This window comes from Oryza sativa, chromosome 9 (genome assembly GCF_034140825.1).
Source record: "Oryza sativa Japonica Group chromosome 9, ASM3414082v1".
NCBI classification, from domain to species: domain Eukaryota; kingdom Viridiplantae; phylum Streptophyta; class Magnoliopsida; order Poales; family Poaceae; genus Oryza; species Oryza sativa.
Window position 1 is genome coordinate 8646779 of NC_089043.1, and position 72089 is coordinate 8718867.

The 72089-nt window shown below is 40.7% G+C and overlaps 1 protein-coding gene, 1 long non-coding RNA gene and 1 other non-coding gene across 4 annotated transcripts; 1 reads left to right on the plus strand and 2 right to left on the minus strand.

Moving 5' to 3' along the window:
- Positions 1-11732: 11732 nt before the first annotated feature.
- On the plus strand, positions 11733-12660 carry LOC136351922 (uncharacterized). The gene is made up of 3 exons (XR_010735211.1): positions 11733-11887; positions 11971-12115; positions 12231-12660. It is a non-coding gene; the product is annotated as an uncharacterized lncRNA (long non-coding RNA).
- Positions 12661-43850: 31190 nt separating this feature from the next.
- Positions 43851-48513, minus strand: LOC9269384 (uncharacterized). The gene is made up of 4 exons (XR_010735078.1): positions 48377-48513; positions 47991-48073; positions 44904-44964; positions 43851-44822 (listed from the first exon to the last, which is right to left on the minus strand). It is a non-coding gene; the product is annotated as an uncharacterized protein (transcript).
- A 3895-nt stretch (positions 48514-52408) lies between these two features.
- On the minus strand, positions 52409-57896 carry LOC4346537 (SEC14 cytosolic factor). 2 transcript variants are annotated; one of them, XM_015756551.2, is made up of 11 exons: positions 57574-57896; positions 57371-57399; positions 55619-55702; positions 55491-55544; positions 55144-55221; positions 54856-54909; positions 54538-54597; positions 54367-54462; positions 53732-53833; positions 53530-53610; positions 52409-53166 (listed from the first exon to the last, which is right to left on the minus strand). In XM_015756551.2, the coding sequence occupies exons 1-11, from the start codon at positions 57626-57628 to the stop codon at positions 52852-52854; spliced, it is 1008 nt and encodes a 335-aa protein (XP_015612037.1). In that variant the 5' UTR covers positions 57629-57896; the 3' UTR covers positions 52409-52851. The 2 variants fall into 2 exon arrangements, with proteins under 2 accessions (XP_015612037.1, XP_066160322.1); XM_066304225.1 differs by lacking the exon at positions 57371-57399 and having other exon boundaries at positions 55619-55723; positions 57570-57896.
- Between the last annotated feature and the right edge of the window lie 14193 nt (positions 57897-72089).

Below are 72089 nucleotides of genomic sequence, written 5' to 3' on the forward strand. Positions count from 1 at the left end.
AGAAACCTGGCAGATCCCTTCACGAAGGGACTATCACGAAATGTGATAGACAATGCATCGAAGGAGATGGGTTTGAGACCCATGTGAGTTATACTATGGTGGTAACCCAGTCTATGTGATCCGAGATCCCGTGAATTAGAACCTAGGAAGAACAAACCATTAGTAAACTAGAGGAGAGTACCAATCTATACCCTCTCTAAGTGAAGATGCATGTACTCTCGTGAGCAGCAAGGCAGGTTGGCTATGCCTTAATGAGTTCTGTTGGCTTTAATTAGCAAAGATGCTGTCTTGCAGAGCATTCTTGAAAGACATCACCTTTGTGAGCTTAACTGTTAGTCACAGTCCGTGGAGATTTTGGGTGAATATTCTAGGAAGCTTAGTAAAGACCTAGGAGTATGACTTATACGCTCCACCCAAGGGGTAGTCTATAGACGGTCTAGTACCAGATAAGACTCTTAGTAAAACTTGCATGCACAAGACTTGCAATTCAAGGCGTAGTCCATTGTTCAAGTTGTGAGTAAGTGTAGCTTGGAGTTCTAGATGGATGTTCAACCTTAATCGGTCTCCATTGAACTGCTGGTATATAAACAGTACATTGGAAACAGCAAATCTCAGTGGGATTTTGAAATTTGGTGGGGGATAGTTGGAATTAATGGATGGGCCTTAGCCCACACGAAGATTAATTCTTTGTAAAATCACAAAAGCCCACCTCATGAGATGGTATGCATGTGGAGTTTTGTACCACCTTGCTTATTCTAGGAGAGGGGGACCTCCTTAAAAGGGAGGATGCCCTTCTAGCCACTTGAAGCATGTGTGGTGGAGAGAAGAGGGGGAACACACGCGCGCGCTTGCTGGCCTGGCCTGGCACGGCAGGCGGCGTGCGTGCACGTCGAATGATCAGCAAAATTGGCTCCTTATGCTTACGCAGATGCAGCCTCCTTTTGCAGTTTTGTTTTGTTGCGGAAAATTCGGATTTGTTTTCTTTTGGAAACATTCCGAAAAATCCGGTGCGTGAAAACGGCGTGGAGTCCGGATAAGTTTCGCACGACTTATCCGGTTCGGTTACACGGAGTGGAGATCGTGCGGGCGCCTTGATCAAGCAACCTATCTCTATATAAACCGAGCCGCCGCCTACACGCAACACATACGAAATCAATTTATGGTTTGCCTCCTACTCTGTGCTGCACCGTCGCTCGTAGACTACTCCATCCCGCTCGCCGGCGTGCACTGGCGATCAGGAGAGCAGGTCTCCGGAACCTCTGCCTTCGACGTCCTGCATCGGGAGAAGGCGGCAATAAGGTTTTTGGAAAGCGCTTCGCGGGACTGACGACTCGCCTTCCTCTTCGCTCGCGTGCTGCGCGCCTTCGTCGACGCCCGCAACCGTGAGTAGTTCCTACCGAGCAACCGGTCTTTCCGCCACCTTGGTACGTGTTCGACATGTTGCGCATATTTGATATGTTCATGTTTTACTGCTTAGTTTACATGTGTAGATCTAATGATGCGTTCATGCTAGTTTACATCTGCAATGTCATAATTTATTTATGAAATAAATTAAATCATTATGTGCTTATAATTTCAATAACTCCCCAGGTGCTTAAATTTTGCTTGTTCCTTTTTTTTTTTTTTTTTTATGAAACTTGTTCGTGTTCCATGGAGGGATGCCTATGCGATGAGTGCAGGAAGCTGATATACCAGTGTGGTGCATGGGTAAGTGCAGACAAATGCAGCCTTAGTAACAACAGATATATGTGTGCCTCATACAATTCCAGGTTCCTTGATGGCAGGTTAAATCACTTCATCATTTAAGAGTTTTAGCAGCAGTTGATATCGTCGTCGATACGAGGTGCTTTGAAGCGGATAAATTTTTTTATGTGACCATGACAGGGAAGAAGCAGAGTGATGTGGAGCTCAATGATTTTCAGAAGTATGCCTGTCCATTTTTGCATGGTGCGTGAATTCTGATTTTTATTAGCCTTCAGAATTTTTTTACTCGGATTGTTGGAAATGTTAAAAATCTAAGACTGGGATTGGTTTGAGATGCTTGTGCACGATAGGGTGATTGATCTTGTCAGCTTTGTAGATGTTGTACATTTCTTTCCAGAATATGATGAAACCTAACCATTGTTGAGTGTTTGTCACAGACTTTAGTCTATTTCTGTCTCTTAAATAAGCATGTTAAGTATACACCTGGGTCCTGAAAACCTATTTCTTGCCATTTATTTTCAGGGAAGTTAACTGTTGGAAATGATCACTGTTCCTTCATAGGCGTCATTGTCAACATAAAACTGCCAGTGGTTTATGCATAGATAATGGTAATTAAGGCTGGCCGTTTTCAATAGACTGATGTAAGTGTATCCGTTCTTGCACCCAATACAGAAACCTGGAACTGGAGTATTATAACGACGGAAAATTTTGGTCTGTGACATTCACATTCCTTTGTAGCAGTTTGTGTCTTCCTGCGAATTCTTGAGGTGTCTGTCATACACAAAAGTGTCTAATACTCAGAAATTGATGTTTTGGATCTGTCCAAACATGTATTGCCTTAACAATTTTTTGGAGAGTTCAGGCCATGACAGGTTATGTGTATTGCTTGTGGTCTTCTGTTCGATGAACAAACTAATCTCTATAATTTGTACTGATTGTGATCGCAGTTGTGCACTTTTGTTGTGATCATGGATGTTTTCATGCATAGAGAGAAGGAAATATTTATTTATATACCTACTTAAAAAATAGCTAGGGAGTGTTTCTGTCTTGATCTCGTTTCATCTGTTGTCTGTCTCGGCAGCGCCTGTTTAGTCCGGTTGGCGAGTCGTGAGCGATTGGAGAGCAACAAACGAGAGCTGAGTCTTGACAGTCTAACAAAAATGAGTCCATGTCTGCTTTTTCTTGGTAACACAGGGACATTATTGCTATATAGAAATAAAATTTTTGGAGGCAAGTTTAGGAAATCAAGGTCCCACATCTCGTTCGCATGCAATTTTCCTGTCATCTCTCTGGTTACTGCACGGACACAGCCCAGCTCTTTTTTTTTTCAGAAGAAGAACCAACCACTATAATATATCCTGTAGTTCTCTTTTATGGTGAATCTTAAAATCTTTGTTCTATACTTCGTTACCAAAACTTATATTGTATTAACATAAATTGTATTAACTTATATTGTATTTTTTATTAAATATTACCGTATCGTTAGCACGGGCAAATTACTAGTTATGTTTCGTTTGCTAAATCAAACAAAGACACTACACTATTAAGCACAAGGTCATCAAAGGGCTCTACGAATAGGCTTGTGATGATAAGAGTCAAAGGCAGTCAACATATAACCATCTCGAATATTGGAAATATCCGAGGTGATTGCGAATCAAACCGCCTCCCATAATACCCATTAAAAATTTATAGCGTAAGTTGGCTAGTGGAGTTTTGTAAGATTTTTTTTTACATGAATTACTACTCTTTAGTTTGATATGTCATTATATGTTTTTAGGATCTGTAACTTTTAGTTCATGTACTTGTGAATTATTAATATACTACAGTTCTGCAAACTATATTTTCTCTAAAAACTTCCTATATATTTGTTAGATAACTTCTTCTAAGCTATTTTTAGATATATAATATATATTATTTAGTTCATATTTAAAAACTCCCTAGTCTAGCTCTCGAATCGTCCATAAAGAATATATATATCCTTAGTTTGGTATAAGTTTCACATTTCAATATTCATGGTTTTCACAAAAATTTTCTATGTTTTCCACAAAATGGAATACCAATATCAGCATGATCGAAAAAACAAATAAACAATCCAAAAATTTTGCATGTTTCCGATAGCATAAACTTCAGCGTGGTACATGCACTATGCTTGTGGGTGTTCACAGTCACAGATCTTAAGGATCTGAAGCAACTATGAGAAAGCAAAATGTGTTTTTCTTTTGCCCTTTTCACCTTAGTTTCCCCCATTATTTGTCTAATCGAGAGAGCACAGGAAGAAAGCGAGTACGCGGCATACTTGCTACAGCTGATATCAGTGCTACACTTGCCAAAAAGGTTGAGACCGGCGCCTACAGTCTGCGAAAACCTATTTTTGAAATGGATACTGCGAAAATATATCTATTTTTTTGGACGGCTTCATACGACATCAACTTATAAAAATTGATTTGCATGGACAGTATCTACGTGAGAAACCTGCCCTTAAAAATGGAAGCACCATTAAAATACGAAAAAAATCATAACTTCTTTATATGAAGCCGTATGAAGACAAACTTTGTATAAAAATTTTTATCATGAGAAAATAGGAATTTGGGTCATTGAGAGAATATGTTGCTCCTATCAAGTGGATAAAGGTGCATTTTCGCATTTGTTTCTTTGACGCGCACAAAGATACAATGTTTCCCATTTGTTTACGATATTACCACATCCAAAATCAAGAAGATTACTTTTCATGTGAAGCTTCGAAGATTGGAATGCTTTTTTTTCCAAATCAAATAAGTTTATACAGTCCAATGGGTAATTACATATGTCTCACAAGTATAATATATGATCAGTCAAACCATTAGCAACTTATTTTATTTTTACATGGAAACAGTATCTGGCTATGCTAGCAATATAGGATGAATAAAATTAAAATAACTTAAAATATAACGACAAACTGCTTTCTTGAAATTTTTGTTCTTCTCACAAAGTGATCAGTCAATATTATTACTGATAAAAAATTTGCTCCAAATTGAAAATTCTACATCAAGAATTAATTTGTTGTTCCTTAAAATCTAAATGCCCCTTGATGAGAACAAATCTATCAAGATGCAACACGTACGTCTCCAGAAAAGAGAAAGTATCAAGTAAAAAGACAGAGAGAAATAGAGTAAAACACGGCCGGGGTTGGCTAATGGAGCTTGTTCCCTAACTTGGAAAATCAGCCATCACTAGAAAATTAGCCTTCTCTATAAACCAAATTTGTTTTTTGTTTTGAGCATCTCCGAGCTTCTATTTCATCCTCTCTATAGCTAATTTAGCAATTCTTTCAGAAAGCGCCACCCATTGTTTTACTTGCTGGCTTATCAGGCGCAAGTAAAATTAAAGAGTAAAATACACTCACGTTCACGATACACAAACTTAAGTGGTAGGTGTAAATAGGTAGAACAGACGTTCTGATGCAACAACTTACATATTTCAGACGAAGCAAGGCCAAAATACTCTAAACAATTAAAATAAACATGGCTTCAGAATGAATGTCATGTTAGCTCCAAAATTTTGATAAATTGACCTTTTTTGAAAACTTATTTTAAGATTGGATCATGCTGAAAACTAATTGAAAAATAAATCGTTAGCTCAGCACCATCAGGGTTAGCACTGTGGTATAACATATTGCGCCAACAACATTGACACTAAGATCCTAGCTGAGGTAGTGAGAAATTCCACGGTAGAAGGGATCAGCGCCAATGTCGTTGTACAGGTTAAGTAAAACAACAGCAATTATTAGTGAGATATGCAGGTATAGTCTAGTGGTGGGAGGTGAGTTTTTTCAATCAAGACATCCATGTTCGGTCCCTTAGAGGCGAATTGATGTCGTATTTATTTTTCTGAAAAAGCTCCCAACTCATCCAATCATGTATCAAAAACGATTTTTACCGAAGTTGGCATTTTATTTTTCCAGGCGTACAAAAAATATCCTCTTATAGCCATTTGAGATAATAGCTAAAGAGCCTCTAGATTTAACCCCGCCTGCGAAAATCAATTTTTCTAGGCGGAACCCCTTTATTTTAACAAGCAGACCTCTTAAGGGATCCGCCTAGAAAAATATGATGTTCGCAAACCGAACTTTACGTGGTTTGCCTGCAAAAATTCCTCCACCATCGCCACCACTCATTTCCCTCCCTCTCCTCTCTCTCTCTCATCTAGCCGATGCCGACGACGACAACGACTGCCGCGATGACAACGGCGCCGACACCTGGGTCCCGCCGCCTGCTGCAACGACGACGCCGCCTAGATCCACCGCCGGCTAGGCCCAGGTGCGCAGATCCACCGCCAGCCGGTCTCGGGGAGGGGAGGGGAGACAGCGGCTCGGCTCCTCCCTCTCCCGGCAACGGCGGCGGCTCAGCGACGAGGAGGTGAGGCGGTGGCTCGGCTCCTCCCTCTCCCGTCCCGGCTGTTGGTATTTCTTAACGATATTACTAGAAATGTAATTCCCAGCAATGGCACAGAAACACTCGTGGTATATTATGGCTACAGATTTCATCCGCAAGCGCACAGATATACCATTGTAGCATTTCACCTGGGAGTATTCCAACAATATTGTATTTTTTTAATCCCGTGGGAAGATTATAATAGAGAGAACCAAGCTAATATTTGTATCTTACTTGTAATAATCAAAGTCTAAGCAGGGGTTAGTTCAATTCAAATGACACAAAGCTGAAGCATTCACTATTCTCGTACATACTAATTCTAGGTTAAGTGGAAAGAATTAAAAAAGAATCATTTCCTATACTTCTAATATACATACATACACTTTAGTCAATATTATCTACTATATAATTATATAGCCAAGACCCCTCTTACAATGCCCTCTTGGTGTTTCGAGAGACCGCCCCTAGTTGTCGAGTTCCTTACGACAACCCGTCATGGCCATCCAATCGGGGCTAAATACGGAGGAGTACCCTGCCCAGGAAAGTAACTTAGGATTATATACACGCGCGAAGGAATACCCGTACTGAGCTGTCACCATAAGCGGCCCACCTCGACATATCCACACCATATAACCCCAAATAATGATATTCAGTAGCCTAAGCACCTCTCTTATGCTACCAAATACTACTCTACAATCACCGTCGTGACTTAGAGTAATCATATAAATGAACATTATACCCACACCAATGCATCTCCTGAGTAAGCTAGCTAAACAATTATATCTCGAATAATATATCAGAAAGTCGGTACTGAAATAATCAAAGTGAAGTAAAGTACTGTAAATATGTTGAGAAGAATATTCTATAAATAGTACAAGTCTTACAAAAGAAGGAAAATCTACTAGAGCCATACCCGAACTCTTCCGAAGACTCCGAGGACTGAAGATTCTATTCTATTTCTATTCTATTTCTATTCCACTGAAGCTTCTTGCTTGAGGCGTATCTTGAAATGGAGAGAGCGAGGGCCTTTTATAGCTTAAGTATGACGGTTGGAAAGGTCGGTAATACCCTCCAACCATCATAGGGAGTCTATCTGAGCCATCTAGCCAAAACCTGGGTCAAACTGCGCCACGGTTGGTTCGGCCGAACCCAGGGTTCAGCCGAACCCTAGGCTGGCTCAACCGGCCCACAATTTGGTCGGCAGCCTCCTCTTCTGTTGCTCACTTCAGACTTTTAAATTTTGGCCCAGTTGGTCATGTCATTTCTGAGTTTTTGGCCCATCTATCCATAAGTGGCTTGGCGACGAGGTTGGGAAGCGGCGGCGGCGCTCCAATCCTCCCTCCCTCCCAGATTTGTCCATCGGCTGAGGAGGAAGCGGTGGCGGAGGAGGAGCCAACGGAGCCGGCACCGCAGGCAGCGTCGACCCCTCCCTTCCTAGATCTCCCAGTTCCGGTACCACCACAGCGAGACGCTGCGCAGTTCAATCTGTGAGGCCGGGCGAGTGTGGCTCGACCCGGGTCTCATCGAGATGTCGCGCGCTACCGCGCTAGGTGATGCACCACGCCGAGGAGGAGGAGCTGCCCAAGTACGAGCCCGACGCGCTGCAGGTGGAAGCGGCGGCGCAGGCGAAGATGATGGGGCCGTTGGTGGTAACGGGGTTCCTCGTTGCCTACGTGCCCACCGGTGGGATCAGGATACACATGATGAGGTCGTTGCTCTACTCAAGGCGCATCGTGCTGCCCGGTAAGCCAGATAAGGGCGGCGGACGGAGGAGAGACGTCAGTCGGAGGGGGAGGCCGCCAGCGGCGGCGACAGGAGCGGTGGTGGCAGCGTATTTTTTTCTTTGTTCGCTGAAAATATTGATAGAGATGTCGCATGCGAAAATCATCTATTTTCACAGGCCTTTGCGTATACGCGGTCCTTTCCCCGCCTGAAAAAACTATTTTTGGCTACCTGAGAAAATGATTTTTCTAGCAGTGTATATATGTGTAGCATTGAGATTTAAAGAGAGAAAAAATGAAAATGACTTACCTGGCGGCCAAAGGGATTTGAACCTACTCCATCCGTCTCATAAAAAACAAACCGATTACAGTATGTGACACATCATAATACTATAAATCTGGACAGGGGCAAGCACATGATGTAACACACCATAGTAACAGTCATGTTACTAGGATGTGTCACATCTCATACTAGATTTATTTTTTATGGGGCAGAGAAAGTATAGTACAACATTACATAAACCAAGTAAGCTACCAAACCATTGCACCACTAGCTCACTTCCGGCTAGAAACAAGGCACCACCTTAATTATCACTATGGAACTCCCCACCCTCAACTAGGATCTTAATGCCAAAGCCGTTGGAGCTGAGATGTGATACCCCAACGCCAATCTTGATGGCGCTGAGCCGACGGTTCATTTATAGAATATAAGTTTTAGCACAGTCTAATCTTAAAATAAGTTTTGTACAAAGGTCAATTTGTCAAAAAATTTTATATTAGTTCCACGCTAGTACGTCTCTTTATTTCATTTTTGGAAACACCGTTCATTATTAACCTAAGTAGGAAGAAAACCCGTGCAGATACGTGGGCATCTTATTTATTATTTAGAAAAAGAATACTAAAATAAGTCTTATATCATCGTATTCACTGCAAGTGACCGTATATTGTCTATAAAAAAAGAAATATCTATGTCGGGAAATAAACCATATACTTTAATATACTAAATGGGAACAATGTCCCCCATATTAAAAAAAAATCACTTTGTACCATTTATATGTAAATTCGCATATCATCACCACTACTCATTATCATTGTTTTAAAAGCTCCCTATTTAATAGATGAAATTATATCTGTACCACAAAAATAAGCTCAATACATCATTAATACACTAAAAAATTTATCCCACTACTTACCTAAGTGATCATGTCTACTTATTTCCAACACTATATATAAATATTTTAAATATACTGATTCTGCCCATTGATAGGACAATACCGTTAAAATTAAACACGAATACCTATCTAATGGATGAAACTGAGTAGCCGACCATAGCTACCAAGACTTTCTTCTCAGTAACCTTTAAACAAGGTGGCCACATAGACATGGTCATGCCCCTAAAGATCCGTGCAGATCACAATTTTAATTTCTTGTTTACTATTATGTATGGTCTTACCATACTTAGAGCAGTGTAGCAAGCTCTGTTATATATACTTGCATCCTCCAGGGAAGGACAGAGAAAATGAAGGTGATGAAAAATAGTTTTTTTTGTCAATTTATCGTATAGAGTAGACATCATTTGGAGTTAATCAATAGTACTCAAATTCTCATTGTATTGATATGGCATTCTCTTTTGAAATTGAAAATGAGCTAGGTCGATTATTCGACACTACCTAAAGAAACTATAGCGAAACAAATGTACCATACCACCCTGGAAATCTTCATAGCACCATATCATTGTTTAAATTTTGACAAAAACTTTGTTTAACGCCTCGTTTGTTTTCAATATCAACTTATTTGCAGTAACTAATTCGTTGAAATGCACTTACAATAACATTAGTGGGGTGTATAACATATATCCATCAATTATACCCGATATATATATATGTGTATATATGTATATATGTATATGTATATATGTATATGTATATGTATATATATACATATATGTACATGTATCTCTACATATATACATATGTATATATGTATATGTATATATACATATGTATATATACATATATATATACATATACATATATATACATATACATATATACATATACATATATATACATATACATATATACATATACATATATATACATATATATATATATATATATATATATATATGGAAACTCAGATGTGAACCGAAGTTCATATGCACCATAAATCTCAGCTGCTCGTTGGTTCCAAGATGCGTGCCAAGTGCATATGCTTATAGCACGATTGAGTAGTACTAGTTTTGTTGATTGCTGTAGCAGCCTGTAGTCTAGTATGGCTGACGGGACGCGTGGGCTCCTTTTGACGCTTCAATTTCTGCCGTATTAATTAACACTCTTTAGAAGTTGGCTGTGACTTGTCATGTCACATGGACACAACTTTTTTTTTATGGACAGACCGTGCCCGGGAGTTTTGCCTCTTCATGCATGAGTGACTTCATTGTTTTACTTATATCAGTTTCTTTATGTTTCGTAGCTTATTAACAATAACTAAAAAAATAATTTAATTTGTGAGTAAAGTTTTTAATATACATGTCCGTAGCGATCCAAAAGAAAATAATATAAATAAAGCATGATGAGAAACATATCAATACTACTCACCTCTGCTGCACAAAATTGCGTTCATAATTTTGAAAGCCTTTCGGAAGATAGCTCGGACAAAGGATCTGACATATTCACTCTGGAAAATTAATTTTACAAATTTATTTGTATATTTAAGTGAGCAAATATTGCTAGTTAGTTGCTCTAGAGCTATTATCAAATTTGCAATAGATCTATTCGATTTCATATGTCAAGTGCTATTATCAAATCTCAAAATTAGCTTTTTACCGTGGTCAACTTGGTCAGATTACATTACCATGTTAATTACAATTGGAAAAAGTATATATACTCATAAACTTAGATATTATGATGTATTGGCTTATATTACATTACTATGTTAATTACAATTGGAAAAAAATAGATTTTATGATGCAATGGCATATATTCGTAGGAACACCAGTCATGTACTTTTTAAAGTTTATAATAAATGCCAAGTGATATATCATTTTGCAATGTCATTTATACATCACGTTGCAAAATTACATTTCTATGCAAATATCATATTTTGGTGGTGAGTGGATGTTTATTTTGATATATTTTTTTATGTAGATTGTAACTAAATCATATTTTAGAATGTAACATATATCTGTAAAATATTAACCACATGTTTTTTTTATTTTCAATCCATGGCAAGCGAATAAGCAATATACCCCAAATCATGTACCCATACCCAGTAGACATGACAACTAACAAAAAGAGCTGAAAGTATTTTATGAATGAGATTTTTAGCTTATAGTGATGACATGATATTGGTGTCAGAGTATAGGTGAGGCATGCAGGTGCAGGGGGACTTTGGGAGGCATAGAAGCAAGTCAACTTGTACCAAGCAAACAAGCATGCATACGCAGCCCTATATAGAAACGGAGTGGAGTAGGTACATCTTACAGCTGCATTAGTACATAATGGACTGACTCATCCCTGGTGCAATGTGCATACGTGTCAGCCATATGAGGTGGGTACATATGAACCTTGGTTCACTTGGTTCATATTATGCAGCTCCTATATACACCTAGGTGTATGTACTCCCTCTCCCATCTACCGTCCATCACAACTAGCCTCTCGATGAAGTTTGTTACCGGATCCACCAGGCAGACCCCTTTTAATTTTTCACGAGAAAAAATTTTGCGTAGTAATTGGAAAACAGGAACACTCGGAGCTCGCGTATAAATACCTCTCGTCAGCCTAGATCGATAAACCAGGTCATGAGCTGTGTGCGATATCTACGGACTACTTGGAGGGAACAACGGCGGGATCCATCAGTTGGCGTCTACAGCGAGTCGGAGGCGATGGTGCGATACATCGGCGCGGCATCTTCTGCCGTGCCGTCATCGCAGGATCCCTACAAAATGGCGTCAGGCGGCGGCACCACGGCAGGACATGTTCCTCAGAGGCAACGATGATCGTGTCGATCTGGATGACGGCCATAACCACTTTTCCCATTGGATACCAGCAGGTTTGTTATTTTATTTTACCAACAAGTTGTGATTTGATTTCAGATTTTGTCAAGTGAAGCCAAAAACGGCAGTGATGACACAGGATCTACGGCAAGTCGAAGGCGACGCCGCGATCCATGGGCATAGTGTTTTCTAGGAACCGGCAGCGGTGATCCTTCGCAGACGTGGGTACTGCGATAGATCCCGTCGGCAAGCCTGTGTGCAGATGCACCACCACCAAGCCTGACGTTTGATCTCTTTCCATTTTCTTTGCGCATCTCTCACAGATCTTCCTCTTGTTAGATCAGTTTCTATTGCTTACCGATGATGATCAATTCTACATCAATTTCTTTGTGCATGCAGATGCGATGCCAGGACGCATGCATGGTGACTGACGGACGACGGCAGACCAGCGTCAGCTGAAGCACATGGTGCATAGGTAGCTGCCAAAAATCAGAGGCGACTGTTGAGTTTGTTATTACAGCTGTGGCCCCAACGTGTTCCTGGTGATTGCAGTTGCAACGGTTGAAGGAATAAATCTGTGTTTGTTAGCAGATGCGAATGATGCGGTGATCGAGTCAGAAGAAGACCGCGTCGGTAGCATTCGTGTGCGTGAGTTTAGCGTGGGTGCGTGAGTCGTCGAATTCAGAGAAAAGCGGATCGTGGGATGGCACGATTTGAGCCTCGGATTCTTTCTTTTGTGTGCAGTATAAGTAGGAGTTTTTGTACTGTTATTCGAGTTGCATGTTACTCTGTTCAGTGAATGAAAACCACAGAAATTTAGCCCCACAAATTTCCTATCTGCTATTGTTCTCTGAAACTTCTCAATTTCCTGTGTTCTTGTTCTGCTCTGTATTCCTCTGAATCTCGTTCGTTGCCGTGCCGGATTGCTGCAGTACGCATGCAAGGTGTTCGATCGAGGGTCTAGCGCTAACAAGTGGTATCAGAGCACCCAGGTTTGAGGGCTGGTCTGACACCATGGCGTTGGTTCCGGCAACGTCGGATCCGGCGAGGGGGAGCTCGGGGAGCGCTTTCTTGTATCCACAACTCACGGCCACCAACTACACTAGTTGGGTGATCCGTGTCCAGGCGATGATGGAGGACCAGGGTGTGTGGGAGGTGATTGAACCGGCGGCCGGGGCGGCCGTCGACCCTCAGAAGGACAAGAAAGCGAAGTCGCACCTGCTGCAGTCGCTGCCAGAGGATCTCCTCATGCAGGTGGCAAAGAAACGATTGGCGAAGGAAGTATGGGATTGTCTCAAGACAAGATTCGTGGGTGCTGATCGACTGCGTGACGCGCGGCTGTAGACGCTGAAGGGCGAATTCGGCGCCATGGTGATGGAGCCGGGGGAAACCCTGGATCAGTACGCAGGCCGCATCACCACGATGAGCGTGCGCCACTCGGCGTTGGGCTCGACGTTGAGTGATGCCGCGATGGTGAAGAAGTTGTTCGACACGGTGCCGGAGAAATTCGTCAACCTTGTCACAGGTATTGAGCAGTTTTATAATGTTGATGACATGCCATTCGAAGAAGCTGTGGGCCGGCTTAAGGCTTACGAGGAACGGGTGCGTAAGAAGAAGGCAGCGGCCGGCGGAGTCACCACCGACGGGCAGGTTCTTCTCACTCAGGCTGAGTGGGAGGCGCGGTTCAAGAAGGATGGCGGGGAGTCATCGTCGCCCCAGAAAGGGAAAGCTTCCGGAGAGGGAGCTAAAGGCGGCCAAAGCGGTCGCGGACGCGGGCGAGGCCGTGGCGCAGGTGGGCGCGGTGGCGCCGCTCGCGGCAACTCTGCAAGTGGCTCAGGCGGCGGTGGCCGTGACAAGAGCCACATCAAATGCTTCAACTGCGAGGAGTATGGTCACTATTCCAACCAGTGTCCGCACCCAAAGAAGAAGAAAGGAGAAGCACACTTGGCCCAGACTGAGGACGCCGGCGCCGCGCTGCTGCTTGCGGTGACCGAGAACGCGCCGGTGCAAGCGACGCAGGAGATGTTTGTGCATGAGGATCGTGTGTGGCCAAACTTGCTGCTGGCTGATGGTGGCGCGGTGGCTGGAAACGTCTGGTATTTGGACAACGGCGCTAGCAACCACATGACCGGAGATCGCAAGAAATTCAGAGAGCTAGATGAATCAATAACTGGCAGCATCAGGTTTGGGGATGCATCGTCGGTGCAGATCAAAGGGAAGGGATCTGTTCTCTTTTCTTGCAAGAATGGTGACCAATGGCTTCTCCAGGACATGTACTACATTCCTAGCCTCTGTTGCAACATGGTGAGCTTGGGGCAACTCACTAAAACAGGGCATCGAGTGGTGATGGACGAGGATGTCCTCGAGGTGTTCGACAAGTGTCCTTGGCGACTGGTGATGAAGGTGAGGCATACCACGAATCGTCTCTACCGGATCGAGCTCAACCTTGCCTATCCAGTGTCCCTGCTATCCAGCCTTGATGATCCGGCGTGGCTGTGGCATGCACGTTTGGGGCATGTGAATTTCCAAGCGATGAAGCTGTTGGTGGACAAAGGCATGGAGGTGGACGTACCGGCCATCGTTCACCCGAATCAGCTTTGTCAGGTGTGCTTGGTGGCGAAGCAAATCAGGGCGTCCTTCCCTGTGGTGGTGAACTACAGGGCGGAGGAACCACTGGAGCTCATTCACATTGATCTGTGCGGGCCGATCTCGCCGGCGACGATGGCTGGTAACAAGTATTTTGTTTTAATCATTGATGACTTCACACGGTGGATGTGGGTGTTTGTGATTAAATCCAAGGATCAAGCAGTGGAGGCCTTCACCAAGTTTCAAACCCCTGGCCGAGAACGTGGCCGGGCGGCGCATCAAGACGCTGAGGTCGGATCGCGGCGGCGAGTTCCTGTCCGGCGAGTTTGCACAGGTGTGCGAATCGGCTGGCATCCAGCGGCATCTCACTGCGCCGTACTCGCCGCAACAGAACGGGGTGGTGGAGCGCCGGAACAGATCAGTGATGGCGATGGCGCGCTCCCTCTTGAAAGGGATGAGTGTAGCAGGCAGACTTTGGGGGGAGGCGGTGCGCTACGCGGTGTACATCCTCAATCGGCTGCCAACCAAGGCGATGGGTAATCGTACTCCATACGAGGCGTGGATGGGGAAGAAGCCACATTTGGCACACTTGCGTGTGTTCGGGTGTACTACACATGCGAAGATCACAACGCCACATCTTAAGAAGCTGGACGACCGGAGTGCACCGTATGTGTACTTGGGGGTGGAAGAAGGGAGCAAGGTGCAACGGCTGTTCGATCCACGTCGCGGTCGCATCCACGTAAGTCGTGATGTCATATTTGAAGAAAATGTTGTTTGGCAGTGGCTTGGAGATGCAGGCGAGCAAGTCTCCGTTGAATTTGATGTTGAAGAAATCGTTGAGCCACCAGCCGGCTCGGCGACATCGCTGCCAGGCGCGATACCGAGGTACCAGGCGCCATCACCCGGCAACCGTCCTGGCAAGGAGCCGGTGGTGGTAGAAGAGGAAGCTTCCTCTCCGGCAGGCACGATGGAGGCGTCACCGTCACTGCCGACCACTCCTGCTACGCCTATCGGTGAACAGAGTACACCGCACTCTGCTGGCGAAATTGACACCGATGGTGCTCCTGTTCGGTACAGGCACATTGCCGATATTATGAGAGATGCGCCCAGGGTGGACTTGGTTGACGATGAACAAGATGGTGAGGCATTGCTTGCAGAGATGGAGGAGCTGTCAGCTTACCATGAAGCAGCCGGTCACCCGGCGTGGGAGGACGCCATGGCTATGGAGATGGATGCCATTGAGTGCAACGGGACGTGGGAACTCACCACGTTGCCAGCTGGCCACAGGGCAATTGGGCTTAAGTGGGTTTATAAACTCAAGAAGAACACTGCGGGAGAAGTGATCAAACACAAGGCTCGGTTGGTGGCAAAAGGATATGTGTAGAGACAAGGAGTCAATTTCGATGAAGTCTTTGCACCGGTGGCAAGACTTGATACAGTAAGAGTTGTTCTTGCTCTAGCAGCTGATCGCCGGTGGCAGGTCCACCACCTTGATGTCAAGTCAGCCTTTCTTAATGGCGAGCTAGAAGAGGAGGTATATGTTGCACAGCCAGAAGGTTTTGTCAAGCAAGGCAGAGAGCATCTCGTGCTCAGGTTGAACAAGGCATTATATGAACTCCGGCAGGCGCCGCGAGCCTGGAACATTCGCCTAGATAGATGTCCGAAACAGCTCGGTTTTGAGCGGTGCACGCAGGAGCAGGCTGTGTATACTCGGGGCACAGGCAGTGGTGGTGTCATCGTTGGCGTCTATGTCGATGATCTGATTGTGACTGGTGAAAATCCTGTTGAATTGAAGATGTTCAAGGAACAAATGATGGGGGAGTTCGAGATGAGTGATCTCGGTCTGCTCTCGTTCTACCTCGGGATTGAAGTTGATCAGGGAGAAAATGGAACCACGCTGAAGCAAACTGCCTATGCCAGAAAAGTGCTTTCTCAGTTCGGGATGCTGGAGTGTAATTCAACCTCAATTCCGATTGATCCAAGGATGCAGCTGAACAAAGTCGCAGATGGTCACCCGGTGGATGCAACTGAGTATCGGCGAGTGATCAGTTGTCTTCGATATCTGTTACACACAAGGCCAGATCTTTCCTTTGCTGTTGGAGTGGCAAGCAGATTTATGGAGCGGCCAACTCTTATGCACTTCAAAGCAGTGAAACAAATTCTCATATATCTGAAAGGTACAATTGATTGTGGCCTTGTGTATGCAGCTGGAAATGGTGATATGCAGATTACTGGGTATACAGACAGCGACCTCGCTGGGGATGTTGATGACCGCCGGAGCACGGGTGGTATGGCGTTCTACATCAATGGCAGTTTGGTTGCTTGGAGCTCGCAGAAACAAAAGACCGTGGCGCTGTCGTCGTGTGAAGCTGAGTTTATGGCGGCCACGGCAGCAGCTTGTCATGCGCTTTGGCTAAGAGCACTGCTGGTTGAGATTGTTGGAGGACCGACGAAGGTGGTTAAGCTGTTTGTGGATAACAAATCATCGATTGCTCTCATGAAGAATCCAGTGTTTCATGGGAGAAGCAAGCACATCGATACACGATATCACTTCATTCGTGAGTGTTTTGATGGAGGGCAAGTGGTTATTGAGTTTGTCCGGACTGAGGAACAGCGAGCAGACGCTCTGACAAAAGGTTTGCCGGCGGCGAAGCTGGCGACGGCCCGGCACCTTCTTGGTGTTCGTTTTCTTGGGCCACAGCAGAATTAAGGGGGAGATTGTTGAGTTTGTTATTTCAGCTGTGGCCCCAACGTGTTCCTGGTGATTGCAGTTGCAACGGTTGAAGGAATAAGTCTGCGTTTGTTAGCAGATGCGAATGATGCGGTGATCGAGTCAGAAGAAGACCGCGTCGGTAGCATTCGTGTGCGTGAGTTTAGCGCGGGTGCGTGAGTCGTCAAATTCAGAGAAAAGCGGATCGTGGGATGGCACGATTTGAGCCTCGGATTCTTTCTTTTGTGTGGAGTATAAGTAGGAGTTTTTGTACTGTTATTTGAGTTGCATGTTACTCTGTTCAGTGAATGAAAACCACAGAAAATTAGCCCCACAAATTTCCTATCTGCTATTGTTCTCTGAAACTTCTCAATTTCCTGTGTTCTTGTTCTGCTCTGTATTCCTCTGAATCTCGTTCGTTGCCGTGCCGGATTGCTGCAGTACACATGCAAGGTGTTCGATCGAGGGTCTAGCGCTAACAGCGACACCTAATGCATTTGTTCAAACCTCCCAGAGAACTAAATAGGTTCTGAATTTTTCAGCAGCATATATAGATATCTACCTCTTGTTTCTTTTTCTCTATTTTTCGATCCACTTGTTGATTCTGAATCTTGTGAGCATGATATCATTATACCTCTTGTTTTTTGTATTTACAGAGGAATTTTGTATCATACTTCTGAATTTTGCTCGTGGAAAAGCATATTATACTACACACTTGAAAAGCTATAAATGGCTTATCTAAGTAATAGTGGTATATACTACTAAATCTAAGAAATAGTGTATCTACTTATTTAAAGTATATGCATCATATACTGACGAAACAAAAAGAGAAGTATATGCAGATACTGAGCAAACAAGAAAGCAGTATGAACTCCTTTAGCGAGGAGATGCAGTATATAGTGACCAAACAAAATAGTAGCATACGCAGCATATACTGACCAAACTAAAAAAACTAGTATATATATGCTCCTTCAATAATAATGTAGTATACACTGGCTAGAAATTTCAAGAAAACAGTATATACTGTTCGAAGGAATAAGTAGCATATACTTATAAGAAAACAGTATATATTGTTCCAAGAAGCAGTATATACTTATAAGAGAGAGTATGCGAACATACTATATACTACATTGCTACTAGAGTATGCAGAAAGCAGTACATATGTACATTCATATATATACTTTGTGAAAGAAATCAGTACATTCAGAGAAAAAATCAGTATACCCCAGCTCTTAAAGAAATCAGTATATGCTCGGTCAAGAAGAAATCAGTACATACTCTTTCGGAAATCAGTATATGCTCGGTCAAGAAGAGATCAGTACATACTCTTTCGGAGAATATATCAGTATATACTGAACAAAAAAAGTAGTATATGCTGCTATAATTAAGTAAAACGAGTAAAGTTTATACTACTACTACTAAGTGAGAAAAAAATATACTTCAAATGTTTATAATCGGATTTTTCTACTCAGTTTGCATGGTAGAAGATCCATGTCTTTAGAGGACGATTACGTACGTTCACAGTTCAAATTTGAACTTATGCACCCGGTTCAACTAATTGTGCATGCATGCATCATGTAGCGATTAGAGGAAATTAATATTTTCATTCTTTTTCCCAGCAGTTTAATTGTTAATGGGTTATCCGCTAAGGGGAGGGAGTATGTACTCTCGGGAGTACAAAACATTGATCCTATATATATATATATATGTATATATATATATATATGTATGTATATATATGTATGTATATATATATATATATGTATGTATATATATATATGTATATATATATATATGTATGTATATATATATATGTACATATATATATATATATATATACATATATATGTACATATATATATATATATATATACATATATATATATATATATATACATATATATATATATATATATATATATATATATATACATATATATATATATACATATATATATATACATATATGTATAATATATATATACATATATACATATATATATATATATGTATAATATATATATACATATACATATATATATGTATAATATATATATATGTATAATATATATATATATATATATATATATATATATATATATATATATATATATATGTATATATATGTATATATATGTATATATATATGTGTATATATATGTATATATATGTATATATATATGTGTATATGTATAATATATATATATATGTACATATATATATATACGTATATATATATATATGTACGTATATATATATACGTATATATATATATATATATATATATATATATATATATATATATATATATATATATATACGTATATATATATATATATATATATATATACGTATATATATATATATATATATATATATATATATATATATGTATATATACACATATAATAGTACTTTAATGCGCATCTTATTAGATTGTTCATCTGTTGCCAAAACAATATTTGGTAAAGAAAAAAAATCCTATATGTATGACCATAATTCTCGTGATGGATTAAGGGGTTGTATTATAGAAAGATAACTGGTTGGAAATTTTTTTTGATAATGTTTCACATCTATGGAAATTCTCCTCACCTATCAAATACCAAATAACACAAATTAAAAACTTTGAGAATATTAACCTTACACAAAAATAAAATAAAATCAGATCTAACTGAAAAACACAACTAAATTATGTTTTTCATTTTACATACATAGATTTAAATTAGAGTTCTGTGTTTGTCGAGTAATATTTGACACCATAAAATATGATGTGAAATTATTTAAAAAATTATTATGACATTAATTATTATATGTCGGTATCATGACTCGTGATGTATTTAGCACTACAATTTAATTTAACAAATACAACCAAATCATAAATTGAATATATAATTTAAAAGAGTGACATTTAAAGTATGTTGATTTGATATTTTATTTTTTTATTATAGACCTAGTTTATTTATACTTTGTAGAGTAATATATTTTATTTAAAAATATAATTTTAAAGATTGTGCACATACGTAAGTGTTGACGAAAAAATCGAACACACCGGCCTGGGAGATCTGCTTAGCTCCAGTGCAGGTCCAAAGATTGATGAGATGCGAGCGTACCAGTCAGTTTGATCCTGCAACTGACAAGATATGCAAATAGTAGATCAAAACAGCCGATCGGCTAACAAGCCGATGGAGTAGTTCCAGCCGATAGCCGATAATAGCCGATGCCGATACCAGCCGATAGCGATAGGGTGTAAGAAATCGGCTATATGTCCAATGTAGATAATGATATGAAGGCAATCGGCTGATGATAATATAATATAGCAATATAATCCAGTAGAAACCAATCGACTAACAATAATATGATAGAATAAACACTTATCCGAAGGTTAAAGCACACATCGGCTGGAGGTCCGATGCCATAAAATCCAAATGATTAGATAAAACAGTGAAACATTTGTTGTCATCAGCTAAATCCAACTTATATATATATATATATATGCAATCCTTATAAGCCGATGCAATGTCTAGATACCTCATCGGCTAAAACCCCGATGAAACCCTTATTGGCAGTCAAAACGCAGCTAGAGATTATGGTTCTAAGCACCACTTAGTAGATCAAACTTAACTGATGCAGCACTAAGTATGAAGAGAAACATAATATCTAGACAATAGACAATCAAGCTATTGACTGAGTTTTCAGGGTGGTAGATGTCTAAGCTAATATAATCTAGCAAATCGATTTAGCCGATACCGGCAGAAGCCCTAAAACGAGAAGCAGCCGATAGAGCTAAATTGATATGCTAAGACTAGATTAACAGAGACATATGATAAATAGGTAGGCAAATATATTATCCAAACCAGAGCAATCCAAGAGGTCGAATGTACTGATGAAGCCTTGAACGACGCCGACGTAGACGATACAATTGCCTAGACCGGCGGAACATTGGACTTATCCCTTCGCCAGAGATCGAAGACGATGCAGCCCCGCGTCGGGTGCCAAGTTCCGCCGGAACGTAAAAACAAAAGTAGAAGTAAAAAGGGTGGCGATACGCCGAATTGTATTGATCGTAGCGATAGATTACATAGACCCCGGGTGTACATATTTATACCCATGTGTTGATACATGTCCTTGTCGGACAAGAAAGAAACTTTCCTAAAGATAAAAGGAAAAGATAAAGTCCTTATAGGACACTAAACACACTTTCCTAAAGATAAAAGGAAACTAACAAACTATTCCTAATTAATAGATAACTTGCCATGCCGCATTCTCTTTGAACTCGGTCTCTTCTAGATAAGCTTCCTTTAGTAGATCAATTTCCTTAACTGAATATAGCAAGAATCCGACAACTGACGACTTGGCAACTCTCATCGGCTAATCTCAGGACTTCAAAGCCAATGCTGACTCTAAGCCGATGACTACTCCGGGCTTACCAAATTTCACTGTTAACAGTAAGGATATATGTTCTTTTGGCTTTAGTGTATTTGCCGATTGTGCACATACGTATAGGAGTATGTACTTATATGTATGTATACATAGGAAATATGTTCTTTCGGGTTTATCCGTTTTTGGTTTTCTCAAATCATTTTTCGTACATATTGTGAGGCCCTGAATGTACTAAAGATGATGTTCAAACTTATCTGAAGAAAACAGGGATTCCAGAGCTAGCTCAATGGGAATGATGGATAGCTAAGATTTCCTGATACCGCTTCGCTGTGTTGATTACACAAATCCAAGGGCTGAGATGTGCCTGGACGGTCTACAGAGAGCTTTTCGCCATACTGTAGTCGTCATCAAGTTTGTCCTCTAGTTCTGGCGAACTCCATATAAGGCGCGACGCTAGCTAATATCAGTATGCGAAAATATGAACCCTAGTTTTATTCCCCTCTTTTGTTCTTGCGGCACACTCTAAATATAATCCAATTTCAGCTCTATTTCAGCATTTCCCATATTAATTGTTGTGTTAGGGTACCTAATTAGCTAGCTACCAGCCTAAATTGTCTAAATATTTCTGTTTTTCGTGCATATTTCTTCAAGTTCCTAACAAAAGGTATCAGAGCTCAGTCAATCCTTGGCTTAACCTATAGATCTGGCAATTCTAGGCTGGTAAGGGTTGGGGAAACAAGTATTCCTTGTGAAATTCCATAGCCAGGCCAATAAATTAGATCTATGGGTGGAGGAATCGAGCAGTACAGGGAGGATTGGGGAAGGCTGTGGTTCTTCCCTGTGAAATCTCCGAATCTGTGCTATTCAACATGGCAAGGGGTGGGCGCACTGCTGAACCAGTGGAAGAATGAGAAGCGCCGTTATGGGAGGCGGCGGTGGATCACTTGAAGCAGAATATGGAGGAATTTCAAAAGAAAGTGGAAGATGAGAACAAAATGCTCCATGAGAGGATCCAGCTTCAAGTGAAGCAAACCCAGGACAACAAGGAAGAGGTTATGCAGAGTCTCAAGGTGATTCAAGATATGATTGGTGCAAGTATGAATTGTGTGGGGGCAAGAAATCAGAGATACCTCTAGATCTCCAGTAAATGCACAATCTGTTGCTCCCCAGGCCGAAAGGATGAAGGTAATTCAGCTAAAACTCCCAAGGCCCCCCTTTTCGAGGTCAGAAATCTAAGTGCAATACCCATTTTGGAGATGGGTGAAGGTTCAGTTCACTTCCCAACCCCCCCCATGTGAGCCATCACCCCACAAACACATTCCCAAGTCCTGAATGGAATTCTTCAATTTATTCCAATACACCAAGCATACCACCCCCATAGCCACCACCAATTCCTCTCCTCCAACATCCCTGCCACCACACCAATTCCCACCTATTCCAACCATACCACCACCACCACCAATATTCCCGCCTATTCCACCAACACCAACAGGGCGGCAGCTACATATGCAATTTGGCTCCCCTGGCCCATGGAACTATACTCAAGGAGGACCTCCACCTAATGCATATGCTTCCTGTCGACGAGTGATACTCGCGGACCGAATGAATAGAGTATTGGGGTACGTTGAAACAGGGGTCTACATAGTACGACATCAAAATAGACAAAAGACAAGAATTATACTGGTTCAGGCCCCTTAACAGGTAATAGCCCTAGTCCAGTTTATATGGGATTGATGATGATGAGAACAGATTACAAAGAGAGTAATCGAAACAGGCGATACCGACGAGATCGTAGTCAAGGGATTCGACAAGATCTCCCGGCGAGTTGGCTCCGTGGACTCTGGCTTCGTAAACTTTGGTGGGTGTGTTGGCGATGAGATGCGATGCCCTTTGCCTCCCCCTAGGGGTCCCTTTTATACTGTGGAATACCTTGACCCCCAAGTAAGACTTGGAGTTATGTAAACCGACGCGATGAGTAGGACTTCGGCAATTCCTTAACTCATAGAAATATTTTCCATAATCTGAGGCAAATTTCTAACGGCGTATGTGGGAACCAACCTTATACGTGAGGGTATACATTATCAGTATATCTCATAAGTCGTAGGATAGAGAGTATGCCTTATTCGTAACCCTGACACTTCCCCTTACCCACCTTACCCACAATACTATTACCCACCCTACAATCCCAATTGGCTTCCAGCTCCTAAACAACATCAACCACCTTGGCCTCTTTGTGATCCATCTATTCTACTTGACAGAGGACCTTTTCAAGGCAAAGCATTTGGTGAACCATATTGTCATTGTGAACACACACTCCACCTCCAATAGGAAACATGTCGATTTTCCTATTTTCGATGGTGATTATCCTAAGGCTTCGATTCGCAAAGTAGAAAAATACTTCTTTCTCACACAAACTCTTGAAGATGAGAAGGTCTTAATGGCAGAGGCCTACATTACAGGCTAAGCTGACCAATGGATATCTAGTTACGATATCCCAACAGAACATTTATCCTGGCCGGAGTTTTGTAAGATGTGCCAGAGGTTTGGGGCCAAGTCCACAATTGAAATTACTGATCAATTCAGGAATTTGAAGCAATATGGCTCAGTTGATGCTTATATCGACAAATTTAGATAAGTAATGGCATTAGTAAAAAGAAACAGGCCAAATCTCACAGATAATTACTTTTTGGAATTACTTTTTTGGATTATATTAAGAGACCACTCAAATCTCTGAATATTCACTCCTTGGTGGAAGCTTATGAACATGCTTGGAATTATGATGGAGCTACCAACCCTAACAAACCTCAACCATCCTCCCATACTACCTTGAAAGAGTTTCAAACCTCAAACCAAACCCCAAATAGCCAATGATGCTCCACCTCATGACGAGAAAACACATGTTGTCTATACAAGTAAATGGGGAGGGAAGTGTTTTAAATGTCAGGAACCTTAGGTCCATGGTCATGGTTGAGTTTGCAAGGCAACTAAGATGATATATCTTGTGACAATGGAAGATGACATTTAGGCGTTGAAGAGATACAAGAGCCTCCTTTTACCACACCTCCTGGCAGTCCTCAAGCCACTTATGGTAATACATCTGCCTAGGAATTAACTCTGCATGATTTGGCTGGGAATAATTCTGCTGCTACCACTTTCACATTACACTTGTATTTGGACAAGGTGCTTGCTACAGCACTTGTAGATAGTGGCAGTTCTACCACATTCATTTCACCAAAATTAGTTTCTGGAGCTAATATCCCTATCCTCAGCCACTCCCCCCTCTCAGTAAAGGTTGCTAATGGTGACACATTGCAGACCAGTGCCATCTGCCACAATATCTCTTATACCATCCAAAATGAGCAATTTGTCTCTTCCTTCAGGTTTTTGGATATGAAAGGTTATGATATCATTCTGGGTAGTGATTGGATTTTGGCCCATAGTCCTCTCACTGTTGATCTCAAAGCAAGAGAGTTGACAGTGTTCACTCCTTTAGGGAAAGCAATCACATTCTCAAATGTCACAATTCCCCCTGCCAATTTTGTTATCTCTGCTCATGAAATGGACAAGCTTCTAGTGCATGACAGTATTGGTGCACTTCTATATTGCAAGACCTTGCAGAGTACTGTGTAGCCTTGGGCTCATACACCTTTAGAACTCCTTGCAGTTCTCCAAGACTTTCTTGATGTATTTGAGGAAGCTAACAAGTTACCCCCACACAGGGAGTGTGATCATACCATTCCCTTGCTGCCACTAACTAAACCAATTTCAGCCAGACCTTATTGACTTCTTCACCACAAAAAAATGCATTGGAAGATTTGGTTCAGCAACTCTTGGATGCCCAGACTATTCAACCAAGCATGAGTAATTATTCTTCTCCTGCAATTCTTGTCAAGTAAAAAGATGGAACGTGGTGTTTGTGCATTGATTATCGTCAATTGAATGCAGTCACAATTAAGAACAAGTACCCTATTGCAATAATTGAGGATTTGCTGGATGAATTGCAAGGAGCTTGTTACTTCTCTAAAATTGACCTTCGGTCTGGCTACCATCAAATCCGAATGAATCCTGCAGGCATTCATAAGACAGCTTTTAGCACTCACATTGGCCATTTTGAGTACTTGGTGATGCCATTTGGACTCACAAATGCTCCAACCACATTTCAAGCTTTGATGAACAAAATTTTGGCTCCACATCTCAGAAAATTCGTCTTAGTCTTTTTTTATGACATTCTAATTTATAGTAAGACCTTATCTGAATATTTACATCATGTGAGACAAGTTCTTCATATTCTCAGAACTCATAATCTCTCAGCTAAACCAAGCAAGTGTGTATTTGGTCACCAACAAGTGGAGTACTTAGGCTACATCATTACTTCTCAGGGGGTTGCTACTGATACTGCCAAGATAAAAGTTGTTCAGGATTGGCCACTGTAGTAGTAGTAGTGAATAATAATAATAATAATAATAATAATAATAATAATAATAATAATAATAATAATAATAATAATAGTAGTAGTAGTAGTAGTAGCAGTGGCAGCAGGGAACCGTACGATACGTGGCATTAAATATATTCTATTGTATCTTTTGAATTATTTTGGAGAGGAAGACAGATAAATATCGTTGAGTGTTGATGAAATGGATAGGATCGAACACTCCTGAGGTAAGGAAGAGAGAGGGTGAAACCTATCCACCTCATCATGACTCTGGGACAGATGTCCTCCTTAGACCAAAGGAAACTGCTCTATGTAAAGCCCGTACTTAACCCTATACCACTTGCACCATCAGTAGAACTTTTCCTACTCTTGTTGTGGCGAGGGCCATGGGAGATTAGAGCTAGTAGAAGCCTTCTAGGTAATGCCTGGAACCTGTGCTTTGGTTTTTTACGAGTATATGGCTAGTTCTATAGGTAGTATAAACACATGATGTCTAGCCATAGAATAGGTGGATCAGTGTCTAGTAAATGCACTAGAAGAAAATATATATATTAGTGAAAAGACTAGTACTTTTAATGGCTAGCAGCAGTTACATGCATGCTCGACTAACATGCAAGCACCTGCTACTACATGTTAGGTTCTCTTTCTTTAGTATAGTCACATCAACTAGCTACCTAGTAGTATGTTAGTAGTTATCATGCATGAAAATCTAGATATTAATTAATATCAAAGATTTGCATATTTGACTAGGTGGGACGCGCTGGTAGAACGGCAGAAACTAGGCAAGACTGCGCCCATCAACTATTTTACTTAATCATCTCTAACTAAATTTGCTTACCTGTATTATATTGAGATGGTGATGCTAACAATCTAACAGTAAATATTATTCACCCGAATAATGGATTGATGATTTTATCAGTGAGAATAATAACGTGATTGTGACACACTGATACTTAGCCTGAGACAGTCGATACCTGAAACAACGATATCGGGTCGGCTGATATCAGTGTGAGATGAGAAATGCCTCACACAAGTAGGGAATTTGGCGGCGTGATCTCAGACGAGGGTATCACTACTTGCGGAAAAAATGGATTGAAGGAACGAGATTGTGACGGTTATTTTAATACCTCTGCAGAATGTATTTAACTCACTATGTTTAGTGTCTTTTACTATTTATCGGCTGTTAATATCTATGGGTAGTAGTATTTTTCTTTAAAAATATATATGTAGATATATGTACTAATCTTGCTGAGTATGTACAACATACTCATATATTCTTACTATTTGATGTGCGCAGAAACTAGTCAAGATGAGATGTCAGAGGGAAATGGTGACATGCAGACCTAGTGGGGAGTGTGGTCTACTTAGTCTTTAGAGTCATACAAGAGGACATATACCTGCATGCTAGGTACAGGGAATCGTCCTGGTGATAATAAGTTGGTCAGTAAACCAACCGATGTATTAAGAAATGTAGCTGGTGAAAAATAAATGGAACCATTACTGTAGGTGTCCAAGCTTCAGTTGTGATAGTTAGACATTACATCTTGCCTTGTATCCTTATGGACATATATATAAGTATTTAGTATATATGCTATATAAGGATACGGCAGACTGTAAAAAAAATACAATTTTTTGGGTCATGACAGCCAGTTCCTGCTAATGTCACACTGCTCAAAGGATTTTTAGGTCTTGCGGACTACTACAGGATCAGATTTATTAAGAATTTTGGAGTTATTTGCCGCCCACTCTTTGATGCTCTTAAGAAGAACAATTTAATTGGGGTTCATAACAGCAGGCTGCCTTTGAGCAAATCAAACTTCAATTGGCCCAATCCCCAGTCTTGGCCATGTCTGATTTCTCACAACCTTTTGTATTGGAGGCTGATGCTAGTGGATTTGTAATTGCAGCAGTGTTAATGCAAAATGGTCGGCCCTTAGCATAGGGTTGTTTCCAAGTACAATTAAGCTTAGAAATCACCTAGAACTTAAAGAAATCCTGTATCAAACAAGAAAATACAAGAAATATCTAGATTGGATTTGAACTTTGTGCTGAAGGTCTGACCGCCTGGACACATGAGGTCTAACTGGCCACACAATGGCGGACCGACCGCTTTCACGGGAAAGACTCGGTAGTTTCCAAATCTAATGAGAATTTGCTATAAATCCAAACAAATGCTAAATTTGAGTGTCAACCCAATGTGGCAGCATATCTCCCTAAAAATATCACTTTTTTTCCTGGATTGTTGTTCTTTTGTTCTGTTTTATTTTCTAGTTTGATTCAGTGAGAAGTATCAAGTATCGGGTGCTTTGTATGTTTGGATCGATGGCTCTCAGACGAACGGGCGCTCTGCTGATCTGTTCATGAGCAAGCTAACACGATTGGATATTTCCTTCTGCATCCATCCAAATTACAAAGCGGAAATATTCTTTCCCCATCAGTTTCTCTAGGTTTCACTTTTTTGGCCGATTTGGTGTCCATTGTTTCAATCATTTTCGCATTTTTGCTGTATGTCCGCTCTCCCTGCTGGTGCCCAAGCTATCCCCGCTGCCGCGAGGAGGCGCAGGGATTTGAGGCCAGCTGTGGATGGAAGAGATGAGAGAGAGACGTGTGGGAATGAAGGATGAAAAATGGCAATTTGATCCACAAATTTTATAAAATGGCTTGAACGTGTATAGGTAAGTAGTGGCATATAACCAGTAACTGTGCAAGTATAATGATAATATAAATAGTTGAATATTAATGGCATATTTTAAAACTATGAAAGTTATAATGGCATGGATCCAATGAACCCATGATTCTATCCTCCTACCAATGTTAATTACTTTCTTTTGAAATTATAATCCCCTTCAAGCCATGTTGCTTAGCCTTCCTCAACAATGTAGTTATCTCATTACAAATTAACATTCGCACCAATATCCATCCTAAATACCATTAAGAAGACTTTTCAAACAATGATTTAAGACCCAAGATCTTACTGAAGACAAGGTTTGAAGGTTACTGAATAAATCCCCATCCTAGTAACCAAATTCATTTATAATTGAAACCACATGGTAATAAATAGCCAAAATGTTACGAATTGTATGTATCTGAGCAATACATGCCTTGTTTAGTACTTTCAAGTAATTTTCAGAGTATTCTAGTATGGCCAAATGATGTTTTTATAGGCACTCATACTCCATACTTCTTTCATTAGAAAAATAGTTGTATCTACGTTCGTAATGGTATCCATATCAAATGGAAGAAATGCTAAATCACTAGGTTTAAAGGTAGATGAATAGGAATAGGAAATGAAAACCTTCACAGTTACTATCTGACAACAGCAATATTGTGAGATAACACCAGCAATAAGAATGAGAACTTCCGGTCCTATTCAAGTTATCATATAAAATGAAAACTTGCATTCCTGTTCAAGTTCACTCTTATCTTAAAACTGCAATAAAATTTTAGAACACGACCGATGAATTCCTCCCTAGATTACAAGAAATATTGAAGAACAAAGGAGATGCAGAGAGTTTATGATATATATGGGCATCTATTGCTGTGTCTTCTATGTGAAGACTCACTGCAAGGTTAGTTGCACCTTAGACTGTATTTAGTCATGAATTGTACTGTATATGTACTGTTTTCACCGAAAACTGTCCCCATGTATTTTTCAGATTTTCTTTTCTCCTGTTTATTTTCTTCTATTCACTGTTTGTGTCCATGTGGGTCAAGATATTTGAGGACAATAATTGTTAGGATGAATAGGAATTGGAGGCCCCAGGAAAATATGTTGCTCCTATCAAGTGGACAAAGGTGCAATGTAACATTCATGTTGTTCACATAAGGCGAAAGGGCGTTTTCATTAGTTTATGAATTACCATACATAAAACCAAGAATTGGAGAATCAGTTGACAGTTCAACCTGTTTCACAAGTCAAGTTTGCAAGATGTTCCAATTATGCAAGTAATTACAGCATGCATGTGTGCATGTGTCTCACAAGTATACTAAATGATCAATCAAACAATCAACAGCTTATTTTATTTTACATGATAAAAATTAGGTATACTAATAATAAAAAGATAAATACAACATAACTTAGATATGATGGTAAATTATTTATGTAATTAATTTATAATATGTAAAATGTGGAGTACTTTTGTTTTGCTCATTTGATAACCATGGCAAACCCCATCTTGAAATTTTGGTTCCATTCACCATATGGCAAGTCAATACTACTAATCAAGTTTTTGTTCTATCTTGAGAATTCTTCCTGGAGAAATGTTGTTCTTTATATCCAAAAAGTACCCCTTGCTGACAAGAACAGCTTTCTAACAAATCAAAATGCACATAAATAATTTTGTTGCCATATATGTAGCCAACATAATGTAGCTAGGAATCATGGCTAGCCTCCCCATGTCTTAATCTCTCTCCAAGGGAAACTCTAACAAGCTTCCTTGGCCATAAACACGGATTCCACTATCAAAAAAACAACTAAAAAACTTTTTTTAATATATCTCCTTTATTTTCATTAAAGCAAAAACACCATAAGTAATTAAAAATCAATTTTCAGATGGTCATTTAAGTCAACCTGCAGCTGCATTAAGACACCCACATTACCACATGTCAAAATCAAGTTTTTTAAGCCAACTGTATGTGAAAATCGATTTTAATATGTGGGTTGGCCAACCGCCTGTGAAAATTCATATTTTCACATACCTTGCTCCCAAGTGGTTCTCTTGGCTGTATGTGACAACTACTTTTAGTTGTACATGCACATATTATGGAATAGTGTTTAGAATAAACTTCGGAGATGACAAACAAACACTCTAAATCACTTAATTACCCATTCCACTCATGTTCTTATGCTTTTTTTAATAATAGAAGCTTTATTGAAACTCAATCAATTACAACAAAATGATACAATCCAACTTAGCCCTCTCTTGATCTCTACATAAAATACACAGCCAAACAAACCAACTAAAACCCCATCCGAAACACAAAAGTAGAACAGAAACATAAAAACTAGTGTCCCGAAGACTAGACTGTCATACATACTTCTAAGTAAAAAAAAAAACTCTCATGCCACATGGTCCAATTGCCGTGATACTACCGCAATAGTGTCCCGAAGTTCCGAATTATGAAGCCCATATACATTTTCACCGGGTAACTAAAGTAACAGCATGCAAAGGAGAAGACACCATCTTGTTCCTCCTTAGCCAAATGAATCAACAAAAAGCTATTGCACTCATCAAAAGTGATTTCTCATCTCTTTGAGGACCCATAAGAGCCAACTTTAACAGTGTGAGGAGGTTTATACATGTTCTTTTAATTTGCTTCCTCCAAAAATGTCACTAATAAGTTTTGTGATTGGTTAAACGGGTACGTATAAATTATAAGGGTTAATTAGATCCATACCATTATAAATTTGAAGGTTTTGAAATATGCCATCGATATTCGTCTATTTGAAAACATGCCATTACAATTTCACAGATATTTGAGAGATGCCACTACCTCTTCCATGCACTTTCTAAATTTTTTGGACCAAATTATCCCTTTCTTCCTCCTTCGTCCTCTCACCCTCTCTTCTGTTCATATTCTCATACCTAGATCTGGCTGGCCACCCGCGATGGTGCGCTCCCAATCTGACGCCATTTCCATCCTCCTCGTTCCAGTATGACCGTAGTGCCCACACCTTCCATCCTCCTGGTCACAAAGGCTTCTGAAAAATTCATCAGAGTTCTTTTCTTTTCCTACCATGGTTTAAGTGATGATGGTCTCGATAAAGTGTAGGGGCAAGAGTGGGGAGACGCGGAGCTTGTCACCGCCAGCCGATGGCGGTGGCTATGCCTTCCCACTTCATCGGCCGCCGGCAAGTGGAAGGAGACTGCCGCCTCCTAGAGCAAGTGAGTGAGGGCAAGACCGTTCAGCTGCTAGACTGCTCTCCTTTCGGGTTCAGTCTCTGCATCTTAGTCAGTTAAGTATAGTTAACAGTGCAATGCAAAATTTATGATGCACTTTCTTTGGTTAGCCGAGAGTATCACTGGCATCGGCATCAACTTGCTGAACTTGCAAGCTCTTAAGCTTCTCGTCATCGAACTGCCGGTGTTGTGCGCCGTCGTCTGCTACTTGATGGGGATGAACATTAGAGAAAAAGGAAGGGAAGGAAGGAGAGAGGGACAATTTGGTCAACAAAAATTAGAAAATGAATGAAAAGGGTAAATAGTGGCATATCTCAAATATATATGAAATTATAATGACATGGTTTCAGATAGGTGAATAGTGATGACATATTTCAAACCTTAAAATTTGTAGTAGCATGGATCTAATTAACCCAAATTATAAACTACAGAAATCTTATTCTATTGGGTGCATATATATGCCTTAATTTGGTCAATTTGGATTTGCCAAAATGATTCTTTTTATAGAATAGAAAAAACATAATCAATTTCATGTCTTATTCTTGTATATCAGCTGGTTCCATTTCCAATCTATTATGCAGAGTGAGGACTAAGATATTAAGCTTACTGTGTATAAGATGGTGGGCTACTAATAGTGAGCCTGGTTAACCATTTTAAATGGTGAGCTACTAATAGGCTTCATGTATAATATGTTGTTTCATGTCTCATGCTTCTGCTTGGTACATGCTTTACTTATTTCAAGCCTCATCGGTTGCCCATGTTCTCTAATAAACCAAAACGGATTAATAGGGAATAAAAATTATTTTATAGATAAACTTTTATATATTTGTTCGTAACGACTTAAAAGCTAATACTACAAAAAATTACATTGAAAAATATCTTAAAATCAATGTCAAAATTAAGTTCAAAAATTTAAATTTTGGTTTTTGTTTGGCTTATTAGGCCAATCGATGAGGCTTTCAACTCATAAGGGTTTTGTCTCCTCATTGATCTCATTTGCTTATTTCATATCATAGGGAGTTGTTGTCTCTTGTTAAGACTTTTTTTTAACTTGAACTTTATGGTTGTGTGCATCCTCAGATGCAAAGGCCGGTGATATAGTCATGTTCCTAGTTTAAAAAGAACTGCGCACTTTGCTTGCCCCGCCCTCCCCCCATGCCCAGTTGCATATCTCAAAAATAATGAACGTTCTAAACTTCCATCTAAACACTGGTTCTTCCTCTATTTGTTTCATGCATTAGCAGGATATTATGATGATCGGATGCTACCTTGGTTGCATCTAAAAATTAAGGATTCTGGTTCATGAAGGGATGGAACAGATTTTTGAATTTTACTGGCATGTTCATCTTGGTCGTCAGGGGTTCCTTTTTCCAGTTTTGAGAGCTTAGTTGGTGGTTTTCTCTCGCAACTATTTTGTTCCCTTAACATTGGACGTGTTATGGTGATTCTCTTTGGTGTAATTAATTTCACTAGTTCCAACTATTGTTCTTCTTTGGGATAGATAAGTCTTCAGCGCAGATCAATCAACTCAGACAAAAAATCGATATTTGCAAATACTCAAAACGATCTTATATTTTCATCGTTAGTTGTAGCAAAAGCGGACTAACAAAATTTCCATGATGTTCTTACCGAAGATGGTACCAAAAGAACAAAAATGCGCCACAAGTAGCAGCTCCAATTTAGTAACTACTAATTCATTCGCACAAATTTCTTCATTCTATATTATAGCTATTACAACTTCACGATATGCGCCACAAGTAGTTTCAGTATTCACATCAGCCCATCTTAATAGATTCCCTTAACAACATGCCAGGTATCATCTAGTATATTACATCAACTAGATCCTCTGTAGGCTACTTGTGGTTAGTATGATCATCTTGTACTTTAGAATGTTTTATACCTTTGTTGGCTATAATTTGTGTTTTTTTACCTTTACCACAGGTTATCGCTGTCGTTCTCTTGGTCGGAGTAGCTTTTGAAATGGTGTTGACTCGAGTAGGTCTTAGGCGTTTAAGTGGACAATGTTTAGCAAATGGCCTATATCACAGTAGCGAAAGCATACCATGTTTTGCATTTCCATTTTTGACAAAGACTTTTTTGTGTAGCCATACCACATGCAGAGCATGCAACTCTGGTTGGTACTGATTCATTGCCCCCCTTACATTGGCATTCAAGGCTACCATCATTTGCTTCTGTGAGCTTCTTAATTGGAGTTACTGTCATCATATTTGCTTCTATTGTTACCTGGTTTACAACTTCTTGGTAAGCTTCTCGTTGGTGTTGAGTTACTGGGCCAATGGGATGTTAGTGATGCATTATTAGAGACCCCAACTACAACTGGACCAGGTAATGTATATTGTTATGTACATTTACGATAAACAGTTTCACAATTCAATTGAAGTGAAGATAATGTACTTTTTTTCAACAGGAAGTGCGCCTCAACAGCACATTCTCACACCTAGACGTCTCGAATTTTCAATGATCAACAATGTAGCTCATTATGATTTTAATGGACACACTATAGTCCCTTTGAGCTGCATAATTCAAGGATCAACACAGAACAATAATAAAACGATTTTTGTTGCGGAGAATTCAGGTACATTCAAATTTCATGATACGTAAATGGAATTTGTGTAAATTTGTTATAGTTAGTTGTTCTTACTAATTTGGCCTTTTCTTTCCATATGCATAGCGATTGCTTCCTAACTTAACTATGTTTTTTTGTTTATTACTATCTAGCTTGTGTAAGGTTCTTAATTGCATTACATTAAATTATATTTATATGTTTCTATCATTCTGTGCTGAAACTAAAAATGATATTCAAGAATTCGTGCCTATTTTGAGTATAATGTGGGTAACATATATTAGTTGTACCATAAAGTCTGGTACAACAACTCTTTTCTGGAGTGATCTTTGGAATGAAAATATTAAATGCCTACAATACCAATTTGTATGCCTCAGCTTTATACAAGAATGATTCAGTGAAGGCTATGTGTTCAAGAGCCATGGAGGACTTCTTCCTTCTCCCTCTTTCAGACCAAGCTTACAGTGAATACCTTCAGTAAGAGAATGAACTTGCTCACCTTCAATTACAACAAGGGAAGGGAGACATCTGGAGTTTTATTTGGAATTCTAACATCTACACATCCAAAAGGTTCTATAAGCTCAATTTCTCTGCACTCCAGATACCTAGACCTTTTGTTTGGTTGTGGAAGAGTAAATGTGTAATGAAAGTTAAGGTCTTTGCATGGCTTTTGTTATAGGACAGGTCGAATACAAGAGATATGTTGGACAGAAGGCATTGTGCAAAAGAGGATGATGACTTAACATGTGTTTCATGTGATACTAACCAAAGGAAACAAAGGAGCACCTATTTTTCACCTGTCCTTTCAGTATCCGATGTTGGCAGTTCTTGGGAATTTCTTGGAAACATAACCTGGAGTTTTTTCAAATGATAGTTTTGGCAAGATGGCGATTTTCTCCAAGAGGTTTTCTGGAGATCTTTTTCCTAGCCTCTTGGCACATCTGGAAGTAGCGCAAAGGTCTCATTTTCAGAAATATTCAGCCATCTTTTCAGTCTTGGAAGACCCTCTTTGCAAAAGTTCTTCTGCATCTCTGCAGAATGAATGATCCACTCAAACAGACAGTAGCTGATTGGTTACAATCCTTCTTTTTTTGGCCTCTTTGTATTTTATAGCTTCTTTTTTTTGGCCTTTTTTTACACTGATGGGCAAATCCCTGGCAGTAATTTAAGTAAAAAAACATATATTAGTCGTAACGACCACACAATCACTTCAGCCTATGAAAAGTGCTAGAAAGACAAAACAGAATTCACAAGTTCGTGCGCCACAAGCTCTTTCACAATACCAGTTAGAATCAAGACGTGCTCGGGATAGGAAAGTATGCATCTATAACACCAGAACAAAAGCAAGCTAGGCATGCCCGTCAAAGATCACGACGTCGGTATATGACAGCGGAACAAAAACCAGAGACGAACGAACGCCTTATGGTTGCAAGGCAAAATTTACCAGATGTAGACATTTTTTATATGAATGCTCGTCATAGATCAAGACAACAGAATGTTATGCCTGGAGAAAGGAGTACTCATCTAGCTCGGTGTAATGCACGCTACGCAGCTAGGCGTGACAAACCATGTGCGGAGTCCATCGCATTTGAGTGTCTCGACGGTTGTAACCCGTCATTGCTAAATCTGACAACTTGCTTGCAAACTTGCTTGCAAACAGTTGGTGATGTGCCAGCTACATCGACCTTGCAATTCGAGTCGGCTGCAGATCATCATGCACGATCATGCACTGAGGATGATGATACCTTCTATAAATGTTTTTGCTCATACACACAACTTTTAGCCTTCCGCCTACTAACTTTTTATTCTACTATAGATGACTTGTAATTTGCCCGTGCTAACGCTACGGTAATATTTTTTAATGAAAACCACACAATTACAAAATAATATCTTTTGCACAATCGTGATATATATAGCTAGAATAATAGATAAATTTGTTAAACATAGCTAGATATGTAATATAACATTGCATATATCCTTTTATGGGATTTTGCTATGCGAGCGATTCATACAGCGATTAGGCCCTTTTTTTAGGCTGGCCGAAAAGTCTAAACCTAAACCTAAAGAAACCATCAGCATTTTTATTTTGTTTTTCTAAAGCCATAAACCATCCTTACTGTTGAGGCAAAAGAGTTAGTTTTTTTCTTACGGGGAATGGAGGTAGGACTCTACCGTTAAACTTAAGGCTAAAAATTCACCAGCTTATAAACCATATAAGCCAAAGCCAAAGCAAAAAGAACCTAAATGACCATGCTAAATTTCCGTATTAAGCGTAACAACCAACCGTGCCATGTGAAATTTACTCTAAATCTATTATATTTTATTAACATCAGCATAATATTATAGTCAAACTTGCATCCTAAGGAATTAAAATAATTCAATTTTAGCCAAATGGAGTAATAAATTTAATCCGATGGTTAATCTCAATCAAAGTATATGCACAAAATATAAATTAATTGAATATGGGTAGTCCTATCTCTTTTCCAAAAGGAAATGTCCTAAAAATTTTTACAAATACTTCCAGCTAATCTTTTTTTCCCTCCAGAATTTACCACCAAAATTTCACATCTAACAATCATGCTAATTTATCTTCACGTCTCCAACTCTACCATACGTTCTCAGGCCCCACATATCTAATCTGTCTCCACTCTCCAGCTTGTGTTCCCAGATACCACATAACCTATCAACTTCTCTTTTTCTAAGAGGCTCCAATAACTCCACCTGAGTAGTGCACCTAGATCATATGCCGTGGTAAGCTTACCAACATGATGCAATGGTGTTTTCCGATGCCCATGCTAACCGTACGGTGACGGTTGGTGTTTGGTAATGCAAATTATTAAAAAAATCAACATATATGCAGTGGCAATGTATACTGAAATACGTATCATTCTCGAAATATGTTTGACAAGTACTATATCATTCCTCATCACTTTCTCATCCTAGACAACACCAAAGTAAATTTAAAGTTCTCAAATAAGTACATAGTAAAACTGCTTCTTATAATGACAAATTTTCTAGTTGAAGAGAAAATAGGCGAGAAAATCTTGCCCATTGAACTCCCCGCTTAATCTTGTTGTGAGGCATCATCTCGAGCGCCTGGTAGGCAGTGGTCTTTCCATCTATTCAATGTCATGGGTGGTCAGCGGATCTAAGCGACTACGTCGGGGCTGCTTCAGGAAAGCAAGATTATAAATTGATGCGTATTTCATGGGGCCTTGATTTTGCTTTCCCAGCAAAAAGAGTAATGGACAGATGGAAGGCATGAGATATATATAAAAAGGCAAAATTTAAACTGAGAAGCCTCTCGGTTTAGTGCTAACCAGCAACGAACCAATTGTGAAAAGTACGGCTACACGTGCTAACGTGCATGCTGTTAGCACTATCCAGCTAGCACTCTCGGTGTAGTTGTGTCCATTAGTGAAAGTACCTGTCGTCTCTGATGGCGGATAATGTGCGAAAATACGTTCACTTCTTTTCTATATATCGTTGCTCAGAATTCTTGCTAATTATTGAAATACACAATTGTTCAGATAATATATATTTCCTGATATCGGTCAAAACACATATTCTTTACTTCTTTTCCCAAGTTGTGACTCCTCATAGTACAATATCTATATACTTGAAGTTGCACGTTGTCCAGCTTTGCATGAGTAAATGCCATCTTTGAATGTCTGAGCAGTAAATTTTTATTGTGTGGAATTGTTTTTTTTATGGACACAACTACACCGAGAGTATTAGCTGGATAGTGCTAAAGAGAGACACCCTTCTTTCAAAAAAAAAGCTACTAGTACACTCAATATCTATGTATTTTTTCCTTCTTTGAGAAGTTTCTCTTAAATTACTTATCCGATTTATAATCCGATTACGCCATTGTGTTCATTGCAATTAAATCTTTACAACAAGATCTCACATGATTATATTTTGATGAAAAATCACAAATTACTTTTATGATATGTCTAAATTACTTTTAGATTTCATTTACTTCTTAAACATATAAAAGTAAATTCAGTAAGTCTAAAAGTAATTTATATATATTATAGAAGTAACTTAGAACAAAACGAAGGTAACTTTGGCATGTCATTTGAAATAAATCCGTTGTAGAGATAAAAACATGACTTTATCTAAAAATTAAATTAATCAACACAAATTATTGACTTAACTAAAAAGTCATATTTTATCCCTACAACGAATTTACTTCTAATATTATGACAAAGTTATTTCCGTTTTGTATTAAGTTTCTTTTATAATATATATAAATTACTTTTAGACTTTATTGAATTTACTTTTATATGTCTAAGAAGTAACTTAGTCAAAACTAAAAGTAACTTATATATATATGATAAAAGTAACTTACGTATATAATAAAAGTAATTTACAAATATAAATATTTTTTCATCGTAATATAATCATGTAAGATCTTGTTGTGAAGATTTAATTGTAACGAACACAATGGTGTAATCGCATTGTAGATCGGATAAGTAATTTGAGATAAAACTTTATAAGAAGGAAGAAAAAGACATGCATGTCAAAGAGGAAAAACAGCATGCACGTCAGCACGTGTAGCCGTACTTTTCACAATTAGTTCGTCGCTGGTTAGCACTAAACCGAGAGGCTTCTCGGTTTAGATTTTGCCTTCACTAAGGTAGAGCTGAATAAACTATATAGAAGTACTTCAGAAATAATCACCCTTAACCAGAAGAACTTGTAGGAGACTATTGACAATGCAAAAAATTCCATTTTCATAGCAGTGTAACAGGTCTGGTTGTCAATATTTTCAAGAGTTATATGTTTGAAGAGCATATTTTGAATTTCCCTTGTAATGTGCCACACGTTAATGGAAAAAGCCATTCCATTTATCTTGCTTCTAAAAGTCTGGACTTTTTAAATCAATAAATCAATAGGGTCTAATATCTCAGCACATAATCAGCCTAGCAAAAACAAAACTCTGCTCAGTTATCACATCTAAGTTCTGAAGTCTGAACATATCTGTTCTCTCTGAATTAGTCCTCTCAATTCTGAACTTGTCCATTTATCTGAAGCACAGATGGTTATGACTGATCTACTTGTTCGAAGTGTTACCTGCGGCTGGGCGAATTTGCATAGGTCGGCTAGCGAGAAGCTCTTCCTGCTGCAGCTCAGTTCAGTCTTCCCCAAGGACAGCATGTAATCACTGTAAAAACTGTGGCGAGGAAAACAGACACCACGCCCACCAGGTTCAGGACAGCTGGAGTGAATTCCAGTCAGCAATGTATAGCAGCACACCTGAAATAAATCATCGCAAGCCACATGAAATGCTGCTGCACATTTGCTTCATTCGACCATTAGATGAACATGAGATTGCAAAGGATGATATTTCGTGTGCAAAAGAATGCACATGACAGCATCGACAGTTTGCTTGTACAACCCAAGCACATTATCTTGTGCAACATCAGATCCTTGAGAGGCAAAGAAGCTCACCCTCCACAAAAGAACCTACAATTCAAACCATAAGTACATTCAGAAGGATCCCCATGGTAAACAATGTGCAAAACCCAAAACCAATGTTTGCTGGTCATACCCAAAGCAAACAGGCCACTGAAGAAAGATTCAATATTACCATGTTCATAAATAAATTTCGCCTATTAATAACTGAAGTAGGACAATTATGCTATAATATTTTCCTGAAGTGTGCATTGCTCTAAATTTTGCCAATATTGCGCTAATTTCGGAGCAGTAGAATTTGTTATATGCAGTAACTTTGAATGATTCGGGAAGGAGAATATTTTATTGTCACACAGTTATCAGGGTTCACTCTATCGGTTGAGGCGTTTGTATCAGGGGTCACCAAAATTCCGAAATTTGAAATTTCGGAAATTTTGAGTAAAATTTAGTTGAATTTGAACAAATATTACCCAAATTCATGAAAAAATTGAAAAAGGGAAGATGCTACAAGAAGATGCTAGGTTGATTTGTATTTATTCCAAAGGGAAATTTTGCTACAGGACACTCGTTATGTGTGGTTTTAGCCCAGGGACACCGCAAAAACGTGGCTTTGGGGAAAGACACGCTATAAACGTGGATATTTGCCGATGGACACTACGCCGTCTAACTGAAGCCTTCCGTGCTGACGTGGCGGTCGGGAGCCCTTTTTTTGCCTGGTCGGACCTAAATGCCCCTGCGCTGGGCTGGGACGGCAAGGCGGCCGGCACGGCACGGCGTGGCCGGACGTCGGCGACCCGCGCGCCGTGCCGCGCTACCCGAGCGGCCTGAACCTGCAGCACAGCGTCGAGTACCACCACCACCACCTCCGGCAACCACCACCGCTGCCGCCGTCCATTTTGGCGCAGATCAACCACCTTGTGCCGTGCGCGTCGCCGTCTTCTGCTCCAGAGCGCCGTCGCCGGCTTCCTTCTCTGTTCCCGTCCATCCGGTGGATCTCAGGCCAAACCACTGCGCCAACGACATCACCCAGGTCCAAGGAGAAAGACGCCCAAGAAGATTGAAGCCAAGACGCCACCGATGTGGAGATCCCCTTCATCCTCTCCAAGTCCGGCCGCCGACCTTCTTTGTCGATTCCTCGCTCCCGGGTGAGTTTCGGCGCAAGTCCTCATTCATGAAGCATCCTTTCTTGGCAGACCGGAGGCTGGAGGAGGCTGTCGCCGTCGCACCACCGTTTTCCACCGCCGCCGGGTCGCTCCACGCATCGTCGTCGTCGCCCAAGCTTCGTCAGCGCACGCACGACCTTTAGTGAGTCTCTAGGAACCCTATTGCCGCACATCCATGCACACATTTTGCACAAATCAAGCCGGAGCTCGACATGCACATGCATACCGAGGTTCGCCGCCGCTTGTGCCACCGTCACCATCGATCCCGGCCACCTCAGTCCATGAAACCACCACCATTAGATGCGCAAAAGACTCAGCTACGTTTTCTCTTTTGCTTGCATTGCGAGATCGGCCGCCGTTCACCGCCGACGCCGGCAAGAATCCACCGCGACCACGCCACCTTCAAAAAAAGGTCACAGGGGCATTTAGGTCCGACCAGGCAAAAAAAAAGGGGCTCCCGACCGCCACGTCAGCACGGCAGGCTTCAGTTAGACGGCGTAGTGTCCATCGGCAAATATCCACGTTTATATCGTGTCTTTCCCCAAAGCCACGTTTTTGCGGTGTCCCTAAGCTAAAACCACATATAACAAGTGTCCTGTAGCAAAATTTTCCTATTCCAAAAGGGAAAAATCACTTATTATCAACCAAACGAAGTCATAGAAAACTCCTAATATAGTACAGTTCACTATCAACTCCATGGTGCATTCAATAGACCTGAACTATCTTCTATTTTTTGAATGTGACAGAATCAAATTAGGAAAACACAATTCTACTGTGATCCAAGACAAGCTCAATGAGATACCTAGTCATGCCGTGGTTTGTCAAGGGCAAACAACCAAAGCTAAAAATTCAGCACACAAATTTCCTAAACCAAGAACACATACCAACGTCAAGCACCAGCTTTAACTGTTGGAGCAACCAGTCCAGCTACTCTAATGACAGAAAGATTAGATAATTCTGAACAATGTGAACCCAAATGGCATGTAATTCTGAACATGTATACATTAGCACAACTTGGAAAGATAAAAAAATGAATCGATCGTTGGCTATCTCAGGCTAGATCAAGTCCTAATAATTTGTAGTCATGGATATGAACGGGACGAAAACATTAATTTTATTTGCATAGTTTGTACTACGCTTTAACCATTAGAAAAACAAACACCTTGGATGAACTTGACATACCTGACGACGGGAGGGCTTCCGGCGGGCGGGGATCGGTGGCGGCGCCAGTGGTTGGGTGGAGCGCGCCGGAGACCTTCGGGACGGGGAGACGGCAGTTAGGGTTGGGAATCGTGAGGGTGAGGAGATGCGAGTGGCGGTGGTGCGAGACTGACCTGCGGGGAGACGCTGGCGAGGGCGAGCCGGTGGCCCGACGACAGCGATGGGGATCGGTGGCAGCGAGGAACAGCTCGGCGTGGAAGGCGTCGGCGGCGACGTGAATCTTGGACGACGACGGATGCAACAACGGCGATGGGGATCGGTTGAGGGCGAGCAAGCGGCGGGGATCGGTGGCGGGGAGACAACGGATGCGACGACGGCGGAGCGGCGGCAGTCAAGGGCGGCGACGGTGGTAGCGCGGGGATCGGTGGCGGCGAGACGACGGATGCGACGACGGCAGAGCGGCGGCAGTCGAGGGCGGCGGCGATGGTGGTGGCGCCGCGTCCCACGTGAGAGGGAGAGATTAGGGGGCGGCGGCGCGTGAGAGCGAGAGAGAGAGGGGGTGGAGAGGAGGGCGCAATCGAGGGAGGTGAGAGGTGGTAGCGATCTAGACCGTTGAGATTTCACCGAGATGATCCTGACCGTTCCATGAGTAATGAAAGAATGAGTGATGAGTGAAACCATTTGTTAAACTATAGGGTAGATATGGATTCCTTTGTGAAGGATAAAACCGACAACCAATACTACTTCCTCTGTTTCATATTATAAGACTTTTTAGCATTATGTCTAGATTCATTAACATGCATAAGAACGTGGGCAATGCTAGAAAGAACGGAGGGAGTACATGTTTGCAAGGCTAGGCACCTTACTGATGCAAACAAATACATATTTTTCCTACTCTAACTCATTTGTGCAAACAAATCCTAGGCGACGATGAGGATGCCCAGATGGTAGAATCCGATGACGAAGACAAGCAAGCACCGACCTCTTCCATTCCTGATAAGTTCAACTGTGTACAGCAACATTCCACGTAGCACAAATGTTCTAAATCCTCAACTCCTCGCCCTGGAAACTTTAATATTTTTGTTTCAGTGGTAGAATCAACTATTGTCTCTGTTTTCCAGGTACGATAATATATTGTTAGTGCTTTGATACTAGCACTCAGTCAGCCAAACATCTTAATGCGCTCATAAATGTAATATTGTTGAATTGTGTTATGCATTAGGTCTGGGGCCGAATTACTTAGTCTGTCGATGCAAATGGATGGGGTATTGCTTATCACTTACCAGAGCACTGCAAAGTGCCCAAGTGGCTACGGCAGAGAGAACTGTATGATCACAGCTTATACATGTTCAAATCTTTAGGTGGTGATTTATAAAGTTTTGCCTGAGCATCAGTTTTACTATTTTGATCACAATTTGCAACCTATTCTCTTGGCACGGGAGTGCTTATATTAAAAATAGGAACAAAGTAACTGCATATATTTTCAAATGGCTAGAGTTTTATATTTTTACTAGTGTTAGTGATATTCATGATAAATATTGGCTTGCAAACGTCATCCCTTTGACTATAATTTGCGTCGTTTTTTACCTTCACCACCTGTTGTTGGTGTTGTTCTCTTGGTCAGAATAGCTTTTGGAATGGTTTTGTCTTGAGCAGGTGTCTGATGTCTAAGTGGACATCGATTAGCAAAATGGCCCATCTCATTGCAGCTGAAACATACGACATTTTTCGTTTTCGATGAAGCCTTTCGTGTCTTTGACATACACTTGGCTTTATAGGAGGCTGCTTCACCTTGCTCACCACAAGCAGAGCATGCAACTTTGGATGCTGATTCACTGCCCCTTTTACATTGGTATTGAAGGCTACTATCATCTACTTCTCTGAACTTCTTAACTGGAGTTACTATTATCTTATTTGTTTCTCCTATTACCTGTTGTATAACTTCTTGGTAAGCTTCTCGTTGATGTTGAGTCACAGTAGTGAGTATTGAACTCAAGGGGCATTTAATTGGGACATGATCATCACCTTCACAAAGGTAACAAGTGAGCTTGCTCATGGGGCACTCTCCGAGTAGATGGCTTTGTTCACAGCTAGAGCAGCTGATTTCGTGCTCGCTGGCGCTGTGTCCAATCTCCCCACAACGAGCACATGCACAGTTTCTTGGCTTGTTCCGTGGGCACCACATCAGCTCATAGCGATAGCCTTGGCTGCAGAGTGTGCAAACACCATCCTTTGTGTGGTCCTTTGTTTTAATAAACCCTGGAGAAACATCCATATAGTGCAAAATAGAAGAAAACTCAGCCCAACTGATGGCTTGTGGGTCTTTATCGGTTGCACAATAACCTTTCCAACATTCCAATGCAGCTCCTTGTAACTGATGAGCAGCATAGAATACTTTGTTCTTCTCATCGCATTGCACCATATCTAATTTGTTTTCAATGGTGCCAAGCCATTGGTCAGTATACCAAGATGTGGCTGATCCTGCAAAAGTGGGTGGCCTTGTTTTCATGAACTCTGCAAACTTGTGACAATAGCGTGTTGATGTGGTCACAGTATCTGGGGATACGATTTTGGCACTATTGTCAATCATCTGTTGCTTCATCATAATTTTTCTAGGGAGAAATTGATCAGATTGTTGAACTGTCACTGGCTCACTGCAAGGACAGAAAGATGGTTGCTAATCACCGTTAACATTCAGGTTGGAGTTGGTAATATAATTGACTGCCATGGGATACCTCAACCTCACTGATGCGGCTGCCAATGCAACTCTTCACCATCTGTTGATCATCCAAGGTTCTGTAGTTGAGAAACAAAGTATGGATAAGAGTGAGATAATTCTATCGCTATTTAAACTTTAAAACAAAATAAACCAAACAGAATCAGGAAGACTTGCCTGATTCAGAACAAAAGAAAATAAGGAAAAATATATTAAAATACAATATTATGTTCTAATGATTTAAGGTTCCAATGCAGCTAAACAAGCTTATCCTTATGACCACTCAAAAATGCATTTACTAATCACTGAAAGTGGATGCTGGTAAGAGCAAGTTCAATAGTAGAGCTCACAACTAGCTATAAGTTCAGGCAGTGTTTGGCAAATGTCTAAGGGAAATGATTTCACACCCCTCTTTAAATCCTAACCCTTCATTCTCCCTCATCCATTTAATCCTAACCCTTCATTCATTTCCCAATCCCAATCCCACCCCTCATTTCCCATTATCCAAACACACCCTCATTGTAGAGTCAACATGTATAATAGGTTAGCTATATTAGCTGTATTTTTTTCCTCCTCTCTCTTTCTTTTATTATGAATTTAATGCATATTTCTTGAAGCATGTATATAGCTAGCTCTTGCATGAGAGCCACCACTTCCCACTTTTTCTTTCTCTCTCTTCCACAAAAGCATAGCTTGCTTATAGCTATCCTTTCTCTAATACATAAGGTCTCTTCATTGCCTTACACTCTACTAAAGTCAAACTAAGGGAACATAACTCCTTTGACCATCTACAGAAGTTACAGGGTAGACATGGTCCAAATAATAATATATCACACTAATGGTTGACTAATAAGATAATAATTCAATCCAATGTAAAAGAAGAACTGGAAAGATGACAAAAGGATCATGGTATCAGAACAATTAAGTTTAAACTTTTTAAAAATGCTTTGTAAAATTGACAATTATATGAAGGTCAAGACCTACATATGACATTGTCTTGACTAAAAGTTTAGAAAATTTGCGTTTTATCTTCTTTTTTTCTTGTTCAGCAGTCCAGGACATGATAGTACAACCTCCCGATACACAGCTTTTCAAATCTCAAGGATGTCCTAACACAATGGGTTCACAGATTACAGCAAGGAAAATGACAGCAGTCTGCCAGCAAACAGTGGTGTGACGGTGGAAAATCAGTCACCCTTGTGATCATGGAACAGAGACAAGACGGTCTAAAAGACTAAATTATTCAGGCAAAGTGGAGTTAGAAATGGCTGACAATGGGAAGCGGTGATGACAACATAGTTCTATGCCAGAGTACCGACAATAGGACAAGGACATCCCTGTAACTAGGTTTGGGCGATTCACACATCTTGCAGTGGACAGATTAGTGACATCACAAAATGAATTGGCATGATGATGATACATTAGTGACAGAGATAATAGAGAAACACTGTTCTAGGAAATGGTGATATGCACTCCAAGTATAATACTCCCTATAATGAGGCTAATGGCAAAGGTGGCTTTGGTTCCTATCGGTAGTTATGTGAAAAAACAAATTTGGTTGATAACTATGATTCTCATGATAGTGGAATACAAACTGACATGGATGGTGTCTAGAGAAACTCATCAAAGCAGCAAGGACATGTTAGAGCATGGCTTAAAGACAGACACGAAGTGAGTGATGAACGAATAAATTGCAATAATAACTTATCATTGTGAGAGACAAACCAAGGTGAGCCATTCAGAGTTACAATTCACACAAGAGCATGACGATAAGTCCCCATCCTGTAGGACTTCTCCAAGAGAGCAGTATAGACAGGTTGACATATTGATCTTCTAGTTGAACAAGCTCTTGATTCAAATAATCCAAAACTGGGTAAAACTCGTTCCTCAACCTCTGATATCACTAGGTAGAACTCCAAAACCATTAGAAAACAAAGGTCTACCTAGTTTTGGGAGTTGGGGGCGAGTTTTACCCAGTTTTAGAGCTGAGGCTGTGTTTTACTTTTAGAACAGGATGTGTGGAGCGTTTATAGAGAGATTCTACAGGGCGGACTGGTCCAGGTCCACAGAAGAGTTATTTGTGGATATTGTAGGAAGAGCTGGATCAAAGAAAAAGGGTTTCCTGATTAGTCTTTTTGGAGTCATCTGTTCGAGCTTCTGAAAAAGTAGAAGTAACATGGTCTTCCGGCAGCAATTGGTAGGGAGTTGTCCTACGTCTACAATTTGCACTTATTTCTCCTTTTTGCAACACTGGCAAATCCTGGCAAGGCCGGAGACAAAGCAAGACCAATCATCAAGATGGTCGAGGTGGCAAAGTGAACCTAAGGTGTGTGCTGCTAAGAGAGACTCTGTGCACTGCTGCTAGAGCTGAAGTTGGTTGATTGATCTTGAATTTGGGAGGATCTAATTAAGGTGTGTGAGTGTTCCGTTAGTTGTTCAGGTTACCATGTTAATATTAAAGAAAACTGTCAGACAGGAGAGATCTTGTTGCACCCTGGTCGTTTTGGGAAGTGGTGCCCCTATATGTGCGTGTTTTTGAAAGCTGGAATCGCTTCTATTTGACATGAAGAGATCAGATGTATTTTGGTCAAAGATAGACTTTAATCCTATCACTTGTATGATTCAAGGGTATTTTGTTCTCAAGTGCTTCAGATGAGGCAACAATCCAAAAACCATAAGACCAGCATTCACAACCACCTCATTTTCAGCTGTAGAAGTTTCAGCATAGCAATTTTCTTCTCGAATGCTTCAGGTGAGGCAACAATCCACAAACCATAAGACCACCATTCACAACCACCTCACCTTCAGCAATAGGAGTTTGAGCATAGCAAATTTATGAGTGATGATTTGTCATATAAACATTTAAGTGTGAGTGTGTATCATTGTGCATAGTGTTCTCTACTAACAAAGAATATCATCAATCCATGAATACTATACTTCTTAGACCTAGGTCAATCAAAGAATATCATTTTCAGTATCAAGAAGATTATAATTAATGATAACTTGAGCTCATAACTATCTGTCATCTCATCAAAAAATAGAATTACCAAATCCGAATAATCCCACATAACTAATGGGATCAAACATGATCAATGGCATTACTTGCCTTATAGCTCATCATGGTCGTCTCACCTTTAGCTTGTATTGTTCCAGCTTCTATTCCAGGCTTACAGCTTCCTGTCCTTTCTCCTGCCTCAAGCAACAGCAAGCTCTTAAGAAAGTTTAGAAATAATGAAATCGGTTTAGGGTAGGGGGGATATTGTTTCGAATTCGTCTAGAAGATGTATTCCCCGAAGGTCATCTCGATGGAATCCATTGCAGACAAGCCCCGTGCCTCCATGCATCGGTCGAAAGAAAAAAAAAATGAGGGCAGCGCGATATCTCCCCCCCTGCAACACAAGCAGTGGAGAGCGGCGGGCAGAGCGGTGGTCGGCGACGGCAACGCGGTTGAGGACGGGGAGAAGGGGAGGGGTGGTCGGATTGGATGAGTACCTTAGATTCTCGGCGAGGAACTCGGGGGAGGAGGGATCCGGCAGTGGCGGCGGCGGGGGGTTAGGGCGCGGCTCGACGAGGCCGTGTAAGACGAGGGGAGCGGGTCGAGCAATCGATTGCAACTCGAACTCGAACTCGAACTCGAATCGTCTGTCCGTCTCTCCTTAGTCAAAGGCGGCGCCGCGAGCCACGTCGTGGACGTGGACGCCGAAAGCGCGCACTGGGGGCGGGGCGCGAGCGCGACGTGCCGCGCGCGGTCGCCGACAGCACGGCATGGCGGATGGCGCGATACCGCGATGCGGTGCTGCGTGCGTGCGCGCGCGCGTGTCGCGTGGGGAATTGGAGGGCAGCGCCAACGTGTCGGGCCGAGGGGAGGCGAGTATTGGAGCTGTATGGTTCTTGGGATGCATTCCATGTTCAGCTAATTTTTTTAAATAAGGCGGATCGTTAAACGTGAGATACAGAAACTCAGTAATTAAGTTTTTTTAATGGAGGGAGTAAGCATTATCATCTATTATTTGATAATAATAACTATTATAAAACTGATAAAGCAAGTATTGGTCAGTAACCTTAGTAGCAAGAAAATAAATAATGATGTTTGTACAATAGAAAGAGAGGACCGGAGTTTGCAAGCGTCTGGCACACGGGAGATTGAGATTTGAAGAATATCATAGATCCCACAATTTCTTTACCCTATCAATATACATTGTGTCACGCGGTTGTAACTACTACCACCTGATAAAGTGTACGATGCTATTGCATACTTAAACCAAATACATTGGGGTTGCTCTTATACAAAATTAAGGTGGGTAATGATCGGTTGAAAATAAAGCCATAAGAGTCGTCTTAGTCATTGCTGGTGTTGTTATTTGTCGCAGTAGAAAGATGTCATTCATGAATCACCAAGTGATTGAAGTTCATCTTTTAAGGTTCATTTGCACTAGTTTTAGGATTGATGCCTTAGGGTTTGGAGGAACTGAGAACGTATGAGTGCTACCACGCATAAGGCTTGCCCTCTCGTTTTTATAGCGCTGGATTCAAGGCAAATCTGTTAAGAACAAGATGCGCACGATACCATTATTACGTGCGCTAGATGTACATGAGTTTGGAAACTCACTCGTTTTTCTCAGCAATGGCGCATGCATGGGGTGGCCCATGCGCACATCCCTTTTTGTTCGATACCCAACGTCAACAAGACTACATGATGACTACTGCTAGTAACATCATTAGCTAGTAAAACACCTAGTTCCTCCAGAGTTCATTAGCTAAATGAAACTTGAAAGACACCACAAAGGTGAGTCAATGTTTTCTTATCTAGAATGAAAAATGAACATAGCATATAACCATCGGATGCTGCACAAAAACTTATTTGCTGAATTTTGAAAGAACATATCAATGTTACCCCTCCATCTCCAATCCAATAGGCCTATACGTAGCAACAATGGATGGTGATGTCGTAGCGTGACGCAAGATGGTCCAGTATCTTCATGTCAGGATTCAGAAATGTCGAAGCGTGAGACGAGGCGAGTGACGACTACTCACCAGCATAACAGAAGACGACGCGCGGCTGGGAAGACACCAGAGGCATGATGGAGTGGCAACGATTGTGGACCAGTGAGGCGTGTGGAGCAGCGGTTCCGACGAAAAGAATGGAACACCAGGGTGGCGATTGTGATGAGGACAAAGGTGGCGAAGCAGCCCCACCGTCAGGAGGACGGACCACCGTGGCGCCTGCAGGGGAAGACTGTGATTTGCGATGGGAGGAAGTGATTTACACGAGAAGAGGCGTACATCATGCTAGGAAAACAACAGACGTGGTGGAGTGGCCACGCTGGCATCGGCAGCATGCCCGTTGCGGGGAGCGCGGGTGGATGCAGGAGTGGGGTTGGGGGCACAAGCGGTGGGGGTGGGGGCATGGGTAGATGGGTAGGATCATTGGAGGATCGATCTAGCCGTTGGATTTAACGATCGTACGGATAGAGTGATGTATGTCTGTCATGGTTTAAGTCACCGTCACCACTATACTTTTTATAAGTAGTATATTGATATAGATATCTTGGGTCCGCCCCTGTTGATTTATAGTTATAGATAAACGAAGCCTCGTAAAGAAAAGAAGCAATAAGTTAATGTCCTGACACGGAGAAATAACATCACAATTAACAAAACATTGTGTTACAAGGTTAATTATTATTACCCACCATGGTTAACGCCTAATGCGTCGTCATTAACACACACACAGAGGTAGAATAGAAACGTTTTAATTAGTTTTGCTCGTCGGCGGCGGCGCGCTTCCATAGCGCCCTGACGGGGCGGGCGGGGCGGCGTTGAGGGTGGCGGAGGCAGTCGCAGAGCCGCCGGAAGAAGTCGACCACCGGCCGGATCCGCGACAGCAGCACGAACACCGGGCCCAGCACGCCGCCGGTCACCGTCACGATCGCCATGGGCTCCATCTATATATCGATCTGTAACCTCCTCCTGATCTCTCTCTCTCTCTCACTCACCTCCTGGCCTCACCTGGTAAAATTATCAAAACTTGCAGATTTGGCCTTTGCATGCCTAGATGGTGATCGTGATCGATGTGAGTGGAAGGAGAGGTGAAATTTTATACGGGAGAGGAAGCTGGGGGTTAAAGCCAAGTTGTGCGGGTGTGCCTCCACGGCAAACAAAACGGCTATTTTTGGGAATGGCTAGTTAATGGTTCTTGCTTAACATCCGATCAAAAGGTTAGTCATGCAAATTTATTGCTATTTATCGTAACTACTGTCATCTTATCATGTGTTCAGGGTGGTACCTAGCAATTACGGTTGCAGAAACACATATTACTCTCTGGTTAAACATATTTGACGTAACTCAATTCCCCTAACGCCAAATAAAATTTATGTATATAAACTTGCAGTAAAGTTGTGGTATATAAACATACCCCAAAAAAAAAAACTATCGCTGGCGGTGATGGATTGTTCATTAGCAATTTCGGAGTATTTAGGTTCTATTTAATTTGTTTATGTTTATAAGCTAGCTTATGAGGGTTTTTTTTTTTTGCGGGGGAGCTAGCTTATGAGTTGAAAAGTCTAAATCTGAGCAAAACAATGTTTTTTGGCTTTTTTAAAGCCATAACCCACTCTTATACAATGATAAGTTAAAAGCTAGGTTAGAGTAGCATTTTAGCTTATGTAAAGTGACAATACGATTCTGCTATCAAAATTTAGGCTTTTAAGCTACTGGTTTATAAAACATATAAGAAAAATATTGATTTCCAAGTTTAAGTCATTGAGTTTAAGTCTAAACAAAGAGACCCTCAGAGGAACGGATATAATGTTATGATAACACATACGCAGTTCACGAATATATTTGTTACTACTTCGTTCGTCTTAAAATATGATAACCTAGTATCGGATGAGACACAACCTATTACTATAAATATTGTAACCTACTATAAGATAAGACACATTCTAATACTATAAATTTAGATGTCCTATGTAGTTCTATATTTTGGGACGAATGTAGTATTTCATTTAAAAAAAAACTTTATTTCTGATTACGAACATAGCCAAGTTTTTATTTGGTTTATAGCCTAAAACAAAGTCATTTAGGCCCTTTCAAGTGGATGAATTTTGTGAGATTTTTAACAAGAATTGAACTAATTCCTATTCTACTTCCAAATGAACGCACGATAAAGTTGGTAATTTAAGAAGGATCCAACGGACAAGACGCTACTAGTTGGGGGTATAAGTGGGTTAGCCACGAACTCACTTATACATCAAAATAAGTGGGCTCGCGGCTTATTTTAATCTATAAGTGGGTTTCGCGGGTTAGCCACTTACACCCCTAGCTGCTAGTTAACGCTTCTGAATTTACTGTTACACCAGTTAGAAAATAAGATGAGCATAACAGCCATCCATTGTTTCTACAAAATGCAAAACAACATTCATGGGCAGTCTTAATTATGTAGCCAAAAGCGACTGGCGAGTTTATACAGATGGCAGCAAACATCAAACATTGATATAACGATTTACCAAATTTCACAGCATCCAGTGAAATGAAACATGCAGATGATTCATTCTTAGCAGTGAGTACAGCACTTGATATATACCACTGCAATCAAAAGGCAGCTAGAGGCTATACATACACTGTTACATATATATTTAGGGCAGCAACTTACTCGGAAGGACTGGAAACATCACATTTCCTTCCCAGTTGCCATAAGCACTGAAATAGTAACGTGTCGCAGATGATACAGTCGCTAGGTTAATTAGAAAAAGAACTGGCTACACTTTCAGATAATACGGATTCGGTTATTAGAATCGCATCACAATTACTAACCTCTTTCTACTCGTGGATCCTAGTCAAGCCTGCAGCTAGAGATTGCAAGCAAGGAGTGCTATAACCCCACCGTAGGTTCCCTGGGGCTGGAGATGGATAAGCATAATATCTCCGCAGATCGTCGTCTCCGTCACGAGATATGATCACGGGCAACATCACGGACCTTCAATCTTGATCTTGTTGAATGAATGCGAGAGGCCATTAGCTCCACTGAATTTGTGGAGCTCCGATTCGATCGTCTCCATGATCTTGGCCTCTTCCAGATCAGGTGTGGGCACATCCACATGCATTGAGCCTTGCTTTATGGGACCGATGAAGTCTTCATTCAGGGCTTGCTGTTTGATGTAATTATACAGCTCCTGGTGAAAAGGGTGATCATAGGAGTAGCAATCAACTCCATCCGACGAATCATTCGACGAGCCTGATCCTTCTCGCTTGCAAAAGTTTGGGAGTGCCTCATAGTCCATAACCTGATAGTCACATAAGAGATCTTAGTGTAATCCCAATACACGTCTAAACGACGCTCATAAGCTATGAGATCAACAGGACCACTAAAAGTTAGGATGGCTGGTTGTACAAAAAGCTCTTCTTTCCAGTCAGCTTATTCATGCTCACAGATGCGTGTGAAATTTGAGCGTCCAAAAACATAGTTGTGCTGACTGTGTGATGGATTCCTTAGTAAGGAGAGGTTGGTCCACAATTCCACATAACTTTTGCCCACATGCTTGCAATAGAAATTAAACTTGAAGCTCATAGCATTTATCAGAACCTACAGGTACCGCCTAGTATGTGGAGAAAGTTAATGGTAAGTAAAAGAGATTAATGATATTTACCTTTAGTAATTCATCTCTTCCTGAGCCGTACAGGACTTTAATTTTCCTTTTTGTTCTTTCTTGTAGAAGAGGCTTCACAACCTAGCCACAAATGAAAAAAAAAATGATGTGCTAAACTTCAAAACCTTCAAACGGAAGTTGGAATTAAGAAAATAATAGAACGTGTATGCAAATTGACTGCATGGTGTATATGTATACTGACCTTCCAACATGCTGAAAAAACATATGGAGCATTGACAATGAAATAGGTCTCTGTTTTCTCAGGATAGTTAAGGTCATCGATGGCTGTTATCGTAGATAACATCTGCATCATGAAGAAGTCGATAAGCATATTGAAAAGTTTATTTTCACTGAAAACTGAAAGCCTGGTATAGCATAAGGTCAGCATACAAAAACCTTGAAACCAAAAACATCACACATAAAGTTAAGCTATCAGTATAATGAATAAACCAATATTGTTAGCTTTCCATAATCTAAACAATGAAGTAGTTTGGCAGCAGCATAGAAGATACTATTAATCTGTGATCCACATCCAGTTGCAGAATAGATAACAAAATGAGGGAGATCAAATGCATTACTTTAATTAATCCATTACAAGCTGCTCTTAGGTATTAGGCAGATCAGAAAGCCAATTAACTCGATTCTAGGCATGTTCATGATTTATGACCCCTTGCACCACAGAGTCTCTTTTTATGATTTATGACACTTGAATTCAAATTTGAATTGACATCAAACATTTTACCACATACAAAATAAGCCCACTGTCAGTTATCTTGCATATCTGAGAGGTTACACCGGAAAGAGAGAAGATTTTAGCAAATGCGAAAGACAGCCTACCTTTATTTGGTTCAAGGCAGAAAGCTTCAGCCCCGTCATATCCATAACCTTTAGGCAAGTGTTAATCTGTTTCCCGAACATCTTAGAGGCTTTCGGCTAAAGAAGAGAAAAAATATACTTAATATCTGTTTATAACATTGAAATTATGAATCATCAATAGAAAAGGCTTACCAGTACAACACGATCTCGATATTCATTCATCTGTATGTGTGATTGCACATAATAGTGCACCTAGTACAAAAATGAAGTAATTTAGACAAAATATTTCCAAGAAAAAGATATATCATGCTATGTTTTGTATTAAACAGTTGCTAATTCCTAATCCTATAACTGAAGTTAGAAGTAATCAAATGCAATTTAGTTTATCATCTACCATAATGGTATCAGACTTTAGCTCAGTGAATCTGGCTTTGAACAAATACTACTATGCACATTATTTTAGATTTAACCCAGGTAGATTTGTTCAGACTCTAATCAATAAATACCTACCGATGCCTTGTCAAGGGTACTGAGCCCAACACCGAATGCATAGACAGGTTGTCCCTACAAAAAGGAGAGGAAATGAGACGAAGAACAGCAAAAAAGCCTTTACTCAACAAAGAGAAAGCAAACTGCTGTCAAATGAAACTATTGTTCAGCAATACAATGCCATCCAAAACCAGATAATTTTAGATAAAGAAGTGTGAGATTTTTTTTTGACTTAAGAAATGTGAGATTTGAACATAAGGCTCCATTAAAATTATGAAAAAATGAAATAAATGAGTCTGGTCGCTATACCTGCTTGGAGTATCCTGTCAATCCAACCAGCAGCGTATCCCGAATAGTTCTGTATAAATCAGAAGGGACTATAGGTTTCTGCATTAAGAAACGGAAGTTGCTGGTTAGATAAATAGCATAAGATGAACCTATTAGCAATTTGCAGTGCAATTCTGGATCAGTACATGATGCAAATCTGACATTCGAAACGTTTGCTGCTACAAGTGCAAGAGATTGATTTTTTTTTTTGGCATCAACTTGAATTCATCTTGTAACAGATTTTAAATCACTGACTAGCAGAGCAGTCTTGCATTCCTCAAAAGAAATTAAAAGTAAATCCGTCCAATCTCCAATGGAAGGGTACTTACAGCCAGAACGCTGTCAATCCCATTTTGTATCCTCCAATTTAAGCAATCCATTAACTGCATCAAACAATTAAATATTCAGAGATAAATAACTTATCTGTTGTCAGTAGAGTGCAAAAAGCAAGCTTTACCATTTTATGTGCTTTCGGAACATTCCATTCTCTGGCCTTTAGAAAACGCACCAGAGTTCCTCTTGCGTATCCTTGATGGACATGCTGTGAACATTTAGCATAGTACTAGTTAAGCATTAGTCACCCCTAGAATTATTATTTTCAAACAAGCAGCTGATGAAAAACTATATAACTAGTGATGGAATATTTGTAGGGAAAAAAAGGAAATGCAACTCATGCATCCAAAAAAACAAAACGGAAAAAGAAGATAACAAATGTAGACAGAGGTCAAGAAAAAGCATCTAGCAACACAACAGGGAGAGAAAAGCAAATGTTGTTCTTTGGTGGTGACATTGTGACTGCTGTGGGAAAGAAATATATTTTTTTGAAACAAAGATGTTGTTTCTTAGTGGACATATTGGGATTCCAGCGCGCTTGCGCAACCAAACACATCTTCCTGAGATCACTAATGGCATCATACTTATCAGGAAAAGGACAGCTAGAGCATAAGCATATAAAAGAAGTCCAAATCGGCAATTGAAACATCTCCACCAGGAACAGTCCCAGGCCACACAAAGTCCAGGAACACAAGGTCCATCCCTCATCAGCAAGCGTCCAAATTAAACAACAGCAACTTCTTCGGCCATTAATTAGCGGCCACCGAGATCCACATGGTGACATGGTGTCTGAATCACAATTCACACCAACAAGAAGCCTTGCCGTGAAAGATCACACAACAAAGCCATCTCCCTCCCATGTACTAAATAGTTTGGCTTCCAACTGCTAACAATACATACATCATTCTGGTGGTACTTGACCTCACAAAGTCTTGGGATCTAGAAACCATAGCCATTGGAACAATCAACGAATATGGTTGGAAAATTAAACTCTCCTAGCCGGCACAGATGACTGAGTCAGACGAGATGTAATAAAGTAATAATACAGCTCTTGAGCTCCAAATGACGAAGCTAGGAACAAACAGTACATGGCACCGACACCAAGAATTGCCCCAAAATTGGCTGCTTGTACCAAAGCTGCAATTAGGACCGCAAAAGGTACTAAAGTACTACTTAAAACATCTCCCAAAATCTTCTTACAAAAAAAAATATCTGCCTGTGCAAGTCAAGCAAAATTTGCTCAACTTTTTCGCCGCAAATTTGCTCAACTACAGCTGAAGATAGTGGTTTAGCCCTGAGTCCACGGCATGAATACGGTAAAAAAAAGAAGTGCAATTTCACCTAAAAAGATACTAGTCTGAAAAAAAATTGCAACTTGACCATAGAAAAAGTGACAAAAACTGCGACCGAACAGAAATCATATAAATACAAAGTAAACTGTTGGAGCACCAAACTTGAACGCTATAACTAGTCAGACAATCAATTTAAGAGCATGAGCTAGAAATGACCAAAGTAAAACCATATAAAGAAAACAAAAACTAAAGATGTTCCAAATTGATAAAAGAAAGCTTGACAATATTACAGCTGAGCTACGGATCACAATGAACTTTCAAAGATCTATAAAATTTACCCACCAAGCAAGAACCGAGCAAAGAATGGGAGCTGCAACTCCCAAATCCACCAAAAATGCAAAGCAAGAAACAGAAGCAGAGGCAAAAAAAAAAATCAAGCAAAGCTCGGCCAAAACAGCCGCACGCCCAACGCAGAAACATCACCAAATATTACCAACCAACAAGTTAGTTCTAGCAGAGCAAAATACAGAGCAAGGAAGGAAGAAAGAGATCCAGCCATGGCAGCAGAAAGAGCAGATCGGCACCTGGAATGTGGTCTTGAGCGGCTCATCCACTGCAACAAAACAAAGCGCATCTCAGCAAACAAGAACAACCTCGGAGAGAGATAGTGTTCAACTTTTCCTTCCCTCCTCATTATTATTATTATTATTATTATTATTATTATTATTATTATTATTATTATTTGTTTCAGTAGCAATCAAGAATAGAGAGAAGAGAAAACACTCACGCAGCTCCATCAGCGCGGAGAACTGCTTGATGGCCTCCTCCGAAGCGGCCGCCATTGCTGCCTGCCGCCGGTGACGGCGGCGGGGAGGGAAGAGGGAGGGGGGCGAGCCTTCGCGGTGAGCAGGGCGAGGTCAAACGGGGAGAAAGCTGGAGTCTTTACTCGCCTTTTCCACACACACCCCTTCTCTTCTGCCCTTTTATCTTCTTCCTCCGTCGGTCGGATCGATCTGCTGGGTAGCTGCTGCTGCTGCTGCGTATTGCGTGGTCGTGTGCTCGTGTCGCGCGTATGCGGTCCGTGGAGGTCCGGCCGACGATGGTGAGGTCGAGGATTAGGGGAGGGGTGATGCTGGTTTATAAAGGCCGAAAATCTACGTTAGAAGTAGGAGTCGGATCCATATATTAGCCTTAATAGAATAATATAGTTCTATTTCTAATAATTGTAATAGGCTGAGTATATATTACTCCGAATAGGATATAGTCCTATAAAAGTGTAGAGATATAAAAGTGTAGAGAAAGTGTAGTTAGAATATGTGTCGAACACTACGACAAAAACGATTTTACGACAAAAACGATTTTTCCAGATGAGACCCTTGTTAGGTCATAAACGGACCATAACTGACCGTGTTTGTAAAAATCGATCTTGCATACGTCTCCTTAAGAGACCCTTATGCGAAATCAATTTTCGCAGGCGGCCCTCTTAACAGGCCCACACGGGAAAATAATCTATTTTCGCATGCGGACCTATTAAGCAGACGCCTGCAAGTTCAATCCTCCTCTTCTTTCCCTCAACCTATTAAAAAAATTAACTTATCTCTTCTCCATTCTCTCTCTCCCTTATATTCTCCTCACTTTCTCTCCTCTCATTCTCCTCACTTCGCCACAGCAGCTACGCTTCCTCAGCGAGCAACGGCGACGCGTTCAGGGAGCAGCAACGGCGGGCGGCGGCTGGCATGGCGATGGCAGCGTGCAGGCGGGCTTAGTGGTCGTCTGGCGCAGCGACCGGCGGGCGGGCGGTTTTATTTTTTTTTGGATTTTTATTTTTGTGTGCGGACCACATAAGCACCCATATGCGAAAATCAGATTTTGGCAGGGGTGTGCCCCCGTATGCAAAAATAGCGATTTTTCCAGACGCTCTACTGCACGCGAAAATAGGTTATGGGCCGCCTGGAAAAAGCCTTTCTATAGTAGTGGAATGTATTAGTAATATTGTGGTGTTTACTAGAGTTATAATAGGTGATAGAAGTTGTAGCTGAAATAGGTGTCAAATATATTAGTCCTAATAGAGTATAGTTGTATTTGAAGTCGTAATAGGAATTAGCTAAGGATGGAGTTAGAGTCGGACCATATAACGTGGTAATTCTTTAAATAAATAGGGGTGCCATAGTGTAACTATGGTGATGATAATGTAGCATAAACATGTACAGAGATGATGGCGGCGAGATCATGACTCAACGGTTGGATGTATTATATTGATCGGGGAGAAGTACCTATAATAGACCCCTGAAGATGTAGGCTAGATTGAACCCCCGTTATTAAATATCGTGTGTTTTTTATCGTCATCTATCTAAGTTGATTAACGTCTGACACAATCGGAAAGGTTAGTCGTTGTTCCATTGTATTGACTACCTTTATAATACCATGCTCCCTTTCAGTTTTTGACCGAAGTTTGTGTTATAGTTTTGTGTAGTCTTTTGAAATCTAGGCATTGAAGTTTTATTTTGGTAGATAACATTTAGTTGAAAGCGCTACCCAGTAGATACTATTATTAAAAAAGCTAACTTACCGTTTCTATTAACTAATTATAAAATGGTGTACTCCGTCAATGCCGTAAACCTTTTTAACTAGTATTATGTTTCTATGCATGGTTTTTAATGTATGCATGGACTTAATTAATTATTTTCTTTTACTTTTCTGCCATGTCAATAAAAATCTAGAAATAAGTCTGTGTCAACATATGCTATCTCTTTCGCGGTTGTTAGTCATTTTATTTAACTAAAATCGCTAGTCATTTTCTTTCTTTTTATACATATATTAAATTAAGTACCGTTATATTAAACTTGGCCACCTCCTTTTATTGTACGACGGAGGGAGTATAACTTATTGGAATAACTGTCAGCTCAGTATCTTGAGGATCGTTTGATTCATATTACAAAGGTTGTCATTTTGTTTCCCTTAAACATGCATGAGCTCAGGAAAACAAATTTGGCGCACCCCTTTAGCTAGCAAAAGCTTCAATAATGCCAAGTGGAAACAAGGTGTTAGGAAGAGAAACATACTACGCATGTGACAGTGAACCAAAACACACAGCTAACTCGGTTAAACATGTCTGTTGTTTTTTTTTCTTTGCAAAGTGTGGCTGTGAGCAAAACAATTCCTTAAGAACTGTTCTTAGGACTCAATGTTGTGTACTGGACAACTCTTGTGTTGTGTATTGGGCAACTCTAATAAGGCATTAAAAAAATCCTAATAAGGCATGTCCTCATATGTCCCGTTACAATAAAAAAAAAGGCAAATTTTGCTACAGTACATCGTGACTTTGTGGTTTTAGTTGTGGGAGACTGCACAAAGTTATTTTTGGGGGAAGACACTCTCAAAATATGATTATTTACTAATAGACACCATAGACATTAAAATATTAATTCTAGTTCAGTAGGAGAGATAAACATTGTAAAAGGACAAAAATGCCCCTGGACCCACTTGTCATATTCTTCCCCCACAACTAACTTCCTCTCACACTCCGGCCATAACTCCACCTCCGGTCGCCGCCGTGTTGATGCAAAAAACACACACTGGCCTGGGAGATCTGCTTAGCTCCAGTGTATGTCCAAAGGATGGTGAGATGCGGGCGTGCCAGTCAGTTTGATCCTACAACTGACAAGATATACAAATAGCAGATCAATGAACCGATCAGCTGACAAGCCGATGGAGTAATTCCAACCGATGCTGATGCCAGCCGATAGCGATAGGGTTTTGAGCAATTGGCTATACATCCAATGTAGAATCTGACACTTGATGTAAATAACAATATAAAGGTGATCGGCTGATGATAATATAATATAACAATAATATAATCCAGTAGAAACCAATCGGCTAACAATGACATGATAGAATAAGCACTGATCCGAAGGTTAAAGCATACATCGGCTGAAGGTCCGATGTCATAAAATCCAAACGATTAGATAAACAGTGAAACCTTTGTTGCAATCGGCTAAATCCAACTTGTATGTAATCCTTGTAAGCCGATGCAACGTCCAGATAAATTATCGGCTAGCACCCCGATAAAACATTAGCATGAATCTATCGGCTTAACAAGATTTATATTATCAACAATAATCTAGTAGGTCGAACCTAACCGATGCAGCACGAGATTGTATATGATAATCTAATACTCGATGAGCCGATAGATCTGTCTAATGTGATGGATATATCAAATCTATTTAGAACAACATTGTGATTGTAGAGATATATCGGCTAAGACAGAAGATTAGACCTAACCGAGACAGTCCCAACTAAACCGATGCATCTCTAAACACAATGCAATTGGAGATAGAATTGAGATATCAGGTAGGCAAATATATCAACCAAATCAGAGAGGTCTAAGAGATCGAAGCGATACAGCCTTGAACAACACCAATGTAGCCAATAGATTCACTATGGCCGGCGGAACGTAGGACTTACCCCTTCACCGGAGATTGAAAACCGATGTAGCCCCGCGTTAGGTGCCAAGTTCTGCCGGATGATAATAAAAGCCTCGGTAAAGAGGGTGGCGATGCGCCAAGAGTAGTTGTATTGATCTGTGAGATAATTTACAATGACCCCGGGTGTATATATTTATACCCATAGGGAGATACTAGTCCTTGTAGGACAAGAAAGAAACTTTCCTAAAGATAAAAGGAAAACATAAAGTCCTTATAGGACACTAAATACACTTTTCTAAAGATAAAAGAAAACTAACAAACTATTCCTAATTAATAGATAACTTGCCATGCCGCATCCTCCTTGAACTCGGTCACTTCTGGATAAGCTTCCTTTAATAGATTAATTTCCTTAATCGAATATAGCAGGAATCCGACTATTGGCGATGTGATAATTCTCTTAGGGGCTTACCAAATTTCGGCGTTAACACGCCGGCGACCAGCCTAGGCCTCCCTCCTTGCCTCGTCTACCTCCACCAGTCAATGCCACTCTCCTTCCCCCTACCCCCCGGCCAATGCTGCTTTTCCTCCCTCCCCAACCACTGGTGCAGCTTGAAGGCGACGACTCTTGGCGACGGAGTGGATGAGCAAAAGGATGACGCCACGCACAGCCACTTCGCCGTTGAGGGCGCTGCCTTGAGGCTCGACGGCGGCTGCAGCCCCCACTCCGTGCTGCCGCTGGGTAGGTCGTCGACCCACCGACCCGATTTGCGCTGCCAAGCTCCATCTCCGCCCCCACCGCCCCATGCTTGGTCAGATCCAGCGGCTACCACTAAGCTCATGGCTGTGGAAGGGGAGAAGACGACGTCGCTGCTCCATCTCCGTCCCCACCCAATCGCTGCTCCCCTTGGTGCTTGCTGGAGCCGAGCCGTGCCGCAGCCTGCATGTATTGAGGGGAGCCAGGCCGCGCCACCCATGTTTGGGAGCCGGGTCGTGCTATCACGATGGAGGTAGAGGAGGCAAGAAGGGAGGGATGGGGTGGTCTCCAGGGGCAAGTGAAGGTGGCGTTGTGGCCAGAGTGTGAGAGGGAGTTAGTTGTGGGGGAAGAATATGACAAGTGGGCCCATGTGCATTTTTGATATTTTACACTATTTATCTCTCCTATTGAATTAGAAATTAATATTTTAATGTCTACGGTGTCCATTGGCAAATAACCACATTTGAGAGTGTCTTCCCCCAAAAGTGACTTTGTGTAATGTCCCACAGCTAAAACCACGAAGTCGCGATGTCCTGTAACAAAATTTGCCTAGAAAAAAACGACTCATACATAAGGCTTTTCTAGTTCTTAAAAGATCTGATATGGGTAAAAATAAAAACTAGCATGTATGTGCTAGTTTATTAAAAAAACGGCACCAACAATATTTGTGCTAGTTTCTTTGATAAACTGACACTTATGAAGGGTTATACGTGTTGGTTTAAAAAAAAAAATCCAATACCTCTGAGGGAGTTGAGCCGATGACTGATTGAGCCTCAGTGTTTTATGGGCAAGTCGCCTCTCTCTCAGCCTCTCCGCCTCTCTCTCACACTCACTCTCCCCACCACCGCCACCCCTCCTCATTTCCATCATAGCCGCCATCGCCGTCCCTACCCCTCATCTCCATCGCAGTCGCCGCGTCTCCTCCTCTCCGTTGGCAAAGCTACTGCCACGAGCTTAAGGGTGGCCAAATCCACCCGCTGTGAGGTCCGGGGCAGCAGATGGGCAAACTTCATCCCAACATGGTGGCTCAGTGGTGGCCCTCTCGACGAGATGGCAACATCTCCCTCCCCGCCCCCGACGACAGAGAGGGATTGAAGGAGTGAGTTGGAGAAGGCATCCTCGGGTTCAACAACATCGGCTTGCTCTTCCTATCACCTCCAGCCATGGTCTCCGCCTTCGCATCATGATTCGTTGTATCTGGTGGCGGTAGGCCCAAGCTCGGGGGTCGTTGGATCTATCCCCCTCGGGTTCAATGACGTTGGCTTAATTCTTCTCCCATCCACCTCGTCTTCGACATTGCCACCGATGCCAAAGGTCAGTGTGCCTCTCCTTGTTCTCATCCTGACCTCCCCTCTCTCACCCTGATCTCGCCTCCGCTGATTATTGTCTTTAGGATAGTGGATGGGCAGACTTCACCACGCGATGTGTTGATTGAATCTGTGATGTGTTGAAATTGCAAATGTTCTAATCCACATGGTGAATTTGTAAATATTAATTACGTAATGTGTTGATGATTGAATCTGTGATATGTGTTGAAATTCAAATGCACTGGTGATTGAATCTGTGATTTTTTTTATACGTGATTGATATTTTTATACATGTATTGGCTCAATGAATCAAGCCAGGCTCAGTGTTTTTTTTTCTTTTTTCTTTTTTTTTTTGGCTGTTGGAGGGCCATCGATGCGGGTTCTCGCACCCGGCACCAATGAGAACCCGGCTCCAATCAATTCCCTCATCAGTGCCGCATAAATGGTGTCGGATATAATTCCGACATAAAAGGGTTGTTTGGAACCGGCAGTGCTTGCAAAAGTATGACGCGGGGAAATATATTAATGCAACATTTCATCCTCAGTTCACTAGTACAAAACCCCTTATTGGTACCAGTTGTGAACCGACCATAGGTACCGGTTTCCCAGCCGGTACTAATTTGGTGGTACTAATGCCAAAAGGCATAGGTACTGGTTCTAAAACCGGCACACATAAATATTATGGGTGTTGGTTCTGTAGTAAGAATCGATACCTATATACAATTCAATAAAATAAAAAAAGAGGTGATGGAGACGCCGTCGCCGGATCTGGCGGTTGCTGTCACGTTTGCGCTGGCTTTCTGCACCGCCGCCGTCATCACCAATCTGGAGGATAAGGAGGGAGGGCGGACAGAGAACAAGAGAGAGGGCCCCCGGGATAAAGAGGGGGCCGACGAACCTCCTCCACCTCAGGCACCGTCTACTGTGATGCCCCCGCCACGTTGCCTTGCCCCTAGATGTAGCAGTACGCCTTGCACTCCGTGACCTCGGCCTCCACCGCAGTGAGCATAGAGAGGCGCCGCACCTCCTCCCTCTGCACCGCGGCGCGCCGCAGCGCCCCTCGCAACACCGCCACCGCGAGTGACAATGCCGCTACCATCTCCTCCATTGCTCAGCCGACTCCCCTTCTCCCTCCTCCGGCCCAGCGCATAGATCTCACCCCCACTGCCACCATCGTTGTTGCTCGCATGCACCAGGTCTCCCCTCCCTCCCCCCAAAACACGCCACTGCCCCCCACACAACCTGGAAAATTAGGGTTCGCTCCACCCCCGCTCCGCTCCACCACACCGTCGCCGCCGCTGCCGCCACCTCGCCTGGCCTCTGCTCCCAGCCTTCGCGTCGCCATCGGGAGAGTGAGGGGGGAGAGCGCCGCCGGATGAGGAGGAGAAGGAGAGTGGGAGGAGAACAGCGCGGGGGAGGGTGCCGCTGGGAGAGAGAGGGGACGAGGTGCAGCGAGGGAGTTGGGGTGGACTGCGAGAGAAGGGGAGTGGGGGACGGACACGCACGCTCTATTAGCTCTGGATAAGGACACCAGGTGAGTGGCGAAAAAAATGCGAAAGGGGGATAAGGACGCGTGTGCTTAGCTCCGGCTCGGCTCGTATGGGTACCTATACTATATTTTATTTTAGGTGCCGGTTTTAATATAGTACTAGCTTATAATTTATTATAGGTACCATTTCTTTTTGAAAAACTTGTATTAATTGTATATGTACCGTTTTTCTTTAGAACTGGTAACTATAGTTAAAGGTATCGGTTCTACATTTTTATCCTACGGAGATAGGAAAATGGTTAATATGTGCCGGTTTTAAATGAACTGGTACCTATGAGCCAGTTTCTATTATGGGTTTTGTAGTAGTGGTTGCACATACAATCTAAAGGAAAGTTGATTGACGTAATTTACATGAGACAAAATCTCTACTACTTAAAAAATAAGAGATGTTTCCTTCGTCCGTCAAAACAAAATAAATAGCGAAAAAAATAAAAAAAAGTCTGACTCCCTCTCATAAACGAAAAAAAAGTCCGACTCTAGATCCGATTCCCCCTTAAAAACGGAAAATAAAACACACCACTCCTCTCTGTCTCGGTTTGAGTCCGAGATCCCAGGCACACTCCCCTCGGTTTCAATCTATAACGTGATATCCCATACATCTTGGTGAAAAAAATTAATGTACCAGATTGAAGATCTGTTTGCAAAAACAGAACCTACCGGTCGAGAGCATTCCATTTTTATATGATTTTAATTTTTGGGTTTGTACTTTTCTATTTAAGTCCTGTAATTTTTATATTTACATTTGAGTCCCTATAATCTTGCAATAAGATACTTGAGGTCGTTTTTTTAAGAAAAAATAATAAAAGGGAGAGAACAAGGGCATAAAGGTGCATAAAAAGAAAAAGAAAAAACTGCAAAAAAAAGGGAAAAAAAGAAAAACAACAACAATAAAATTTTGTTTCCCCTAAGTAGGGAAAAAAACCGTAGATCCAAATCCTATAAAAGGCAAAAAAAAAAAGTGGTAAAAAATAAAGGCTAGATCCGATTCCTTTAAAAATAGAAAAATAAAGTTTGATTCCTATAAAGGCGAAAAAAAATCTGAAAACACATCTAAAAAAGTTCGTCCAATTCCCTAAGAAAGTGGCGAATAAAATGGTTCGTAAAAAATAAAAAGCTGGTTCGTACAAAATAAAAAATGCACGCGAGAAAAAAATGGAAAGGGTGAAACAAATTCCGACTTCTAATCAGTATATATCTCTTCTCTATCTCTAATCTAATCTAACTATTTAAAAAGAGAAAATGCACGAGAAAAATAAAAATAGTTAAAAAAATACGTGAGAAAAAAGCGCAAAAAAATGCTAAAAAGGTTTTCCATCTTCCAAAAAACCGTGCAAGAAATATTATTTCCATCGTCGGTAAATTTTTTTAAAAAAAAACATGTAAGGAAAAAATTGTAAGAAAAAATAGGCCATTTCTAAAAAATGATTTGAAAAAACCGTGCAAGAAAAAAAAACCGTCTATTAAAAAACAAATCGCTCTGAAAAAACTGTCAGAAAAAAAGCTAAATTGATGGATACTTGAGTCGGATAGGATCCATCGATTTTTGTGCCATCTATTACACGGCTTTTATTTCGTCAAATATCCTCCTGTATTGGAAAAAAAAAGTAAAAATGAACATTAAAAAAAACAAGCAAAAAACATGTGAGAAAAGAAAAGCAAAAAAAGGGAGAAAAATATGGTTTTCGTCGTCAGTAAAAAAATCAAAAAAAAACATGCTAGGAAGAAACTGTTAAAAAGAAATGCGCCATTTCTAAAAAAATGGTTTGAGAAAATCGCACAAAAAAAATACACCGTTTATAAAAAACAAGCCGCTCATTAAAATACAAACATTATCATTGACATGATTATGCATGAAAATCGCACGGGCATTTTTGCTAGTGAATCTATAATATTAAACAGTTTAGATTTTCTATCCTGAATATTTGTGTTTTATCAACAGCATGCGGAACATGTCCATTTTATATATGTATAATTAATTTGTTCGACCATCGGCGACTGACAAATCTGGATAAAGTATTCTTAAGAGTAGGTGAGATGAAAGGTTAGTACTAACTAACGTGATGCATAGATGCAGGAAATTTAGTGTACTGATTAAGCATCCATTGCTCATATTGTTGCTACCAAATTCGACATTTGTTTATTAGTTGTATTGTTGCTTTCTTGCAACTGATCGATAATACTTCCTCTGTGTTTTTTTATGTCATAAAAAAGAAAATGGAGGGAGTGTATGTCATGCCCTATCTTTCGTTGGAAAAAGTTATCCAAGTCATCGTTCATGTCCTAATTAATAAATTAAAACAAAGGGGAAATTTATTCAGAAAATTCAGCACGAGGTTGACCCATATCGTGGGTTGCCGGTCCAACTTTCCTTCCGCACCTACACAAGTTAACCTCACGCCTCAGCTTCCAATCATAAAAGGTTTACTTATCATGTTTAACACGATTTTTTTTGTCACTACCCATTCTAAAGTAAAAAACCGTTTCTATTTTCTATACACATGTATCAAGACTATTTCAGTTGATTTTTACAAGTTGCAAGTGGCGAAGCTCAAGATTATTTAATTAAGTTTTTTTTACAATATATTCCAAGTGGATATCTTCCAATTCAAATATAAAGAAAATTTGAGAGTTTCAACTCAAGATTGAGAACATTTCCAACTGGAGATTTTGGAGCTTCATAACAAAAAAAAAAAAGTTTCATCATGTAGGTGTAATTTCACCCAAAAAATTAAAGATATATAGCCATTCCCTCCGATCAAAATTTTATGATATTTGACTTTTTTTTCAAACTTTTGGAACTTGGACTATGAATAAATCTTAATAATACTTATTTCAAAAACATAGAAATTGCACATATTGATATATCTTGAACTGTACTTTCGTAATTTTAGTATGTAGGCAGCATTTGGTCCATAGAAATACGCACGAGAAGTCTCTTCCAATGGCAAGGGCCAGACGAGAGGCCAGGCCACCCCGGTGTATTGTAGTTTAGGACAGAGTTCCTCCGTAGTTTTGTAGTTCGGGTTTATCCCATTTTTTGGTTTCACTGGTGTAGCTTCATGGTGACTGGAGTCTGGAGAAGATGATGGTGATGACGGTAATTAATTGTAGGCATGTGGATGTCCCAGTGCCCTGCACCGCAGCTAGCTCGCTCCCCATAAGATGGTCCTTGTGGTGCGTTTGAGTGGAAATGAAAAGAGAAAGAGGAGGGCTATTAACGTATAATTAATTAAGTATTAATTATTTTAAATTATAAAAATGAATCCAATATATCAAAAATGTTCACCCCACTGAGCATAGCTAATGCTAATTTTCTATTCTCTCATTAAGATGCATTATCTTAATTGTTTCTAACACTATTTAAATTATCTTTCTCCTTTTTTTCTCTTATAAAACTATATCATCTTACTTTTGTTTTTGGATGCTTAGGGTATATTACCTTTTTTTTTCTTTTCTCGTTGAGCCAAATCACCTTACTTTTGCTTTTGAAAGATAAATCCATTGAAATTGTTTTAAACCCAATCATCTAAATTGTTTGTAGCTTTTTTCATTAGTTCATCAAAGATGAAAATTATATAAAATGTAGCTATGTTTCTTGTTATTTCTACTAATATCATACAAAACTCCCGTCGCAACGCACGGGGTTCCATCTAGTTAATATAGTTTTTTAAGCAACTTTCTGATTAAAAATACTTTTAAAAAATACATCGTCTAGTACTTTGATAAGCATGCACGAGAAATGGAAGAAAATTTTTCTCTCTTTCGTCCTCACTCGACCGCAGCCAAGTCACCATCGGCGGCCTCGCTGAAGGTGGATGGATCTGGCGGTGGCCGTTCTATGGCAACAAGAATGGTAGTGGTGGATGTGGTGCGGCTGGCTCCTGCTCATTGGTCGGCAGCAAGAGCTTGGAGCTCTCGGCGGCAAGAGCCTCAACAGGCGATGTAGCTTAATTCACCGATCTTAAGGCGTTTAACTTTTTACCACTTTTAAGATATAGGCATAAAAAATTTTTCACTCACAGTTTATGACATGTGAGTAATTATGTATCTATAACATATGGGTCTAGTGGTAAATCTTTAATTACTATTTTAATTACTACTTGTAGAATATCTCAGCAATTCGCGTTATTGGGCAGCGGGCGAGTTGGCTCCAACAAATTTGTCGGCATCCTCAGTTGAATCCTTGCTCACCGGGCTAGCGTGAGGCCTGTGGTTGTAAGGCTCAATCGAAACATTATTCCTTCACCCTCTGTGCCGCGTTTAGGGAGGGGTTCAATCGCTACCATCTTAATTCTTCCATGTCCAAGGCGAGCTAGGTATGGGGACTTCTTCTAATTCTCGTTGTAGCAGTATCCAAGTTGAGGACTCCATTTTGGATTGAGTACAGACCGCGTGGTCGACTTTTGTTAACATGACTATAGTTAAAGATTCTTTGATTAATTTGATGGAGACTCCTTTACAACCCTTTGTTAAGTCATGTGAAGCTTAATAAAAAACGTATAACCCAATAATAAACCTCAAATAGTGTTGTTCGTGTGAAAGCAACTGAAGGGTGGTCGGTCTGTCAAACAATGTGCATATCTTTAGTAGAGGCATGTGGACGTAGTAACTGCGGTAATACCACAACAACCTGGCGATATTGTCCATGGCAGCGTTTTGGATTATATTGAAGGATGATTTCCTTACTTCATTTGGCTATCCCCTCCGAATAAATAGTGTTGTTCTGTATGTTTTTTTTTATCTTTAATGGCAATGTATTGAGGATGTAGTTTCCCTTGAGCTATGTCTTAAACCCTTATAAATATAAATAAATTTATGAGTTTCCAAAAAAAATAATTTCATAATCTTATAATATATTTTTATTTGATAAACTTATTGTAATAAAAAGTAATGTATGCTTAATGTGGATTCCCAAAAATCACAAAAAGTCAGTAATTATTATTTTTAATCAGAGAGAATATTTAATTATTTTTGCATTTGTATATTCTATAGTTCTTTCTCTGTGTAGTCAACATTCACCGTGTTATAAAAAAATGCCTAATTATATCCATGGATACAAAACAAAGGGGACAAAATAACAAGAAAAAAATAATGCAGTGCTTTTCCCCAGCACTGGTGAATTGAAGTCATCGTCCTATAGACCTGCTCCTTCCGTTCTATAAAAAAACGAATTTAGCATTGGATGTGATATATTCTAGTACGATGAATTTGGACATATGTGTGTCTAGATTCATAGTAATAGGATGTGTCATATTCGAAACTAAATTGATTTTTTATAAAATGGAGGGACTAATTATAAAACTGAAGCGAAGGAAGCTTCCCTGCGTGGATATATGGGAGCTACTAATTAACTAAGGACCGGTCAGATATATATCCTCTGTACAATCTGTTGATTTGTCGCCTTGCCTCCGTATGACAGGGCTGATTGACCATTAGAAGTGTATTACTAATAATAAGCTACGAGTGTCAGTGACTCACCAGCGTGTTTCATGCATGCCTTGTACGACTAGTACATGGTGGCATCACATGGCACACTGACACGCACACTGACACACTCATATGTGTTTCTGTGATTACCTTGGCTATATGAAAGCATGGGATGGTGGTTAGGTGACACACAAACAAACGACGACCGCAAGACCCACGTGGTCAACGGCACCAGTGGTAAAAAATATAGTCATCTATAGCTAATCTAATAGTCCATTTATACAATATTTAACTATAAAAATATACTACACCATTAATATCTGGTCTCACCTCTCATACACACGTAACATCTTAAAGTTCGTGTTGCAGCTGGCTATAAATCTGTAACCCGCTTTCCTCTCTCTCTTCTCTTTTCTTCTTAATATGTGGTTATAGCTTACTTATAGCCTGCTATTGTGCTCTTTCTCTCGGGGGGCTATCCAGCCACGGAACCTCCGCCCTCGTGAGGATGGTGGTTATTCCAAGACGTTTTTTCCGATTTTCATAATTTTGCCTAGGGTTACAGTGAAAAGGAAAAAAATTAAGAAACCACCAGTAATATCATTCCGAGATTGAGATTCTTCCCAAATAAAAGATTTCTTGCAAATGCCTCTCTCCTAGTTTACTTTAGTCTTCAATTTCCTCTAATTATCTCTGCTTGTCCATTCTCATTGTTGTAAACTCCACACATGCTCATATGATGATATGAATACTGCTTCATATCATCATATGGCCCCATGGGTAGGGTTTTTCTGCACACTTTGTCCTCACTCATGCGCACCCGAAAAGAATTTCTCGGTCGGTCACCCATCCCAAATTACTCCAGGCCAAGCACACTTAACCCCGGAGTTCTTTGGAAATCGACTTCCGGAAAAGAAGTTGCAAATTGTTGATATGAGTATTCTATTAATCCTACTAAGCCCTAGGCCGGGATTTTACAATCTCGGTTAGGTCTGATCTTCTATCTTAGCCGATATACCTCTACAATCACAATGCTGTTGTAAATAGATTTGTTATATCCATCACATTAGACAGTTATATCAGCTCATCGAGTATTAGATTATCATATACAATCTCGTGCTGCATCGGTTAGGTTCGACCTACTAGATTGTTGTTGATAATATAAATCTTGTTAAGCCGATAGGTTCATGCTAGTTTTTATCGGGGTGCTAGCCGATAAGTTATCTAGACATTGCATCGGCTTATAAGGATTACATACAAGTTGGGTTTAGCCAATCGCAACAAAGGCTTCACTGTTTAATCTAACCTTGTGGATTTTATAACATCGGACCTCCAGCCGATGTATGCTTTAACCATCGGATCAATGCTTATTCTATCATGTCATTGTTAGACGACTGGTTTCTACTGGATTATATTATTGCCTTCTTGCATTATCATCAGTCAATTGTATATTATCTCCAGTCGATTGCCTTTATATTGTTATATCAGATTCTACATCAAACACATAGCCGATAGCTCAAAACCCTATCGCTACTGGCTGGTATCGACATCGGCTTGTCAGCCGATCGGCTATTTGATCTACTGTTTACATATCTTGTCAGTTGCAGGATCAAACTGACTGGCACGTCCGCATCTCATCAAGTTTTGGACCTGCACTGGAGCTAAGCAGATCTCCCAGACCCGTGTGTGTTTTTTGCGTCAACAGGCCGCCACCCATATCGAACATACACGATGATACGACTGTGGTATCTGACATCACCACTTATGACGCTCATGACGTAGGTGGGTGGCGGTGATCATGAATCTCTATTCTTGGACATTATGGTCACCATAAGATATGAG

Excerpts from the sequence above, each read along its gene's own strand:
- LOC4346537 (XM_015756551.2), bottom strand. The coding sequence starts at position 57,628 with ATGGCGGCCGCTTCGGAGGAGGCCATCAAGCAGTTCTCCGCGCTGATG. Across the intron at positions 54,598-54,855 it reads GTACCCTTGACAAGGCATCG|GTGCACTATTATGTGCAATC; the intron begins GTAGGTATTTAT and ends TTTTTGTACTAG. Across the intron at positions 53,834-54,366 it reads CTGCCTTGAACCAAATAAAG|ATGTTATCTACGATAACAGC; the intron begins GTAGGCTGTCTT and ends TTCATGATGCAG.